General features: G+C 44.9%; 3 protein-coding genes across 7 annotated transcripts in view; 2 read left to right on the forward strand and 1 right to left on the reverse strand.

The window, feature by feature from the left end:
• Window positions 1-2,769, reverse strand: part of LOC124006299 (pro-neuregulin-2, membrane-bound isoform-like) — a 102,581-nt gene extending 99,812 nt beyond the window's left edge. The window contains exon 1 of one of the 2 annotated variants that reach the window (XM_046316232.1): window positions 1,391-2,769. In XM_046316232.1, the coding sequence (XP_046172188.1) occupies window positions 1,391-1,799 (409 nt within the window). In that variant the 5' untranslated portion in view covers window positions 1,800-2,769. The remainder of the gene's footprint in view (window positions 1-1,390) is intronic. The other variant, XM_046316240.1, reaches the window with a different exon arrangement.
• A 1,719-nt stretch (window positions 2,770-4,488) lies between these two features.
• LOC124006327 (transcriptional activator protein Pur-alpha-like) lies at window positions 4,489-13,842 on the forward strand. The gene is made up of 2 exons (XM_046316287.1): window positions 4,489-4,656; window positions 10,708-13,842. The coding sequence occupies exon 2, from the start codon at window positions 10,785-10,787 to the stop codon at window positions 11,640-11,642; it is 858 nt and encodes a 285-aa protein (XP_046172243.1). The 5' UTR covers window positions 4,489-4,656; window positions 10,708-10,784; the 3' UTR covers window positions 11,643-13,842.
• A 12,506-nt stretch (window positions 13,843-26,348) lies between these two features.
• Window positions 26,349-54,899, forward strand: LOC124006334 (mucin-2-like). 4 transcript variants are annotated; one of them, XM_046316300.1, is made up of 9 exons: window positions 26,349-26,512; window positions 27,981-28,120; window positions 28,896-29,361; window positions 37,812-37,962; window positions 38,125-38,242; window positions 39,373-39,411; window positions 39,502-39,543; window positions 41,663-42,269; window positions 53,274-54,899. In XM_046316300.1, exons 3-9 carry the CDS (start codon window positions 29,199-29,201, stop codon window positions 53,498-53,500), a joined length of 1,347 nt encoding a protein of 448 aa, XP_046172256.1. In that variant the 5' UTR covers window positions 26,349-26,512; window positions 27,981-28,120; window positions 28,896-29,198; the 3' UTR covers window positions 53,501-54,899. The 4 variants fall into 4 exon arrangements, with proteins under 4 accessions (XP_046172256.1, XP_046172263.1, XP_046172279.1 ...); XM_046316307.1 differs by lacking the exon at window positions 26,349-26,512 and adding an exon at window positions 26,632-26,681; XM_046316323.1 differs by lacking the exons at window positions 26,349-26,512; window positions 27,981-28,120 and adding an exon at window positions 28,605-28,758.
• The last annotated feature ends 16,815 nt before the right edge of the window (window positions 54,900-71,714 follow it).

Genomic DNA, 71,714 nt, shown 5'->3' on the forward strand with positions numbered 1-71,714 from the left:
CAACTCTGCTGGGGCCAAAGAATCAGCAAGAGACAGCAACTCTGGTCAGTTGCTGGCGCCAAAGAATCAGCACCATGGACAGGGGTTTAAGTTGTTATTTTGCCAGTCAGTGTCACAATTCGTTCTTGTAGCTGATACATTCGATGAGAGCATGACTCAGAAGAGTACCAGACAGACTGACCACACATAGGAATGAGATAACTTCAATGAGGTGAAATTCAGCCATTTCCTCGAGGTCAAGGAAGTCGGGAGAGTCTTGTCTTAATTTGATTCTGGCTGCATGTTGCTGTCTTACACATAGAGCATATGCAACAATACGTATGCTGCTCAAAACGTGGCAAGAAAGATCGAGCATTGTACATCCAATTGACCTATTTCTCTCGATGGCTGAGCCTAGTATCCTACTACCGCTTCTTTACTTTCGGGAACTGAACATAGAAGGTGAGAGCCATGGCCCATAAAAATTACAGCCCCTGCTTGTGCGAAAATCAATTTCACCCCCTGACCATAGCAGTTTGCTTCCTTAATACGCAGAGAGCAGCATAGTATGACGTTGATAGGGAAGTAGGCTACAGGTTCGATGCATCCTAACTTGTGTTGAGAGGGATCCACTCCCGGCACGGTTGCTCTGAAGGCCCAGAACACAAGCGCAAAGCAACCAGGGTGCCTCACCATATATTTTCATGGAAATATGAAACATATTGAATTGACATGTAGCCTACTACTGCCACTTTAAGAAACGTGACCGTACTAGGCATTTGCAAATAATATTATAATTATTTTTTTGGCATGAAGGACAGATTTCCACGAGAATCAATATACACGTGTGTGCGTGCATGTGTATATGCGTGTTTATGTGAGTGCTCCAAGGCCTACTGCATCGAAACTCGCATTGATGCAACGCCTGCTGCACCGTGGGTAATTCATTTATCAACCAAATGATCCACGCCTTGCGTTTCTGAAATCAAAAATGTAAAGTGTGTGTGTGTGTGTGTGTGTGTGTGTGTGTGTGTGTGTGTGTGTGTGTGTGTGTGTGTGTGTGTGTGTGTGTGTGTGTGTGTGTGTGTGTGTGTGTGTGTGTGTGTGTGTGTGTGTGTGTGTGTGTGTGTGTGTGTGTGTGTGTGTGTGTGCGTGTGTGTCTGTCAATGGCATCATGAAGCCTATTCATACCTCGAGCCTAAATGTTTCTATATTCAAATATTGCAGCAGAGGTGCCCCATGGGCACCCTTAACCATCTGTTACTCACTCTCAAACATTAAATCACTATTCCACATGTAGCTAGACATATTGACAGGGGAAGAACGTATGGCCAGTTGCAGCTACAGTCTTAATCGTTATATATGCTTTGCCAGGTTCGACTTCACTGGCAAGATTAAAGAATAAACTTACCGCAGTTTTCACACAATATCTTCCCAACATCTTTTTTGAGGTTCTTCCCACTAGTATCTAGGGGAGCATACGATGCCTTGAAAACCAAGGGGTCCTCGGTTGGGTCCATGAAAAAAATGTACTTGTGATTCTTTATCACTGTGGTGCACGGAGCCTCCGATCCGAATTCCCCCACCGTGACGAGCTGCTCCCGTCCTAGACCCCCGCTGTTCCGCGGCCACACGTCCAGCACTTTGACACTCACACCGTACGGCTCCGCTGAGACGTTCAGAGGCGCGGACTGCACCTTGCCCTCGATCACCACAGCGGATTTGTAAGCCTGGTCCTGCAGGGAATTCAAACTCGGGGAGTAGCAGGCGAAGGAGACCCCGATGACCAGCATGGATAAATGTACTGAATCAAGCCTCATGCCGCCTGCTTTGGCTCGGTGGTGGCTGATCGCGTTGCGGCAGGGCTCTCTGGGCTGCGGGGCGATGGCGGTGGAGCTGGGTGGAAGGAAGAGACAGCAAATAGGCTCCAGTAGCACGGCGGCGCGGCAGACCTTGCGTAAGTGTCCATGCCATCGGGATCCGCTGTTTTTTCCAATAATTTTGCAATGTGGAAATACCAGCTAGGAACCGGAAACCGCGTAATGAGGCTGGGTTTAAAATCCCATCACTGCATTCTGCTAAAAACACATTCTAAAATGCAAGGGATTCATGGATTCTCCCCATCAGAAGATGCTCCTATGCTGCCATAGTAGCCTATCCGCAAGACGACGCCAGTCTATCTTTGCCCAAAAATTGCAGTGTTCGGGTGGGCGCCGTGCTCAGCACTGGTGGTTTTCTTTATCATTCGCCGCAGAGAAAATACGCCAAATGCTGCAGTGAACTATTCGTTTTATAGTCCACTTGCAAAAAAATGCATACGATTCATGCCACAAACGAAACAGTGTTTTGTTCCACGGGTAATAAACCGCCTTTTCCCACTGCCCTGTCTCTCTCCGCCTCCCCCACTTACCAGAGACGGAGAGAAATATCTCGATTGCGAAGGGCTCCACCACAAAAAAAAATGATATTTAAGATTGGAGCGCTATGATATAGCCTTCCCCGACACCAAAGCTCGGTCACCACACTCCCCCAAACGCCGACGACAAAATGACAATCACTTCATGTTCTTACCCATCACCAAACGGTTTCACGTTCAAATTGAATGATGAAATAAAGCAGAAAAATGCATCACGCGTCCCGTTTTCAAATTGCGTATTACAGTGGGCACAGGCCTATCGCTCAGAGGAAAAAATAAAATATATATAAAAGATCGCTTGAAAAAGCAGCCGCAGTCAGTTCAGCAGATAGAAAGGGGTTTCGTCTGCGATGACTAACGCAGTGGAAGCGCGATTCAAAGCCTCGGATTCTTTAACATACTGTTTTGAATGAGTTTTGCGTCTCATTCCATTATGAAGTCATGCCCTTTGTCTTCGGGCCACATTCGTTGTTCTGCCTCTGAAAAGAAAACAGATGCTGAGGCGCTGCATCAAAGCCATACAACTAAAAACAGCTGCGAACGGGCTTTAAAGACAGGAGAACACACGGCTATCTGCCATGCATGGACAGACACTGGGTGCATATTCAAATGTCGTTGTGTGGGTTGTCAATGAGACATGCGTAATGGCATGGAGAGAAAATATGAAATGGGAATTGATTATATATAGCCTACACATTCAGATGAGACATAATGTTCGTCTCGTTTGAAGTGAATATGTCAACTAAGTTAAAGGTCAATATTATGTTGGGCTTCATTTGAATGCGGAGAAAACCACTGGACATGAAGCTGAATGCTTTCACGAAGGGCGACATCTGTTGACCAACAAACGTTCCCCAGAGCAGGTGAGGAACGTGAGGTCATATTCTGAAATGCTCGCCTCGAATGTGACCATTGTTTTAGCATCATACTCAATATAGACAGAAAAAACAGACAGACGGATATTAGCAACACAGCCTAAAACATGCAGGAGGTTGACTAAAAACATCGAAGGAAAACTTCTCCCCAGCCTCCCCACTGGGCACACACTGGTTGAATCAACGTTGTTTCCATGTAATTTCAATGAAATTACGTTGAACCAACGTAGAATAGACGTTGAAATTATGTCTGTGCCCAGTGGGCAAGTCTGTCTTTCATGTCACCCCATTCATCCTTCAGAAACTCTCATACACACCATTGACAAAGTTTGACACAGGTTCTACAACAAATAGGCCAATGAACGAAAGGGCTAGATGAGCATCAGAAATGGCCCATGAGTATCACATGGAAGGAATGCACGAGATAGGAGAGCAGGGTGGCGCTGTCCATGGTGCTGAAACCGCACCCCGTCCAACCGGAGATGCAATTTACCTGCACTTTCACGAGGCTCTTAGAAGTGGTCTCTTCAGTTGTTGTCTTATATATTTAATATACCAATTCAAATACATTTCCCTTGCCATTTAAATGTAACCACCACCCAGAATAGACTTACATTAAACCACCCGTGTAGGCTAATTAACTTTGTCATATGACACATCTAGGAAAATGTGATACTTGCCCCCCACACAAAATAATATAAGGAGTATGTCTCTGACTTTCAGGATAAACAGGTAGGTTTTATCTTACGATCAACTAAAGAGAACCTACAACCTCACCCCCAACTTACATTGTTAGGCCTACGTGATTGGGATATGCGCAGGGAAACGATACCATCCTTTATTTTACCCCAGAAGAGCAAATTACACATCTAGGCCTACAAGGTTTTCAATTCATACAAATGTGTTCAATTAATTAAAAAGGTGTGTTCAATGAATTACGATGTATATTGTTTCCGATTAAACTGACCTAAGGACTAAATGCCTTTTGAAGTGGAGGGATCGATTTGGTATAAGAAGCAACACCAGCTTGTGGTTCTCTTCAGACATGTGTCGAGAAAGTATTAGCGGGTTTGAGAAATCTTAAACTGCAATTTCTAAAGATAAACAGTGCGAGGCGCACGCCTCTTGCAGTTCACCCAGTAACTGAGCGTGCTGACATCATAGGACAAGCGTGCGGCGTTAAACTTGTAGGCTACGTGCGTCCCTCTCCATGCCACGACTCGCTGTTTCTTTCCATCTTGTGAAGCGGCGAATCAGTGAGGCAGCACCACTGTATAGTGTTGACAGTAGGACTACAAGGAGTTATTCACCTTTTAATTGTTCGTGTCTGTCTGCTACGAGACTACGCCGAAGCTGTTCAGGCGCTCTGCTTGCAGACTAAGCGGGGTAAGATATGCCTGTCCTTGTTGCACGTTAATAGGTCTGTGACGATGGGAAGAGGACGACGGGTTTATTTACATGTCATTGGGTTCATTACTGCAATCCTCTCACTTAATCGGTGCCCTCGGTTTGCAAGCGATTTCCCTCAACAGTGGACATTCGGCAGCCTTATTAACATGATGGACGAGGTTTCCGATAATATCGAAAGTGTTGCCAATCAAGCCATGTTGACAACCGGCACTGCAGTGAATCGACAGCAGCGTATAAGACATGTCTGCAGAAGCCTATGGAGACTGACAATTTACATAGCGCACCTCGGGTTTGAGTCATACATTCTTAGAAAAGAAGGTGATATCTAGCACCTAAAATGGTTATTCGGCTGTACCCAAAGGAGAACCCTTTGTTTTGAATTCAATCACTTTTTCTCAGCACCCCTTTTGATTTGAACAAACCCTTTCCATACACTGTAGAAGGGCTCAGAAAGTCACCTGAATGCCAAAACATTCAAGAGATAAAGGTGCTCAAAGTTGACCCCACCATACCATCCCATCCCAATGGGCACAGACGTCAATTCAACGTAATTTCATTGAAATGACGTGTAAGCAACGTTGATCCCCACCTTGACTGTGCCCAGTGGGAAGAGGCATCCATGTCTTCATCACTGGAAAATACAAATAGTTGAGATGTATATGATTTAAAAGCTTACAAACAGGGTTGTCATATAACTTTATTATTTCGAGGAAAAAAGTAATATAAAATGTGGCATTTTATTTGAACTTTCATGTTAATTTGACCCATCTAAGAACTCGTATGTTGTAGCTTAGAGCCTATTTTACACAATTCTGAGGTTTTGTGTTGTGCCCGCCACCGTTAAGGGTAACATTGAACTGTCAACTTTCAAATGGTACCGCGAAGATGGTTGACGGTCCACACATCAGAGAATGTTGACCTGAATGGGAATATCTGTTTTAAATGATACCGTCAGTCCTCCATGGGAAACCTATTCAAATAATATAAATATAGATAATAAATGGTAATGTCTATTCTATGTTGACATTCAACGAGGGTGGACCAGCGGCCAATATTTATGGTAGTAATTAGAAGTAAACATTTCAACACAATTTACATCTTAATAGTGTAACCTACAAGCTAAATTGCAGTGGTCTGAAGAGAGAGAATTCATAGAATGGACCTATTTCTATGATTTGAAATGTATTCAAGAGCTTGTTGAGTCCCAACAGATGGCGGGAACACAAAATCCTCAGAGGATGTAAGGTAGGATCTAAGCTAAAAACGTATGTGAATATGAGTAATATCTGCGTTTACACGTTTTTAGATAATTTACTTTAAAAATGTAAAAAATGTACATATAAAAAATAAATCTACAAATTATTACATATTTTGACAGCACTGTTTGTAAGATTTTAAATGATATCAAAACTCAACTGTTTATCTTTTCCAGTGATGAAGATATGGATGACTCATGGTATGGTGCATGAGATATGCAAAATGGGTCAACTTTGAGCACCTTTATCTCCTGAATGTCAAGACCGTAAGGTCTACAAAGTCACATTCAAACCACTTCTTCGATGGGCAAACATGGAAAGTTGTGTTTGAATCAAAAGGAATGGTGACAAATAAGTGCTTCAATTCAAACCCTTTGAAGAACCATTTTTGGTTCCAAGTAGAACCCTTTTGGTTCCAGGTAGGACCCTTTCCACAGAGGGCTCTACATGAAACCAAAAAGGGTTCTCATATGGAGACAGCCGAATAACCGTTTTGGAACCCTTTCTTTTAAGAGTGTAGCTTAGGTTACCTCTACAACAAACAGAAACCTCCAGAAATGACAATGTTGTCACATGGATTCACAGCCCTGTAGCCTAGTCAGTGTTTTCTGCATCATCCTTTGGCAATCCTTTGACTGACATGACACCATTTTGAAGTGTTTTATGAGATCACTGGACATGTTCTAGAGCCCTCAAACTCAACTCTGGACCTTGAAGCCAGTTCAACTGCTTTCCCCCCATTGTTCACCTCCTAATCAGGGACTGGTTAAGACCTGGTTCACCATCTGGGTGCAATTCACTATCAGGTAGAACAGAAAACCAGCAGGCTCCGGACTTCGTAGGGTCAGAGTTGAGTACCGCTTGTTCTAGAGTATTCAAACTTTGCTTTTGATCGTGTGTGTTTTGGAATAAGCATCCTGGGCCAAATGAGCCAAAAGATCAAAGAATGTGTATGAACTGATCATTACCTTCTCTAATATCGACAAATGATCCAAAACGAACACACAAAATAAAACGTACATATGCCAGCATATGAAAATGCAAATGTGACTCCAGGGAAGGTCGGACAAACTTTTCAAACTGCATTTTAGAGATGTTTTACTTCATGAAACATGCATGTATATCGCCTTCAGACTTCATTAGTATAATATTTGCTACTGAGTGAGAAAAGGCAGAACATTCCTCTATTTTCAGAGGTGGATCTGTTTCCTGTGATTTTCTGCTTCTTTCACCCATGTGCCCATGAAGATAAGTCATCCTGTTGTGGGGATGGTCAAAAGCATGAATCCAAATAATAACATATCAAGGGACCATTGAACCAATGTTCTTGTCCAATACAGTTCAACATCTTTGGACTCATGAAGAAGACAAGTTAAGAAAAATAATTTCGCCCATGAGAACATTCTTATGACAAGTGGAAGTAGAACACCAACCTAATGTTTCAAGAAGTGTGTGTGTGTGTGTGAGAGAGAGAGAGGAAAAAGCTGCCATGCCAAAGGAGGATGCACAAAATACAAACTTAGGGGAAAATAAATAAAACCTGAATGTTCTTAAACTCTTGTTGGCTCAGTACAAAAATCAGCTACACATTTTCATCTTACCTTAGCACAATATAGTCTGATGTGTGAATCCCAAACGAGGCAGTGGGATAACTTAGTCGAAGGATAGAATCATATACAACAACAAAAACAATTCTGTGACCAAATTCTCATCAGGCCTCTGCACTGATGGACGAGGGAGAGAGAAGCTAGACATGATCATATATCCATGGAATTGTATTGTTGTTATATAACTTGCCTATAGATAGGAGCAGTTCTCTACGAACGTTTTCTGGGTCCTAATTAAGTTGCAAATGAGACTGAAGCAATACAACAGTGTTTTTCAGCAACATCATGGCCGTTTCCTTTTCGTTCTAAGTTTCCCTTCGGTCCACTTCTTAAAACATTGAACGTATACAATATCACCTTTCACTAAACCTTTGAGTCTTGTTGACACATTTGTAAACAATTTGTAAGCTATGATACCGTTTTCAAACTTGGTGTCTCAGATAGGCCTATCATTTTTGTCCAACAAATGTCCCGTAATATACTCTTACCTTTCTTGAGCAACGGTGACAATGTATTTAATAGGGCTATTTTCCACTTTCACAAATAAATTAATAATTACACAAAATCTGTCCAGCAATGTGGAAAAAAATAACCAATGTATTTGGGCTGAATGAAGCCATATGAAAAACACTTTAAAGCAAAGTCTATTCAGGAATAATACTCTTTTCACTGTGATGACACACAAGACCAGCGAAGCAACTGCAATCATTTGTGTTAACTAAACAATTACAAATAGGCTACATTAAGGTGCATCTACCGCTCGTGTCAACGTCACTTTTAAAATGAAAATATTTGTCTCGTTGACAATAGGCCTACAGTGCTCAGACACCCAGGTTTCAGTTTTCAAATGAATTGTGTCAGAGTAGGCTACAGGCCTATAGTTCCCACTGGCATTCAGGTATGTATTGCCAAAATGATCATTTCCTGAACGATCAATGTATATCATTCGATGGCCTGCATGTGGGTTAGACTAGAAAAGTATTGAATCTGTTTATTTCTTGATAGATTTTCGGTAGTTCCATAGGCCTGAAAGAGGGAATAAAGCCAGCGCATGAGACACTATCTTTGCAATTTCCTCCTTCCTCGGGTGAACGTCAACATCCTGCATATCAAACGAAGATGCGCGTTGTCATATATGAACGTATTAAATTACATCTGAATATTCTTATATTCGACATATTAGATCAATTTAATTCCTTCCAATTGTTTTTGTCCCATAATAGTTACACTTATTTGTATGCGTGTTCTTCTATGCACGTTTATTTTATTGCAACGATAATCACTATAGCATTTTGGAGGGGGGGGGGACAAATACACAGTTTAACACTTCCCTTACACGCTGACAATGGCAATAGCTATTTTTCACCAATGATGCATCCATTAAAAAGGAACGTACATTTAAAGTTGAAATACAATAGAAAATAACATTATTCAGCAAACATAATTATGTAGGATTAAACATTTTTATTCGATTACACACGACATATTGTTACTTTTGTTCAAAAAAACATGCTATTTTACATAGGCTAACGATGGACTAGATATAATTGCACATTTTTTAATTCCCAAAAGTTAGAAGACAATTAGCCTGTAAATAAGATGCGTTATTTTGATAACATCCGAAAAACACAATTCTGAAGGCTGTTCATTTGGACGGATGGATTTAATTTTACGACGAGGATAATAATAAGCTCCTTAATAGGCTATAGGCCTACATATCTAGTTTTTGTCTACCAGTTTAAGTACTTCCGTTAATTGACATTACAACATTTAAAAAAAATCATATTTAAATATGTAAATTTGACATGTTAAGTTGAATTCAAATATAAACTAAATGAACGAAGTGATTTGTGCAGTTTGGAGCTCGTGAGATATTCAATCAAGAGAATTGGCTTTAATTTACCCCCCCCCAAAAAAAAAACATCAGATCAATGTAGACCTAGGCCTAAGAATCGAGTATGTATCGCAAAAGTGCACAATCATGACATGTAGCCCATATTCTAGTAGGCCTCACAAATACTCTATTTGGTAGACCTGCTCTCTATTTGGTAGGCCTAACGGAAACGTATGGTAACGGTTCTCTAAGTACACTACATAGACAGGAGTATGAAAGAAAGACTCACCCTATCACCATGACTGCGTGTCTGTCTAGGCTTAAATTGAATCATATCATCCCAAGGTCGAAACAGGAAAGGTTGGTAAGGACAACTGTACATACAAAGGAAAATAAATAAGCCAAACCGAGTTACTTAAATCAACAGACCGTTTTATTAAACCAAGCAGCGGTAGGATTTGTGGTCTTTCTTTTAGGACATTAGCGACCTGTGCAGACAATGTTTTTGTATTTTGTTGCCAAATAGGGGTTTCTCTCACAATACTTGAAATAGAGAAGCGGCAAAGGTTTCCGAGTCGAGGCTTTCGGATGGTAACAGTGAAGGTCAATTAGTAGGCCTACATTGGATAGACTAACAAGACGTGAAATATAATTGGTGCGAAACCCAATAGCTAAGTATAATAGATGGTGCAGGGTATTTGCACGCCGCACGGGCAAACCTAACGCATGTAGCCTACTGTAAAATGTTGCCTCGAATGTGAGCCTCTGGATTGAAGCCACCATAAACTGTCAGCATTCTATGTGTGGCTTGTGGGAAGCAGAGTTCTTAGTTTTTATTTCACCCCTTTTCCCCCACTGCTTTGACACCATATTTTCCCATTTCATCATAAAAACATAGCCAGGCATATACACACAACACATTCGCAAACATAACAGACAATACCAAACAGTGCCATAACCTAGTAATAACCCCTTATTGAGGAATAATAGAGCTAAATGGTTTTTTTCCATTGGCAAAGGTAAGCCATTTTTACGCATACGGTTTTACGCGGTAATGTTTTACGCAGACGATTCAAGTACAGTACGACATTTTACTGCACTTCTGGATTGCACTTCATCCAATTTTATAAGTCAAAATAATAACTTCGATTTCAGTTTTGAAGTGGTAAGCTTGCATTACACAGAATAGCCTGAACATTTAAACCTTGGATGAAAATAGGCTATTCCTGTATTAATGCGCCACGATTGTATTTAGGCCTAAAGGATAATATAGAATTTCCACTTTGAGGCCGTCTAGGTAGATATTCTTCTTGTATTTCCCTCTGTGTAGATCTCGCGAGAGTGGTGGCGTGGCTGGCTGACTGTGGGGTTGCAGTAGACAGAGGGAGAAGGCAGGCAGGCAGCATCATGGCGGACAGAGACAGTGGAAGTGAGCAGGGAGGAGCAGCCACGGGCCCGGGCGTCGGTTCCATGCACCCAGTGACAGGAGGGGCGGGCTCGGCTTCCGGGCTGCAGCACGAGACGCAAGAGCTGGCGTCGAAACGGGTTGACATTCAAAACAAACGTTTCTACCTGGACGTGAAGCAGAACGCAAAAGGCCGCTTCTTGAAGATAGCCGAAGTCGGGGCCGGGGGAAACAAGAGCCGCCTCACTCTCTCCATGTCAGTGGCAGTAGAGTTCCGTGACTACTTAGGGGACTTCATCGAACATTATGCCCAATTAGGTCCTAGCAATCCGGACATCGCACAGGATGAGCCGAGGCGAGCACTTAAAAGCGAATTCTTGGTTCGGGAGAATCGGAAGTACTACATGGATCTGAAAGAGAACCAGAGAGGCCGGTTTCTGAGGATTCGACAGACCGTGAACCGGGGGCCCGGTTTGGGATCCACGCAAGGCCAGACGATTGCTCTTCCTGCCCAGGGACTTATTGAGTTTCGTGACGCTTTGGCTAAACTCATTGACGACTACGGAGTAGATGACGAACCTGCGGAGTTGCCCGAAGGGACCTCCTTGACAGTGGACAACAAACGCTTTTTCTTCGACGTGGGCTCCAATAAGTACGGAGTGTTCATGAGGGTAAGTGAGGTGAAGCCAACATACCGCAACTCTATCACGGTGCCCTACAAAGTGTGGTCCAAGTTTGGGAATACGTTCTGTAAATACGCGGAGGAGATGAAGAAGATCCAGGAGAAACAGCGGGAGAAAAGGGCATGTGAGATGCAACAGCAAGAGGAGACGCATGCTGATGATGCGGACGAGGATTGATATAGCGCAAAAACATGCACACACAAAAAAAAAAGTCGTCAAAATAACAAAAAGAGAAATTATAATAAACTTTACTGTAAAAAGAAAGAGATCTAAAGATTTAACTGTAATTGTTTAACTCCAAGGGAGCACCACCCACAAAAAAGAAACCTACACAAACTGACAGTTATGACATGTTGTCACCCATCGCTGGATGTTACCCACTTTTACCCACCATTAATACAGTAAGCGGCTGCTAAACAAAGTAATAACATTATATATGAACCGTGTTTCCTACTTGATGACAGATGATAAAGAACTGAGTGTTTATTTCCCTTATTAACCAATAACTTTTGTACACGTTAAAGCTATTATAAAAAGTGTTTGCAATTTTCAAACGGAATTATTGCCGAGTTATAGAAAGTCCTTTTCATGTGAGCTAATGACTTCAGCACAAATCAGATATTTTAGTTGTTTTTATTTTTTAACCAAAATGTAAAACCCTTTAAAAAAAACCTTTTTAAAGGGTTGTCATTGTGTACTTGTCACCCTATTTCCCTTTCCCTGTGAGTAGAGATGTGTTTACACAAATCATACATGTATGAGGGCTAGGCCTGCATAGGACTTTTGTTTCGATGTCATGCAGTCTGAAAAAGGTACAGAGGCAATGTCATGCAAGGGGAAAGTGGTCACTCTTTTGTGCAAATGCATTGCATCAAACTCGGAACACATTGAACTGGTCAATGGAACTCGACATGAATCCCTTCAAAAGGATTATTACTGTTGTAACTTCTATTTGAAATTGAAATTGTCGTCATGCGGATCGGTACACTATAGACTACCTTTGTGTCTCGTTGTCATGCGGTGTGTTTAAAAAAAAATTCTATATATATATATAAAAAAGGTACTTGTCTTAGATTAAGTGCAGTGACAACATGCAGCAAATGACATGACAAGTGCTCGAGAACAGCACATTTGTAATATAGAGCACTCAACCCTGCTAGCACCGCCACATTGGCTCCATGGTCTATTGAGTGCGAAGACGAAAAAGTAAAGCATGGTTTTGTGATTCTGAAATGTACGTCAATGTCAGCACTTATGGAACAGAGGTTTTCTGTTTGGGGAATTTGACTCACAAAAGGAACAGAAAATATCAGTCAACCAATAGGATGCCAAGGTGCCAATGAGTGTTATTGCTGCATGTTTACCTGTACAACGCCGAATGTTGGTTTTCCAACATAGTGGCTCAAGGACCTCTCTCCAAGCTGGTTTTCATCCCTGCCAATGCTCAACTCTTTAGCTTGAATGCTGGTATGACTCTGGATATCTCATCGAGTTTTATAAGCCGTGTCAGTTGTTTCCAAAGAAACGGACAATAATCAGACCATGACAAATTGACCTTAGTATTCCGTGAAAAGATCACTTGGCAGATTGAATGGAGTGAAAAGCAGCAGGCCTAACTGTCCTTGAGCCCCCCTGGTTGGAGCTACTGGTATTACTGATACCCAAATGGGTGCGTCCTCTTCAACATATAAACAACCCGGTGCCTTACACACTCCGCATGCTTACATGCTGGCCTGGTGCTTTGGATCATGACTTGGTTTCTTTTGCCCCCCCCCCCCCATGTATCCCCTCCCCCCATGCCACAGCATAACTCGTGGTGCTAAAGGGTTCGCTAAGAACCCTAAAGTAAAGGGGCAGATTACTAAGCGTTTCCTGCGACCTTCCTTCCCCCGACCTCTCCCGCCCCCAAGCAGCCCAGGTATCGGCCTACATGTAAGCATGGAAGGGGGTGGTCACCTAGAAGACGATGCGGAGGAACCTGCTCTTCACAGGCTCAAGCCCGGTGAGGTGGTCACGGAGAGCAGTGGCTGATTGGAAACATCACTGCGGACTGGATTCAGAACGCTTGTTGGAGCCCCCCCTTTGTGATATTTTCTGTGTGTAGTTCTACGACTTGGGCAGTAATGTGTAATTTGTAAGTTGCTAAAGACCTCAATTACAGGGGAGTAGTAAGCATGTCTTATTTTGTTTTAGTTTTTAGTTTGAACTTTTCAATGTTATTCCACATTATTTGTAATTTTGAATGTTTTTTCTGCTCACAGAGGATATTTTATTTTTTATTTTCAGTGCAACATTTCATTACTGTGTGCAATATCCTATGTGCCAATGGTGGCAATATATGTATATCAATTAAATATATGATTAATATTTGAAAGCATGTGGCTGAATTCCATGTTTATTTCTTTTCAAGGTTTTACATGCCTTTATCTGCACTTAATGGTCTGGGAGGATAAATCAATCTTAACAAAGCGAAGCTTAACTCTGCCCAATGAGGGGCACAACCAACGCCATAACATTCGCACTAACTAACATGCTATGGATGAGGAATAGTGTTGTCTGTCTCATGGGCCTCTATCATCTCTCCCTCTGGCTTGGGAAGAGTGAAATGATGGGCTGAGCTGATTGTAGGGGCTGAGAATGTATGTTGAGTTTGGGTGAAAAGGAGAAGTAGCATGCAGCCATGTTTCCTGATTTGCTTTAAAATGGTGCTTTGGTACCAGTACGATACTTATGAAGGTGTGTGGTTATCTCCTGTCTTCAGCGGTTGTTTGTAGCACATTGCTTTCCTAACTGGATGGCATGTCTGACCAATCAATTTGGTAGAAATTATATTATTCTTCTCTCTTACGTCGCTTCCCTTTTTCAAAGAGGATTATGGGTTTAACTCATTCGGTGATGATGCATGGAATATCATTTCATGTACATTTTTACCAATTTGGATACAGTTTTTAATACATTTTTAATCTCTCGTGTAAGATAGCAATGTAGGACTGCCAAACTGGGCAGGGTTTTTCTACTCGCTGTCTATTTGGGTTATGGATATTGGTAACCTCCAGAAACACTACAGCTCTTCCATCAGATAATACCGTATCATGTCGCCTATTTCATGTTTGTGATTTATTGACTTACTATGTCCAAATTGGTTATATGGTCGGCAGCGCTTTTTTGATATGCACTTTGTGTTTGATCCTAGAAGGATTCTGTCTTTTTTAGTTTTGCCAAACAAGGGCTTAGACACTAACACTCACAGCTCAACGTTCTACCACCTTGTGTAGTAGCAGCTCGTTGGGTCTTATGTTTCCCATGTCATGAGCTCACAGCTTCACACTGTAACCACCTGATGACTGCAAATACTGTATGTCAAAGCCCTAACAATCTGCAATACAACATAAAATGTGTGTGCGGACCTCTCATTGACATCAATGTGCGATTTGAAGTCCAAAGAGTGCATAAATCTATAGATGTTTGTCACTGCTGGACTACTAGAGCAACCACCACCTGCACTGCCAGTGGAGAGACTAAAATATGCTACTGATTTCATATTTTTAAGAGTTATGAGAAGCTTCAGGACTAGCAATGATTATGTATTATAAAACACCACTTCTGAAGAAAGGGCATCACAAGGTTATGATTACACTTTTACAATCCCCAGTGTTAAAGATGGTTTGTTCAAGATCTTCACTTCTTGTGTAGGTTAGCATTTGACCCTGGCTACCCATGGACATCAGAGCTCGAAGGTCAAGCACATTCCTTTCGGGCTGGTGTTTGAACAGAAGGAGACCTGCTATTTAAGATGCAAAGGCAATGTGAACGTTGGAATATAATGCAAAGAAAGGTACGGGCCACAGGAGGTTGTTGGCACCTTAATTGGGGAGGATGGGCTTGTGGTAATGGCTGGAGTGAAATTAATGGACTGGTATCAAATACACCAACACACAGTTTCCACGTGTTTGATACCATTCACTCCGTTCCAGCCATTATTATGAGTTGTCCTGCCCTCAGCAGCCTCCACTGGTACAGGTATGCATTTACATTGCCTGCCCAGTATGTTTAGTCAAATTCATTATTCATAGACCCAAAATGGCCATGTGGCCTACTTTTAGGAGGGCAAACTCAGCACTGCTACAGTGGCAATATATATGATTCGTACGATGACAAATTCATTCAAGTCTACTGCAGTATACTACAGAGTCATACATGTTGTATGTTGTGCTGGCACTAGTCAGCTCGTGCTATTGGCCAGCATGTGTCTATCTAACCAATCCACAATCTTCATATCTCGTGTCTGGTGACTCACTCTCTTTTGAGGCAATTGGTATCAGAAGTGCAAGGAGGCCATTGAAGTGTCCCATCAGGACAGCACGCTGGACTTGTGGAGACATGCTCAGTACAGCAGTGACCTCGAAAAGACAACAGGCCAGAGCCTCTATGTTTAATGTTTAAGCTGTCGGACTGACAGCCACATGGCCCTGCCCGGGTGCAACTCCCAATCTGGCTACCTCTACATTTCCTACAATATCATAAGGACAAATGGAAATTGTAGATGAATTGCAAAGCCTTGCCCTTATCATAACTCAAATTCAACTGTATCAAAAATAGTCATTCCACGTCCCTTTTTGCTGGGTGAGGGAAATGAACCAATGCTGCCCAAACGCTCAGTCTTAACGCAAATATGCCTCGCTTGCAATACGGTTTTGGAAACAATTGGAATTGAACTTTCATATGAGCGGAAATAATGCTGAATGAAATGGTCCAATCGAAATGCAATCGCAAGGTGAGAGGATGTGTAGTAACAAATGGTATGTATTAACCCTAGATGCCTGACAGGGGGCGCTGTTTTTAAGCCAACATGCAGCGCAGCCATTTTGGTAGCTATAGAACAGTGTTAATTTTGGCAGTTTTTTAGATTTTGTCTTAGTCATTTTGACTAAAATATCAATGATTTAGTCATTTTCATCAACTAAATGCCCTTTCATTTAATTCACATTACATTTGTATTCCCTCATTAACCTATAGTAAACATAAATCACTGACTTCCATGTGCACAAACATACATAACCTTGTCTTACCAACATATTAACTATAATTCCTATAATAACATATCATATTCTCTTCCCAACAGCAGAAATATGACACATTTTCATGCAAATATTCTAAAATATCAGCATTGTCCTACCAGAGATGTGTTTCCATCAAATTGACTTGTTGAGGATAAGTCTGTGCGTGATGACGTAGTGCACATAAAAATAACTTTTGCAGTTGAATTCCCATGTATTGAATACAAAATAGACGTTAAATGGGTTTCCATCGGATTCTCAACTCTACTGATGGTTTTGTCAACAACAAAAAATTGCATATAGCAAATGGGTCCACTCTGGTATTGGCACGTGCGTTTTAGCCAAAAACTCCAGATACAGTGAGGTAATAGTTTACATGACGAGATTAATATGGACAAAACAGATAGATTAATTGAATTTGTCAAACGGCAACCAAGCATCAAACATCATGTCACCTGAATAATACCTTCGATATTTATTGGAAAGGTGCATCAAGCTCATCAAGTTGCTTGCATTTACACCACCCTGTTAAATTCATAATTTGGTTCATCTGCCTAATAAACCGCATGCTTTCCCGAGTCGTAGCAGGAGGACCACACAACACGTCATCGCGTGACTCCAAGCTAACTTCGATATGATGGTTATTATATCGATATTTGTGCATAAGTGCTTCCTCTTCCATTTGTCGCATAATTAGTTTTACCATCACAAAAAATATCCCACCATGTCTAGCTGTTTTGTTTTGTCGACATTTGGAAAGTTTAATGACAAATTTGCTGTTTTCCATCAGGCCCGAAGTGAAAAATATATATATATATATATGTACTTTACTCACATAAAAATGTTGGATTGAAACATGGCCAGGATTATCTGGCCATGTATATTATCTACCTCACTTGCTTTGGCAATGTTAATGTTTCCCATGCCAATAAAGCCCCTTGAATTGAGAGAGCGAGAGAAGAGAGAGAGAGACATGACAGCTGTGATGGAAACAGGAAGTCTCGGTACAATTTTATAAATGCCAACAGATCATTTGTACATTCGGGCATTTATTCGCAAATATTGATATAATAACCATCATATGGAAGTAAACTTAGAGTCAAACATGATATGGTGTGGTCCGCACACTGTTACTCGGGGAAACCATGCAGTTTATTAGGCTACAGATGACAAGTTATGATGGAATACACAGGGTGGTGAAAGTGCAAAGAGAGAAGCTCGATGTTCCTTTTCAAATAAATATCGATGATGTCTTATTCTGGTGACATGATGATTGATGCTTGACTGCTGTTTGACAAATGCAAATATTATCATGTAGACTATTCTACCCTCACAGCCTACCCGCACTGTATATGACGTTGGCTAGAGCGCAGGTGCGAAAACAAGAATGGGCATGTTTGTTCTACACAGCACATTTCTAACTGGACGTTCCACAACGTCGCTTCCTGCTGAACGCGCCCCAGATTATTAACTATAGCTAGCTAATGAGGTAACATGACTGAACAAGGTGTAGCCTTAACAAATTGACCGCAAGTTAGCCTAGTCTTAGAATGGCCCAGCGATAAACTTTTTGTATGTAAAATGTGGCCCACTAATGCACGATGGAAAGAAAAAAACGTATAGCGCCGGTATTGTGGGTCATATCTTTTGAACAGTAATGGCTAACCACTGGGCACAGACATCAGTTCAACATCTAGTTTTGATTTACATTTGGTTGAATTGTCAACTAACGTGGATTCAACGAGAAATCAACAAATATAATATAGGTCATTGAATATAGGTTAAAAGTTGGGTGAAAAAAATGACACAATTCCCTTTAACAATTCCCTTAAATTTATTACTTTTGCTAATCCAATCAGTACTCCACGTTGATTCAACGTAAACACATGTATTTTGGGGGTTGAAATGATGTGGAAACAAAGCTGATTCAACCAGTTTTTGCCCAGTAGTTGTCTCGGAGGAAAAGAGGGAGAATACTACTTTGGCTACAGAACCTGGCTATGAAAAGTGTATCTAACCAACCTGGTCTCAACCTGCACATAAATCCGATACACTCCATTTACTATGATATGTTACGTTTCGTATGGTATGTATTAATTTGTGGATATTCATCACCCATTTCATCTGACATGTTACGAATTACAATTTGCATAATATATTGAACAAAAACATGCAACAATTTATTTGATTTTACTGAGTAACAATTCATGAGGAAATCAGTCAATTGAAATAAATAAATTAGGCCCTAATCTATGGATTTCACATGACTGAGAATACAGAGATGCAAAATGCAAAATAGGCCTCACAATGGGCCTCAGGATCTCATCACGGTGTATTTTTGCATTCAAATTGCCATAGATAAAATGCAATTGTGTTCGTTGTCCATAGCTTATGCCTGCCCATACCATAACCCGACCGCCACCAAGGGGCATTCTGTTCACAACATTGACATCAGCAAATTGCTCACCTACACAACGCCATACACATGGTCTGAGGTTGTGAGGCCCGATGGATGTACTGCCAAATTCTCTAAAACGACTTTGGAGGAGGCTTCTGGTAGAGAAATGAACATTCAATTCTCTGGCAATGACTCTGGAGGACATTCCTGCAGCATGCTCCCTCTAAACTTGAGACATCTGTGGCATTGTGTTGTGTGACAAAACTGCACATTTTAGAGTGGCCTTTTATTGTCCCCAGTACAAGGTGCACCTGTGTAATGTTCATGCAGCTTAATCAGCTTCTTGATATGCCACATCTGTCAGGTGGATGGATTATCTTGGCAAAGGAGAAATGTAAAGGTATGTAAACAAATTTGTGCATAACATTTTAAAGAGCTTTTTGTGCATATGGAACATTTCTGGGATCTTTTATTTGAGCTCATCAAACATGGGACCAACACTTTATATGTTGCATTAATATTTTCTTCAATATAATTGTGCTTATCATTGATAAGTTCTCATTCTCTCCAAAAACTCTTGTCCAGAATCTCTTCTCATTTTAGCCAACTGAAATGAAAAATGTTTTTCAGTTAGTTAGTTTTTTCTGGGTCTCCTTTGTCAATAATAGTCTTGCCAATTGCCACTTTTTCAATAGGGTTTTGACAAACATTTGAATGTGGCTGTTTGTGTGTTCACACGTGGCAAGAATTTTGTACATTCACTCTGCCAAAAGAATGCAGAGTTACAGTCACTACCCTTCTAGATCACTTAAAATCAGTCTAATCAGATCTTGTGTCTCTAAGTCTACTAGGCTAGCTAGTGCTAACCAACCTCTTTTGCCAATTAGCTTCAGCCTGCTGGTGTGCGACTGTGGCAAAATTGGTTTGACGTTGGATAGCATATCCCTGGGGCAATATATAATGTAAATGGGACAGTATTTTCAGTTAGTTGTCTAATGAAATGGTTATTAATATTTCTATATAGATTTCTATATTTTATAGTGGGTTTGAGGTTAAGAGCTATTAACCATTTAAAATATTGTCCCATGTACAGTGGATTCGGAAAGTATTCAGACCCCTTAACTTTTTCCACATTGTATTAGAGCCTTATTTAAAAAACGAATTGAATTGTTTTTTCCCCCTCATCAATCTACACATATTTCCCCATAACGACAAAGCAAAAACAGTTTTAGAAATGTTTGCAAAATCATTACATATAAAAAACTGAAAAATCACATTTACATAAGTCTTCAGACCCTTTACTCAGTACTTTGTTGAAGCATCTTTGGCAGCGATTACAGCCTCAAGTCTTCTTGAGTATGACGATACAAGCTTGGCACACATGTATTTGGGGAGATTTTCCCATTCTTCTCTGCAAATCCTCTCAAGCTCTGTCAGGTTGGATGAGGAGCGTTGCTGCACAGTTATTTCCAGGTCTCTCCAGAGATGTCAGATCGGGTTCAAGTCCGGGCTCTGGCTGGGCCACTGAAGGACATTGAGACTTGGCCAAAACCCACTTCTGTGTTGTCTTGGCTGTGCACTTATGTTCGTTGTCCTATTGGAAGGTGAACCTTCACACCAGTCTGAGGTCCTGAGAGCTCTGGAGCAGGTTTTCATCAAGGATCTCTCTGTACAATTTGCTCCGTTAATCTGCCACTCGATCCTGACTAGTCGATCCTGACTGCCGCTGAAAAACATTCCCACAGCATGATGCTGCCACCACCATGCATCACCATAGGGATGGTGCCAGGCTTCCTCCAGACGTGACACTTGGCATTCAGGCCCAAGATTTCAATCTTGGTTTCAACAGACCAGAGAATCTTGTTTCTCATAGTCCGAGAGGCAAACTTCAAGCGGCCTGTCATGTGCCCTTTACTGAAGAGTGGCTTCCGTCTGGCCACTATCATAAAGGCCTGATTGGTGGAGTGCTGCAAAGATGGTTGTCCTTCTGGAAGGTTCTTCCATCTCCAGATAGGAACTCTAGAGCTCTGTCAGAGTGACCATCAGGTTCTTGGTAACCTCCCCGAACACGGCCCTTCTCCCCCGATCGCTCAGGTTGGCCGGGCAGCCAGCTCTTGGAAGAGTCTTGGTGGTTCCAAACTTCTTCCATTTAAGAATGATGGAGGCCACTGTGTTCTTGAGGACCTTCAATGCTGCAGAAATGTTTTGGTACCCTTCCCCAGATCTGAGCCTCGACACAATTCTGTCTCGGAGCTCTACGGACAATCCCTTCAACCTCATGGCTTGGTTTTTTCTCTGACATGCACTGTCAACTGTGGGACCTTACATAGACAAGTGTGTGCCTTTCCAAATCATGTCCAATCAATTGAATTTACCACAGGTGGACTCCAATGAAGTTGAAGAAACATCTCAAGGATGATCAATGGAAAAAAGATGCACCTGAGCTCAGTTTCGAGTCTCACAGCAAAGGTTCTGAAAACGTACGTAAATAAGGTATTTCTGTTTTTTTGCTCTGCAATTATGAGGTATTGTGTGTAGATTGATGAGGGGTCTGAATACTTTCCGAATGCACTGTACATAACTATACCCCATAGGGCTATCTTATAGAAGGCCACAGTATGACTCATAAAACTCATAGAACCTAGCGGTCAAACAAGGAAATGGTTCCAATTTTTTTTCTCCACCATGCGTTTTTCCTATAGGGGATTTAAAAACACTTAAAATAAGCGCTGTGTTTCGTGCAGGCTTACACTGGCGTGACGTTTTGATAACCATGTAAATCTCTGTAAATAGACAGAACTCTGGTGAAATCAACAGTTTCGGCGTCATTATCCTTGGCACTGGCACCATAATGTAAAAATACGTAGAGTAAAATTAATCAGAGAAGGTGATGGTTGATAGACAAAATGGCTTCAGGTCAGTCAGTGTTGAGCGACTGGGAAAAGGCTACAGAAACAAGTGGGAACGACAGGAACTTATGTTATGAGTGTGGAGATGCACTGCCTCTACCTAAGCTGGAGGACACAGCCTTCTGTTTCGAACGTGTGGAATGGAATAGGAGATATAAAAAGGTGTCGAAGAGAGTGAGGAACGAAGAGTTTGAAATTGAGGACAATTGAGATATAAAGGGAAATGGGGTGTCGAAGAAAACTGTAGAAAAGAGTAAGAAGTAAATAGCTATTGACAAGAGAACCCCAATATATCCAATATAAAACTAAACTTTACCTTGGTGCCTATAACCAAACCATATACAGTTGAAGTCGGACGTTTACATACACTTAGGTTGGAGTCATTAAAACTCGTTTTTCAACCACTCCACAAATTTCTTGTTAACAAACTATAGTTTTGGCAAGTCGGTTAGGACATCTACTTTGTGCATGACACAAGTAATTTTTCCAACAATTGTTTACGAACAGATTCTTTTTTACTTATAATTCACTGTATCACAATTCTAGTGTTTACATGCACCAAGTTGACTGTGCCTCTAAACAGCTTGGAATATTCCTGAAAATGATGTAATGGCTTTAGAAGCTTCTGATAGGCTAATTGACATCATTCGAGTCAATTGGAGGTGCACATGTGGATGTATTTCAAGGCCTACCTTCAAACTCAGTGCCTCTTTGCTTGACATCATGGGAAAATCAAAAGAAGTCAGCCAAGACCTCAGAAACAAAATTGTAGACCTCCACAAGTCTGGTTAATTCCTTTGGAGCAATTTCCAAATGTCTGAAGGTGCCAAGTTCATCTGTACAAACAATAGTACGCAAGTATAAACACCATGGGACCACGCAGCTGTCATACCGCTCAGGAAGGAGACGCGTTCTGTCTCCTAGATATGAACGTTCTTTGGTGCGAAAAGTCCAAATCTATCCCAGAACAACAGCAAACGACCTTGTGAAGATGCTGTAGGATACAGGTACAAAAGTATCTATATCCACAGTAAAACGAGTCCTATATCGACATAAGATCATATATCGACATAAGATCTTTTTGGAGAAATGCCCTCTGGTCTGATGAAACAAAATAGAACTGTTTGGCCATAATGACCATCGTTATGTTTGTTGGAAAAAGGGGGACGCTTGCAAGCTGAAGAACACCATCCCAACTGTGAAGCACAGGGGTGGCAGCATCATGTTGTGGGGGTGATTTGCTGCAGGAGGGACTGGTGCACTTCACAAAATAGATGGCATAATAAGATGGCATAATAAGGGGGGAAAATTATGTGGATATATTGAAGCAACATCTCAAGACATCAGTCAGGAAGTAAAAGATTGGTCACAAATAGGTCTTCCAAATGGACAATGACCCCAAGCATACTTCCAAAGTTGTGGCAAAATGGCTTAAGGACAACAAAGTCAAGGTATTGGAGTGGCCATCACAAAGCCCTGTCCTAAATCCAATAGAACATTTGTGGGCAGAACTGAAGGAGGCCGACAAACCTGACTCAATTACACCAGCTCTGTCAGGAGGAATGGGACACAATTCACCCAACTTATTGTGGGAAGCTTGTGGAGAGCTACTCGAAACATTTGACCCAAGTTAAACAATTGAAAGGCAATGCTACTAAATACTAATTGAGTGTATGTATACTTCTGACTCACTGGGAATGTGATGAAAGAAATAAAAGCTGAAATAAATTGTTCTCTCTACTATTATTCTGACATTTCACATTCTTAAAATAAAGTGGTGATCCTAACTCACCTAAAACAGGGGATTTTTACTAGGATTAAATGTCTCAAATTTCGAGGAGCTGAAGAACAAACCTCACAGACAACCAGTACAGTAAGTTTAAATGTCATTTTATTCGACATTCTGGCATATAAGGAACATTTACACGATTTTGCATGTATTCATTTCAGGCTGTATATCCAATTAACTGTGCATTACAGCCTGATTAATCAGACTCACTCCCAAACGTGGTCGGCTGAGTTTTGGAATTTGGTGCGCCATAGTCAATTAGATAACCACAAACTTTTTAGTTGCCCAATATAATGACCTCTGCACTCCTTTTTAAAGAGGCTTTCCTTTCAGAATATAAGGTCTATAGAAGTTATACTATCTTTGTGAATGTCCTAAGAAATGTGATTGATTGCTTGCTAATAATCTCATAGACCAGACACTTGCTGCCAATGCGCAAACAGGGGACAAATTGTGCTTTCAAGACAACTGGGAACCAGAAAAACAACGAGGTCAAATCGTGACGTCGGTGATATTCAATGTCGGAGAAATCAGAGCTCTACTGCCGCATTCACGTCATGTCGGGAAATCCTAAATACGACCGTCCTATTGGTAAAAATGCACTTGAACGCCCCTCCAAATTTGAATTCTAACTATGAAACTTGGTTATAATCTCTGGTCCCACTGATGTGGCGCGGTTTATCTGTACTCCCGCAAAATCCCTCTAAAATCTAATCCGTTAGCCACTCACAGGTTATTGGCTTCCGATCCCGGTTCTGAAATTGCAATTTTACACGGCTGCCTATCGATGGGCTATCAGATTATGTGGTGCTAGTGCATGTAGTAGCCTACATCTTTGCTTCAATGGATACATGTTCATTTTTTGTTTGCTCGTCATTTTCTCATAAGCCTAACATTTATGTTTCAAGAAGCTATAGGCCTACGGTTTCGTAAAGCTGCTATTTAGAATGCTGTCTGGCGGTAATAATGTAGTAACTTGTTCAGTAATTAAAGTGGGACATTTAAAATTGCACATTGTAAAATGAATTTTCCATGCAACAGCATACTAATCAGTAACTAATATATATATATTTTAAGCCTATAGCCTACCTTGGCGGTCCTCGCGCTCTATCGCAGCTTGGATAGAAAGTATGTGTGGTCTAAAATCAGCCTTGATGCCAAATAATATAATCAGTCCACAATCAACACAACTGATTGTTTCATTTTACAGACAATGCAGTCTAGCCTATCCTTACATACATCCAGTCTTTAGCTGGTAGACTATTTATATGACGCATTTGAACTTGGACTCCACGCTGTCGGCTATCCGTCTCATCACTCGTAGACTTACCAGTGTTCACAGAAGGGGAGTCGATCTCTGTCACTATTCTCGAGAGGAGGAAGAGGAGCAAAGCCACTGTCATTACGGGGCCCGGGCAGTACTGCGAGGTTGCTAGTACTAGTTTCTACATAAGTAGGCCTACTCGTTTCCACCTGCCATGGTGTTTCGTTAGTCGAAGGAGGTGGTAGCTTTGCTGATGTGATTTGGCACAAGATTGATCCGATTCTTTTGGCGTTTTTTGTGCACCACTTGGTTTTGCCTTTTGTTTATCCATCTTGAACAACACACTCACTCTCCATCCCAGTCCCACCCGATTCACCTAACTTTTTTGAACGTGATAGCCAATTAGGTGAGGAAGCTGAAGAGGGCTGCCGCCGGCCCCTCTGAGAAATATTGTTTGTCTGACTCATCTACTACCATGTAGATTGGACAACAAACACTTCGCTTGCTACCTGTGGAAATGAAAAAGGAAGGTTACTGTCAACATTACAAATGTTTTTGACGTAGGCTAGGTGTGAGATGACAGGCGCCTGCATTATGGCCGTGGTGAAAAAAGTACCCAAATGTCATACTTGAGTAAAAGTAAAACTAACGATACCTTAATAGAAAATGACTCAAGTAAAAGCAAAAGTCACCCAGTAAAATCCAACTTGAGTAAAAGTCCAGTACTTTGTTTTAAATATACTTACGTATCAAAAGTAAAAGTATAAATAATTTCAAATTCCAAACTCATAGCCAGGGGCACGCTCCAACTCTCGGACATAATTTACAAACGAAGCATGTATTTAGCGAGTCCGCCAGATCAGAGGCAGTAGGGATGACCTGGGATGTTCTCTCGATAAGTGTGTGAATTAGACAATTTTTTCTTGCTAAACATTCCAAATGTAACAAGTACTTTTGGGTGTCAGGGAAAATGTATGGCGTAAAAAGTACATAGTTTTCTTTATGAATGTAGTAAAGTAAAAGTTGTAAAAATATAAAATGGTAAATTAAAGTATAGATACACCAAAAAAAACATTAAGTAGTACTTTCAAGTTTTTTACTCAAGTACTTTACACCACTGCATTTAGGGGACTGCAGGGTTTTTCGCTACACCAGTGTCAAGACTCCAATTTTTACCACACGCTGAACTCTGACGTCACACACACCAATGAAAATGGCCGCGGATTCGTCTGTCAATAGTGAGAATGGTTCTTGCGTTCCTTCCAAGCACATGACCGCTCCAAGTATTTCCTCCGATCACAATGACAAGATGTGAAAGTGACACAGGTTGATCCCCTAGTTTCTGGGAACTCTGGTAAGAAGCACTGAGTGGGGGGAAAAAACGTTTTGAATGGTCATCCAACTCGGAATTCCAAGTCGGATGACCATTCAAAACGTTTTCCCCCCCACTCAGTGCTTCTTTTTACCAGATTTCCCAGTTGTCGGAACACATTGAAATCAAATGTCGGAGATTGCCAAGTTCTCAGTTGTCTTGAACAATGCAGAAATGACTTTGATGAGGAGGATGCTACACCTGAAAACCTTTGGGGGTGAGAGAAGATGGCTGCATTTAACCGGCTCCTGAAAACATGTAATTTTAAACAATTCCTAATCTGATTTTTGAAGTGCTATTTTGGGGCGGCAGGTAGCGCAGCGGTTAGAGCGTCGGGCCAGTAAACCGGAAGGTTGCCGGATCGAATCCCCGAGTTTACAAGATACCTTGTTCTGAACAAGGCAGCTAACCAACCCACTGTTCCCCGGTAGGTCGTCATTATAAGCAACAATGTATTCTTAATTAACTGACTAGTTAAAAAAAAAATGAAAACCATCATCCTTGTAGTCTTTTCAAATAGGCTACAACCAGCAGATGGTGCAATTGGTTAAAGCAATATGTTGTGCTGTGATGGACCTTGAGGAGTGATGCATCCAGAAAGACACGTTCCTTGCTGATGTCAGATTTTAGGTATTTTACGTATCAGCTAACCACCACACATTATAGCAATCTGTCGGTCGATAGCCTCTGCCAAGTCTCCAACAACCAGATGGTCCGGTTTTCTGGACAAATATTAAAAGAGTGCTTTTGGACTTTTACAAGGCGACATTCCATCTTAACTACACATGTACTCATTTTTTCCCCTTCTCGACAAGACCAGTATGTAGTGAATCTAGTTTCAGTCGATGACGCGGCACGCAACCATTGGTTGACGCATGCAACGTCTGAGCAGGGTAACGCGAACAATGACTTCAGTATATGGGAAACAGCAGCTCTTTACATCAAGGTATAGGAGTGGTTTACAGTAGACTGGCTGTAAGTCTACTGGACAATTGCCCGTTGTTTGAATTTAAATGGTATCATCATTGTTTTCTAAATCGATGTATTTGTTTTTGGCTTAAACCTATCCATATAATTTTACTGATCTGATGAGACTAAATAAGACAAATTGCAGATATGGATAAAGACATTTTTGTGAGAAAAAAAACTACCTTCATTTACAGGCCAAAGGGTTTGACCACCAGAGAGTGCTATTCACTTGGATTTGAAACTTGGAAGTGGGGCAATTGTGTAAGCTAGATATTGGCATCTCTGAAGACAACTGTCAATGTATCTTTTTCTATATGTTAGTGTTTCGTTGGTTAGTTTGGTGTTTGAGAACGCGATAGAGGGATTATTATGGGATGAAGGGGACAAATATGGTCTGAAGAGGACTAGACTTTTATGGGGGGGAGGAGCTATGTATTCAGGGGAGGTGGAGTGCGAGAGCTTTTGAAAAATAAGAAAAGAGGAGATAGTTTGCGGAGGAGAAATGTGACAAGTAAAAGCAAAATGTGCAATTGGATTGTTTATAAAAAATAAATAAAAAATATTTTTGAATAGCAATCAAATTGCACAATCCAGGCAATAGAAACATGGTTTTCTAACAGCAGCTGGTTTTGATCTCTATTTCTGTTCAACAGGATGCTGTTACTTCTTTTCCAGCTAGCTTGGCTGAGCTCTGTTTCCTGACTCCCCCCCCCCCTACCACCACCACCAAGATAATTATTGTGTGTGTGTCTTACAGAGCGGGAGATAGAGTGAGAGACAGTTCATGGAATGCTGTGATGTCATCAGCTCAGTCCTACACAAAGGCAAGGAGGAGGACACAGAAGCACACTCACTCTCCCGAGTAGTTACTCTGCCGTGGAGCGTCTGCACCCCACTGTGAGTACATCCTCCTTAAACAACACATCCTTTCTCGCACACGTTCTGCCGAATTCTCTTTCACTGACTCACTCGCTTCTCTTCTTTTTGTAATTTTTTCCCCCCCCACCACCAAGTGTTGAGTTTAAACCAATCTGTTTCCCAGCAGTGACAGTTCTCAGTCTACCTTTGTCTCCCTCCAAATGTTGATTGTCCTGTTTCCATTGTTAATATGACCACCATGCCTAGTGAAGTCCTTTCAGCCCCTCTGCTAGCGTAGCGTTCTACTCACGCTGTCCTGGGATGTGACCCTGCATTTTGGTTACAGCCCAACAACGAGCGTGTTAAAATGGAGCAGCCATCTCATGGGAGTTTGGAAGAAGAAGACAAAAAAGAAGGGCGGTTGGAAAGGGGGGTGGGGTGGGGGTGGGGGGGTTACTGACGGCAGAAAAAAATGCCCCATTCCTTTGGAATCTCCTCCCATCCAGGGCCAGACAGTCGCTCTCAGAGCCCTGCCCATGGCTTGGGTGAGGAAGCCAGGGTTTGAACTCTATCATTCGTCTGAAGAAGGGAAAGGAGATCGCTGTGATTTCCTATGCATTGAAAAAGAAGGCAATGAGCAGTTGCATCTTAAGAGGAGAAGAGACAAAGGGGAAAAAGTAAGAAAATAAATCAAAAGACAAGGAAGGACAAGTGGCTAGGAGCACTTAACAGCAGCATGATTAGCATACAGCAGGGAGTGCCAGTCATCTACAGTGCTGACAGAGGTTGTGATGTGTAATTTTCCCTGATGCAGATTCACCCAGCCATGGCTGCCTGATGAGGACTGAGGACGACTGACGTGTGTGTGTGTGGAGGGAGGAGGGAGTGTCAGTGCAGAGGACGTCAGAGGAAGCTGTCTACAGCTTGTGTATGTGACAGAGGAGGCTCGATCTTCTCTTCTCCTTCTCCTCATGAAGCTTGTTTAGAAGCCAACACGTCTTCAGGAAACTGTCGACCCAAGGAGTCCGGACAGTACCCATCCACACCCTGCTAGACTGGGCAACCTGCCGGAACAGCCCTTACCGCCTTACCCCTCCACCTCCATCCCGCCGCCACCATGCTGCAGCAGATACTAAAGGACATGTACATCGATCCTGATGTGCTGGAGGCCCTGAGCGAGGACCAGAAGAAGACCTTGTTCCTGAAGATGAGACAGGAGCAGGTGCGGCGTTGGAAGGAACGCGAGGAGAAAGAAGACCATAGACCAAAGCTGAGTACAGGTACTCATTTCATTCCTCCCTACCTCTTCTGCTTGCCTCTCCTGCTACATCTTCACATACAGGGTCTGTGTGACTGGAGGCTGTGTAACTTTTTGTTGTTGTTGCTGAAAAAAAAAAAAAAGTATCGTTATCTGCTTATGAAATAAGTCTACAAACACGTTTCTTTGAAACCTAACCCCCTTTGGTCTTTCTAAAGGCAGACACATCGGGCAAGTCTCAGACATGTTGGTGTGTTTTTGTTGTTGCTGTGAATGAACTAATAGGGAGCTGCCTTGTGAAGTTGAGCTGCAAGCATGTGGCTTACCTCTGAGAAACATCCTGTGGTGTGCTTTAGGCTACTGCCAATGTATTCTGTATCAGTCACTTTTTTGTCTGTTGTTGGCAGGCCCTCTGTATGTGGGTCTGTGTCTGCCTGCGAGTAGGTTACACACGTTGTTTCAATGAGATGGCATTACCTGTTTATGTTATGAGTGTCAGCAGGGCTAAGAGAGTAGCTAATGGCTGGAGAGACTACTTGTCTTTTTGTTAAATCACTACCTGCAGTTTCTCACCAGTGGCACCATTTAGCAGCACAATAGGAACACTGGAGGGTATGTGGAAGTGGCTCGGCCTCATGTAGCATCACCGGGGTGAGAGAAATAGGTCTTCAACTCAGGTTTCTAGTATTTGTATTTATTATGGATTGCCATTAGCTGCTGCCAACGCAGCAGCTACTCTTCCCGGGGTCTAGCAAAATTAAGGCAGTTATACATTTGAAAAACATTGCAATACATCCATAACAGATTTCACAACATATTAAGTGTGTGCCCCCAGGCCTCAACTCTAATACCACTTATCTATAAAACAAAATCAATGTGTACATGTTTGTGTATAGTGCGTATGTTATCGTGTGTTTGTACGCATGTGTCCATGTTTGTGATGCTTCACAGTCCCCGCTGTTCCATACAGCGTATTTTTATCTGCTTTTTAAATCAAATTTTACCGCTGGCATGAGTTACTTGATTGTGTAATAGAGTTCCATGTAGTCATGGATCAATGTTGTACTGTGTGCCGCCCATAGTCTGTTTTGGACTTGGGGACTGTGAAGAGACCTCTGGTGTATGTCTTGTGGGGTATGCATGGGTGTCTGAGCTGTGTGCCAGTAGTTTAGACAGACAGCTCGGTGCATTTAACATGTCAATACCTCTCCTAAATACAAGTAGTGATGAAGTCAATGTCTCCTCCACTTTGAGCCAGGAGAGATTGGCATGCATATCATTAATGTTAGCTCTCTGTGTATATCCAAGGGCCAGCCGTGCTGCCCTGTTCTGAGGAAAATTGCAATTGTCTAAGTCCCTCTTTGTGGCACCTGACCACACGACTGAACAGTAGTCCAGGTGCGACAAAACTAGGGCCTGTAGAACCTGCCCTGTTGATAGTGCTGTTGTTAATGCAGTGCTTGGGGGCCTCCCGGGTGCCACCAGAGACTCTAGGTTCGCGCCCAGGCTCTGTCGTAACCGGCCGCGACCATGAGGTCCATGGGGCGACGCACAATTGGCATAGAGTTGAAAAAATGAAAAAAAATATTTAAAATAATGCAGCGCTTAATTACAGACAGACTTCTCCCCATCCTAGCTACTATTGTATCAATATGTTTTGACCATTTACAATCCAGGGTTACTCCAAGCAGTTTAGTTCCCTCAACTTGCTTCATTTCCACATTCTTCATTACAAGATTTAGTTAAGGTTCAGGGTTTAGTGTATGATTTGTCCCAAATACAATGCTTTTAGTTGTTCAAATATTTAGGACTAACTTATTCCTTGCCACCCATTCTGAAGATAACTGCAGCTCTTTGTTAAGTGTTGCTGTGGTAGCTGACGTGTATGGTGTTGAGTCATCCGCATACATGAACACACTGGCTTTACTCAAAGCCAGAGGCATGTCGTTAGTAAAGATTCAAAAAGGTAGAGGGGCCTAGACAGCTGCCTTGGGGAATTCCTGATTCTTACCTGGATTTTGTTGGAGAGGCTTCCATTAAAGAATCCCGTTTGTGTTCTGTTAGACAGGTAACTCTATCCACAATATAGCAGGGATTGTAAAGCCATAACACATACATTTTTCCAGTAACAGACTATGATCTATAATGTCAAAAGCTGCACTGAAGTCTAGCAAAACAGCCCCCACAATCTTTTTATCATTAATTTCTCTCAGGTAATTAATTATAAGTCATTTGTGTAAGTGCTGTGCTTGTTGAATGTCCTTCCATATAAGCATGCTGAAAGTCTGTTGTCAATTTGTTTACTGAAAAATAGCATTGTATCTGGTCAAACACAATTTCTTCCAAAAGTTTAGTAAGGGTTGATAACAGGCTGATTGGTCGGCTATTTGAGCCAGTTAAGGTCATTTTACTGTTCTTAGGTAGGGGAATAACTTTTGCTTCCCTCCAGGCCTGAGGGCACACACTTTTTAGTAGGCTTAAATTGAAGATATGGGAGTGGCAATATCATACGCTATTAGCCTCAGTAATATTCCATCCAGGTTGTCAGTCCCTGGTGTCTTGTCATTGTTGATTGACAATAGTTTTTTCATCTCTTCCATACTTACTTTACCGAAATAAAAATGACAATGCTTTTCTTTCATAATTTGGTCAGATATACTTGGATGTGTAGTGTCAGCGTTTGTTGCTGGCATGTCATGCCTAAGTTTGCAAATCTTGCCAATTAAAAAATCATTCAAGTAGTTGGCAATAACAGTGGGATTTGTGATGAATGAGCCATCGGATTCAATAAATGATGGAGCGGAATTAGTCTTTTCCCAAAATGTCATTTAGGTTGCGCCAAAGATTTTTACTATTATTCTTTATGTTGTTTATCTTTGTTTCATAGTGTAGTAGTTTCTTCTTTTTAAATTCAATTTAGTCACATGATTTCTCAATTAGCCAGACCTATTTGATATCTCTTTTTTCTCATCCATCTCAACCATAACATTTTACAATTCCTCATAAATCCATGGGGATTTAACCTTTTTTACAGTCATTTTCTTAATGGCTGCGTTCTTATTAGTAACTGTGATAAGCAATTTAATAAATTTGTGAAGTGCAGCGTCTGGTTGCTTGTCATTACACACCACGGACCAACAAATATTCTTCACATCACGACAACCCTTTTAATCAATACAATCACTGCAACACTTTTATCCACAATATTAGTCTCAGCCTTTGGAACTTTGGTTTTCCTAGCTGTGGCTACTATAATGTTGACACTACATTAGATGGATCTGGATACTGCTTTCAAACAAATATCTGCAGCAATATTAAATATATGATCAATACATGTCGATGATTTCATTCCTGTACTGTTTGTAACTACCCTGGTAGATTGATAACCTGAACCACGTTGCAGGCACTAGTTACAGTTTGAAGCTTTCTCTTGAGTGGGCAGCCTGATGAAAGCCAGTCAATATTTAAATCTCCCAGGAAGTGTACCTCTCAATTGATATCACATACGTTATCAAGAATTTCACACACGTTATCCAGATACTGACTGTTAGCACTTGATGGTCTATAGCAGGTTCCCACAAGGCTTTAGGTGAGGCAGATGAACCTGTAGTCATATTACTTCAACAGTATTTAACATGAGATCCTATCTAAGCTTTACAGGAATGTGGTTCTGAATATAAACAGCCACACCTCCACCTTTGGCATTTCTGTCTTAATTGTAGATTTTATAAACATGTATTGCTACCACTGTATTATCTAAGTGAGTTTCAGAGATTGTCAGAATATGAATGTCATCTGTTACTAGCAAATTATTGTTTCTTAAGCTACATATGTTATCGCGGGCTATTTTTAACATTTTTCTGGGATGCTTGATTGTTTTCATTGCTTTACTGGGAAGCTTAGCAGAGGTAGCAATGCTCAGGTTATTTATTAGTGCAGGGTGAGCTGCACACAGGGGACTTCCTACTAGAGCACACCACCACAGTGCTAACAGTATAACTCTGGTTCATAGACATATGATTACTGCATACAACAGCTGTAGGATCAGCAGAGGCATCCAGGGCAGTAAGATGGACATACATTAGGTTACTTAAATTGTCATCCTGCTTCAGAAAAATGTACATTATCCTAGGGGAGTTGGACGATATCTCAGTGACACAATGGCAGGGATTAAATGAGCTAAACTTGGGTAATTTAAGTCATTGTCTCAACACAGCCTTATAATGCTGTGAAGGTGGATCCCATCCTCCTTATAAAACAAACTTTGTTTCCAGAAGGTATCAAAATGGTCAATAAATGTTCCATCCACAGAGCTGCAATGGTATCGTAGCCAGTTATGGAGGGCTAACAGTCTGCTGAAATGTTCAATGCCACGATTTAGAGAGGGTATGGTGTTTGTTGGTGTCAAGACGAGACCCAATCAGTTCTGTTCTGAGCTGCCCTTAATAATGTTGTTTGACCCCACATGAACCATGACAGCATCAGCCCCTGTTGACTTTCTCACAGCCTTGGGAATCAACCTGGTGATATCCTGAACTTTGACCCCAGGAAAACACAAAGTCTTTGCCCTAGGTACAGATGTATGCATCACCATTGAACTCCCTATCACAATAGCCGGAATGATGCGGCCTCTGCCACGTCTCGAGGCAGATTGCGAGGCCAGAGCCACAGAACTCGCCTGAGAAGAGGGCTGTTGAGACGGCGGCTGCGTGCAGGCCACAACAGCCCAGGCGGTTGATTGACTAGGACAGGGAGAAGTAGCTGGAGGGGCATCCACAGCCATGGAGGGAACCCCCCCCCCCCCCCCCCCAAGCCCCCGGCAGAAGACAGCTGGTATAGGGGCTCAAAGCGATTTGAGTCTTAAGTCCAGAGGTGGGGGGCAAAAGGCAGGCGCCCCGAGAACGATTCCTCTCCTTCTTTCTGGTTCTGACACACATCCATTTACGCTCACCTGGAGTCGAACGATGAGCAGCCATTTCCTGATTCTAGCTAGTAGAGGGGTGCAGTGGCGGAAATGTATCATAATTCGGGAAGGTCCCATTAGGATCCTGTTGGATGTTTTGATAGGAAGCATTTAAAGATGCCAGTAGTCTCATAGAATCCTTATTCAGGTCAAGGCGCCTGGTCAACTGTTTAATTTCTTCATGAAGAGTAGTCATCCTTTTTTTAAAACTGCACCAAGTTCAATACATTTTTCACGAAATGAAGGTACCCATCTGACCTTTCCAGTCACTTCCAATAGCAACTATGTCTGAAAGAGTAGGCCTACTGCCAGATCAGGATGTGACGGTGCGATCTCTTTTGAGGAAATGACATACTTATAGCTGACTTGCCCTTAATTGATTGAATTGTTGGTTCACTAATCAATCGTTTTTTTAAAGGGGCATTATCAGTGAACACAGCCCATCTGAGCGTAAGCTGTCCACCCACTAGACACACACGCAACAAACAGTTGAAACAGGCGTAATGCTGAATCTGATGCACTCAAGCAGAATAGGTCTGGCTGCTTTTCCTCGTGTGTGTGTGTGTGTGTGTGTGTGTGTGTGTGTGTGTGTGTGTGTGTGTACAATGCCCTGATTATAGATCATCTTGTTTCCAGTGAAGCACTAGTGTGTGCGAGGGAGAGGCAGGCTGATATCTGGAATGTGTGTGCGTGTGTCGGAAAAACAGATAACAGATTAAAATAGGAACACGCGATAGACAGAAATACTCTGTGAAACTGCCACTATATTTTGTACCTCTATGTTAGAGAGGGAATCACGTTTTCTTGTATTGTGCAGATGGATCATTACATGCATAGCTACAAATAGAAAGAGGCAGGCCCCTAATTCAAGCCTGAAACTGGTTTGGTTGTACTGCAGAATCTTGCCCGTCTGCTTTTTATTTCTGTAGGTAGCCAGTCCCTGTATGAGAAATCTGTGTCGTAATGACTCTGTTCACAATGTACTTTCCCTTGGCATTCCACCGAGAGAATCTGAGATCACAAGACAACAACCCCAGAGCTTTTACTTGGGAAGTTTGGTCGAGAGCGATTTGTAACAGTGGATGAAAACGAGTCTCTGTGATGGCTGGCTGTAGGTCACTGTAGCACATGGCAGGTTGTGCATTGATTCTGGAACTCTTTTCTTGGCTGCAGTTGACCACAATGTACTGATTATCAACCGACTGAATGTCAGACAGGGAAGGCGGGAGAACATAGGCCTCTCTATCTGCTAACTACCAGGGCAGCTGTTCCTACAAGTCAATGCCCCCCCCCCCCCTCCCGGATGCACACTGCGGTGTTACACACACACACTCCCCAATACGGTGTTACATACACACACACTCCCCAATACGGTGTTACAAACACACACTCCCCAATACGGTGTTACAAACACACACTCCCCAATACGGTGTTACAAACACACACTCCCCAATACGGTGTTACAAACACACACTCCCCAATACGGTGTTACAAACACACACTCCCCAATACGGTGTTACAAACACACACTCCCCAATACGGTGTTACAAACACACACTCCCCAATACGGTGTTACACAAACACACACTCCCCAATACGGTGTTACACAAACACACACTCCCCAATACGGTGTTACACAAACACACACTCCCCAATACGGTGTTACATACACACACTCCCCAATACGGTGTTACATACACACACTCCCCAATACGGTGTTACACAAACACACACTCCCCAATACGGTGTTACAAACACACACTCCCCAATACGGTGTTACAAACACACACTCCCCAATACGGTGTTACAAACACACACTCCCCAATACGGTGTTACAAACACACACTCCCCAATACGGTGTTACAAACACACACTCCCCAATACGGTGTTACACAAACACACACTCCCCAATACGGTGTTACACAAACACACACTCCCCAATACGGTGTTACACAAACACACACTCCCCAATACGGTGTTACATACACACACTCCCCAATACACGCTGCGGTGTTACACACACACACACTCCCCGATACACGCTGAGGTGTTACACAAACACACACTCCCCGATACACGCTCCGTGTTACACACACTGGACAATAGAGTTAGAGATCCTTTCATCTCGTAGTCACAGTTCACTTTGCAACACAAAGTGTTTGGAGACAGTAGCAGACCTAGTTTTGTGTTTCTTAGTGTGAAGCAGAGGAAATGGTGGTCTGTTACAAGCACAGGACCCAGGTGTCTGTGCAAAGCAGGAAGTGACTCCAGGCCCACTGGCCCCTTCCTTCCAAATATCAGCTGTGAACACAGCAGGAAGCATGCAGGACAAGCATTGTGGAGAACAAAAAGACAACATATGGCTGGGGGGAAAAAATGAAAAAAAGGTTTTGTGTTTTTCATCTGTTCAGTTATATTTACCATTTTAGTTCGGCGTGTAATATACTGTAGTTAATGTGTTGTTGAATGTTTGTGTAACTATATATATATGTAGCGTGTATGTGTACATCGGTATAATGTGTAGCATGTAGGCTACATGACTCGTGCTGTTATGACCGTTTTTCCGTACATCGTATGTGGTCCTGTGTGTGGTTAGGTCCGTTTTTGGTTTGTGTCTGAGCTTTGAGTACAGAACGTGGCAGACTGGTGACGTTCGCTAGTGGCAGATGATAGACTGCAGTGCAGGGCGGGGCGTCTTATTGCCACAGTAACTAGGCCCGCGGTGATCCCTGAACGCGTCACAGATATGCAGATCTCAGGGATATAGTGCGTGCTAAATCAGAAATGCCACTGTACAAGGAACATGACTTAGGCCCCGGGTTTATGAGGGTCTCAGAACAGAGAGGGTGTGATGTGAGTCAAGGCGCCAAGGAGTATTGGGTTCCACGAGTCCAGAGCACAAGTTTGACAAGTGTTTTGTTGTCTGTAGTTGGTGTCTTGCGTTTTGAGAGAATTGTCTGTTTGCCTAGCTAGTATGTTTTGACTTGCCTGGGCTGAGTTCAGGGCATGTCATCGTGGTTTGCCCCAGTGGAATTCCCTGCATTTGCCACAGGACAGGCTGGCAGAACCAGTTCACTGGTAATCTACTCTGGAGGGGTGCCTCCCCTTCTTTTCAACCAAAACCCTCACGATTACGAAAGCCTCATTGAGGACATTCAAGTTTTTTTTTTCTCATTTTGTAGCAATCACAATACATACAGAAAACAACATCAGAATAGCAAAGGATATTTACAAGGCAACTAGGCTGGATAGCTGCCTCTACTGATCGTGTGTGTTTTGTGTGTGTGTGTGCTGCTTTCTTTCCACGAAGGAACATTTCTCAGTCTTAACCCAATGTAACCACGTCGTAGTATTCAATGATTCGGTTGCTTTTCTCTGCCCCCCCCCCCCCCCCCATCTGCTCTACTGCTGTCCATATATAGAACCCATCAATGTCTATTTGCCACAGAAACATAAATATGACAAATCTTGGTTTTCCTCATCCTCGGTGTGTTTTGTGTCCCCTGTAGCCAACCGTAAGAATGTGAGCTGGTTGCTGGGCAGGGACGGTGATGTGGCGGTCATGGTGATTGGAGAGGTGGACGAGCTGAAGACCTCTAAACTCATCTGTTCTGGGCCCGTGGAGAGGAAAGCACCACCAAGCCTGCACAATAACACACGGTACGGACACGTCAGCAATACCAGCAGTGTTAAAAACATTTTTTTACCTGCAGTTCTGTGGAGTTGTAATAGTCCATATCAAATTGAGTAGGAGGTTGGTTTTTTGGGGTTTTCCATTTTCTATCACCCCTGTTTTGATTATCCTGTCTGGTCCGTCTGTAGCCACCAGACAACCCCCCCGAAGAGCAACCTGGTAAACAGACCAGTCTCAGAATCTGTCAGAACTGGGAGAGAGAGCCTGCTTCCCAAAACACAGCCAGGGATACAGCTCAATTTAAAGGTGAGTGTGTGTGTGTGTGTGTGTGTGTGTGTGTGTGTGTGTGTGTGTGTGTGTGTGTGTGTGTGTGTGTGTGTGTGTGTGTGTGTGTGTGTGTGTGTGTGTGTGTGTGTGTGTGAGAGAGAGACCTTCCTGTTGCTGTCATTAATCTCGGACACAGCTGAGGGCCAGTGAGACGAGGGAGAGTCATTGCTCAGCAGCCAAATAAATCACCCCTTCTATCTCTCCCTCTCCTGACTGTTCCCTTACTCCATCCCTCCCTCTTCTACTCCCCATTGTTACCTCCAACACTCTGCAGAACACCTCTCTCCCTTGCTCTTCTCTTTCCAGCTCAACCACATCCTATCCATCCCTCTCCTCCCTATTGCATTCGTCTTTCACGCTGGCTGGGAGTTAGTGGAGGCTGGTGAGGGGAGGACGGCCGGAACGGGGTAAATGGAATGGCATCACACACCTGGAAACCATGTGTTTGATGTATTTAATACCATTGCGCTCCAGCCATTACCACGAGCCCGTCCTCCCCAATTAAGGTGCCACCAACCTCCTGTGCTGTCCCTAGTGTGTGCATGTGCCACCCCTGTGTGTTTGTTGTGTAAATCTATATGTACATTAAGTATTTTAATTGTGTAGGAGGGGGACTGATTGGGGGGGGGGGTTATTATGTGTTATAGTAAACCCTGCATATTTGGTTTGACCCTAGATATTTGAACCGAACCATGAAATTGAGAAGCGTGCCTGTGTCACAAGTATATTGTGTGTGTGGTAGGGCAGGTTACCTCCGTTTTCACGCCATCTTAAAAAGAGGGAGAAGATTTTCAGCGTCGTCATGGCAACCTGTTTGCACATAGCGAGCGCAGGCCCGGGTGGACACTCCATCTTGCCTGTAGAGCATACCAGTGCCCATCCCAGGCACCCATGGGCTGGTACCGCAAACAAGAACGTCGGAAATGTTTCGAGAATGGTCCCGGATAAGCACAAGGAAATTAATCTAAATGTATAGGCCTTGTGCAGGCCTACAGTGTGCTTACGCTATATACATCTGCTGCACGCCCATAGCAGGTTCCCGTCCGAGAAAGTCAAGTGCGTTTGAAATTCGGTCATACCAACTGACCTGTTTCCTGCTTTTCCAACAGGAGAACACTGAGGAAGTGAGGACATTGCCCCCTCTACAGGTATGGTTATGTACTGCACATATCACTGCTTTGTCTGTCAGCTCAGAAGCTATGAGTTGCCCATTTAATGTTTGTGTGTTCAACCCACAGGTGTCAGTGGGCGAGCAGCAGCCACCTGCAGCACTGGACAAAGTAAGCATCACATAAACACGTTTGTGAGTTTGGCTTCTGTAAATCAGAGTTTGCCCATTATGCACATTGAGGACATTTTGTTTATGCTTTGATCAAGGTAGGTATGCAGCGACGTTAAAGATACACCAGTGTGTTTAATAGTAGTTTGATTCAGTAGTCTGATGCCGTATTAATACTGAATCAAACGACGACTACTATTAATGCACCTGTTCTGTTGGTAGTCATTTAAAAGAAAAATGCTACGTTCATTTAACACAGAGTTTAGGTATGTATAACGCCGTGCGCGGTTGTAGAGTACTAGGTTGGGTTATTCCCTGGGTTGTGGGGGGCGAGCCATTTGATCGTCACTTCCCTGAACAGCGACGATGACGATGTCATCTGTGGCGTATAATCAAGTGTCGTGTAAAGAAAGACGGGAAAGCACGGCCTTAATCCCCTAGTATTCCTGGCTGGGTGTGTGGGGTTGAGAAGGCAACACGTGTGTCATTGTCTCCGCGGTGCTAGTAAGTGGCAGGTTTCAGCACGAATAGCCATGACACAGACGTGGATGGTTCGAATTTCAAAACACTTGCTCAAATATCCTGGCTAAGTGTGGTTTGCATTTCACTAATCCACCCTTTCGGCTCTCCTTAAATATGGCTTGAATAGGTCTGACTCTTCTGGGCACCCACGCCCCTTCTCTATCTCTCACTCACTCACTCTTTCCCTCGTTCCAGGGTGTGGAGGTTAGGCCAGCTGTCCCTTCACTCTCAGCCTCTCTCCAGATCCTCTTTCTCCCAGCTCTCTCTGTCTCTCTCTCCGTTCCAGCTGCTCCTGGCCTGGCCTGGCCTGGCCGCCTCACCCCTCATACGTCTCTCTGGGGGAGCAGCTGAACTGTAGCAGCCCTCCAGGATGTATGTCATTGCTCTCTACCACATGCTGCAATGGGACTGGGTTGGGGTGGGGTGGAATGAAGGGTGTTTCTGAGTGATTGTTTCGTTTTTGTGTTCTTTTTGTTTGTGTGTGTGTGTGTGCGTGTGTGCATGCAGGCTGTATCACAACCGGCCGTGATTGGTAGTCCCATAGGGCGGTGCACAATTGGCCCAGCGCCGTCCGGGTTTGGCCGGTGTCGGCCGTCGTTGTAAATCAGAATTTGTTCTTAAATGACTTGCCGAGTTAAATAAAGGTAAAATAAATGTGTATGAGGAGCGGAATCGCTGGAGCTTGGTTTCTGGTCTCCTCTGGAGCAGATGGTTGATCAGGGTATTAAAACGCCAGAGACAGGGGAGGGTTTCAGTCACAGATGGATGGGATTGTGGGATTGTCTCCTGAGGTTTGCGCAGGGGAGATCTCCTTCCATCTCGTCGCCTACTGCACGCAGCCAAGCCGAACCGCAGGAGAAAACTCTATCACTCCGTTCATGCATCCTTACACAAGACTCCTCCCAAACACACCGCTGCACGTGTCTGCCAACCCATGTCAAAGTCCTAATGCACAGCCCAACCCTATTGTTAAATATGACAGGTATGAGAGACTGGGATTCTGAAACGGTTTGTTAAAACATAGATTTTGTTGTTATGTAGAATTCAGGTTGTTAAATGGAATTGTACTACCATCCAATTGGCTATGATCTCCGGCAACGGTATTTGGAGCTGATAGTTGTTTGTGGGGGGGGGGGTTGGTACTGCTGATGCGACAGTGAGGGGTCTTAATGATGGATGCCGAGGTCGCCTTAAACCTGCCCTTAGCTCAGGCCTGGGCAATTCCAGTCTCGGTGGGACTGATTTGGTGTCACACTTTCGCCCCCATCCCTAGCAAACATACCTGATTTTTAAACTAATTGCATTTTTAACTGAGGATCATGATTAGTTGATTATTGGAGTCAGGTGTGTTAGCTGGGACTGGGGCAAAAACTGTGACACCAATCAGGCCCCCGAGGACTGGCGTTGCCCAGGCCTGCTTAGCTCATGGTGTCTGCACCCCATGTTTCATTTCATTTTGGGGGATACTTACTGTGTATGGAAGCCATCAAACCTCTCAGTAACCTGAAGGCATTGGATTCAGGTAGAACGGTTGCCGAATATGCAAATAAAATGGTATGAATGAATCGGACACTGACTGTTCTTTCCTGTTTCCGCAGCAAGCTGAGTTGAAGCAGGATTTAGAGGTCGATGCTCCAGAGGAGAAGCCGGTCCTCTCTTCCTGTAGACCTCACTCAAGAGCTGGCACTGCCAACCCGAGGCTAGATACCGCGCTGTCCCCTGTCCCCAAGAACTTCACCATCACACCATCCCCTGTCCCTACCATCACACCGTCCCCTCTCCCCAGCACCGTAACAGTGTCTCCGGTCCCCGTCATTGTCACACCGTCTCCTGTCCCCCGCAGCAATGCCATCCGAGACGCTCTAGAGAAGAGCGCTGCCAAAGCTCGCGCTTCAGAGAAGACCATCACGCCCTCTCCCGTCCTTAGCTCTGTCAAAACGTCCCCTGTCCCCAGTGTCTCACCGTCCCCTGTCCCAAGCTCCACTCCGTCTCCTGTCCCTAGCATCTCTTCACCGTCCCCTTTCCACAGGACCATCGCTCCATCCCCTGTGGCTAGCAGCACGGCCATAAGAGACGCTCTAGAGAAGAGCACCACCAAACCACACGGTCCGGAGAAGACGACCGTTGTCCCGCTGTCCGTCACAACCAGACTCCACCCCGAGGAGCCGGCTGAGCCCCACCCCCAGGAGACACCCAGCAGCCGAGGTAAGAGAGTAGAGCAGCTTGAGAGATTGGGTCCCCTCCATAGAGATGTATAGAGATCTCTGCTTGGAAATGACCTGTTGTAGCATGGACATTGCCATTAAGGGATTCTACCATTTTAAAGTAGTCAAATGGGTGGGGATTTCTATGGGTGGAGAGCATTTTCTTCTTCAAATTGGGTTATACGGTTTGTAAATGGCTTTAAGCTATATTATAGTGGACACAATAAATGAATGACACACAATATTTTGGTTCAGGACTCCAGCAGTGCAGGTGGCGGTAAAATCACCAATATTAGCTTTATACATTTTTCAAACACAGAAGAAGAAGAAGATTTTATACAGCACCAATGGCACAAATACAACATTCCAACACTAGGGTGCTAGGGTCAAAGTTGAATGTATTGAGATGGTTGTGAATGGTGGGAGTAACAGATTCGGGCCTGGAAGCATGTAGACATCAGGACACAATTTTATTGAACACTTTTGGTAATGAAGTTGGACCCCCCCCCCCTCCAAAAAAAAAAGACAGCACCCACGTGGCAGGGAAGAGAATTGCCTATGTGTATGTGACGAAGATGACCTGACATCGAATCCCTTTTACCTGGTGTGTGGTGTTCGTAATGGTCAGTTACACCATGGTTGTGCAGTAGGCCCCTATATTGTTGGTTAGACTTTCCTAGTGCAGTTAGCGATGGGGATTTATTTGCCCAGCGTCCTAGCCAAATGCTGCCTCAGCCCACTGGAATCTGTATGAACTGGCGGGGGGGGGGGGGGAGCAGTGTCATGGTCCCACACCACCTCTGCCTCTCTATTGGCTACTCGCTCTCGGGGGGGATCTCTTACTATGTGTGTTTGTCTAACCTTTTCCCTCTTAACGAACATTACTTTTATCAGTGTATGATGATGGATGTCTCTTGTATCTCTGAGCCTCACATATAGTGAGTTATTGGCTTTGCCCTTGTACTTGATTGCTTTATGGCAGCGTCTCTGTGTCTTGTTGCAATTTTATTTTTTTATTTTTTTTGGTCTCCCCTATTCCGTAGAATTCCTCAGTATCTTAGCTTGTCTAGCTTTCCCTGACTGTGTAATACTAGGAGTGAGTTTACTATCAGTCTAATTAGCAATGTTTGGACAGCGTTCCGCTGGGTGATCAGGATAGGCTGTTGGTTTTTGATCAGCGGCCCACATCCCAGCTCGACAGACAAGTGACCCAGTTCACAAACCAGACACAGACTGAGCGGGAGCTAGACCAGCACCACTCAGTGGACCACTGATCACACTGCAGCCAGTCCTCAGAGTCAGCCGGAAACAAAACTGTCTGCCGTCTACAGTCTCCCCCTGCTGGATGTGTGCTGACATTACAATGAGGTGAAGAACTGTGTTTCTTTGTCCTGGCTGTGGAACCTGTAATTCAACCAGAACATATTCATGGGTTGCATGTTTCCTCACAATATTGAGACATTTCAAGTGAAGATGGCGAAGTCGTATGTCATTTGAATGGGTTACTTATTTTCAGATGTTTAAAAAAAAATCTATACGTATTTTTTGTATACATGTCCTATCTATCTATCTCTGTGTGTGTGTGGTTCAAATCACATTTTATTGGTCACATGGGATAGCAGATGTTATTGGGAGTGTAACGAAATGCAGTATCCAGTTTACACATCTGAGATATGTAAACATTATTAAAGTGACTAGTGTTCCATTTATTAAAGTGGCCAATGACATCAAGTCTGTAGGTAGGCAGCCGCCTCTCTGTGCTAGTGATGGCTGTGTAGCAATCTGATGGCCTTGAGATAGAAGCGGTTTTTCAGTCTCTCGGTCCCAGCTTTGATGCACCTTGTTGTATTGACCTCGCCATCTGGATGACAGCGGGGTGAACAGGCAGTGGCTCGGGTGGTTATTGTCCTTGATGATCTTTATGGCCTTCCTGTGACATTGAGTGTTGTAGGTGTCCTGGAGGGCAAGTAGTTTGCCCACGGTGATGCGTTGTGCAGAACCCACACCACCCTTCGGAGAGGACGGTGCAGTTGCCGTACCAGACAGTGATACAGCCCAACAGCATGCTCTCAATTGCGCACCTGTAAAAGTTAGTGAGGGTTTTCAGTGACGAGCCACATTTTTGGTTGAAGAGGCACTGTTGTGCCTTTCTCACCACACTGTCTGTGCGCGTGGACCACTTCAGTTTGATATATACACTGAGGAACTTAACTTTCCACCTTCTCCACTGGGTCCCGTCGATGTGGATAGGGGGGGGGGTGCGCTCGATCATCTCTTTTTGTTTTGCTGACATTGGGTGAGAGGTTATTTTGCTGACACCACACTCCCGAGGGCCCTCACCTATTCCCCGTAGGCTCTCGTCGTTGTTGGTAATCAAGCCTACCACTGTAGTGTCATCTGCAAACTTGATGATTGAGTTTGGAGGGCGTGCATGGCCACGCAATCGTGGGTGAACAGGAAGTACAGGAGAGGGCTGAGAACACACCCATGTGGGGCGGGTCTCAAGCTTAATGATGAGTTTGGAGGGTACAATGGTGTTGAATGCTGAAATTATAGGGCAGTGTGATGGTGATTGCGTCGTCTGTGCACCTATTGGGGCTGTAAGCAAATTGTAGTGGGTCTAGGGTGTCAGGTAGGGTGGAGGTGATATTATCCTTGACTCGTCTCTCAAAGCACTTCGTGATGACAGAAGTGAGTGCTACAGGGTGATAGTAATTTCGTTCAGTTACCTTTGCTTTCTTGGGAACAGGAACAATGGTGGCCATCTTGAAGCATGTGGGGACAGCAGACTGGGAAAGGGATTGATTATGTCCGACACAGCTAGGGATGCCATCTGGGCCGGCAGCCTTGCGAGAGTTAGCACGTTTAAATGTTTTACTCACGCCGGCCACGGAGAAGGAGAACCCACAGTCTTTGGTAGCGGACCGTGTTGGTGGCTCTGTATTGTCCTCAAAGAGTGCGAAGAAGTTGTTTAATTTGTCTGGGAGCAAGATGTCAATATCCATGACTGGGCTGGTTTTCTTTGTCTGTAGATCCTGCCACATACGTCTCATGTTTGAGCCGCTGAATTGTGACTACTTGGTCTCTATACTGACATTTTGCTTGTTTGATTGCCTAGCGGACGAAATAACTACACTGTTTGTGTTCGGCCATGTTTCCAGTCGCCTTGCCGTGATTAAATGCGATGGTACATGCTTTCAGTTTTGCTTGAATGCTGCCATCAATCCATGGTTTCTGGTTAGGGAAGGTTTTAATAGTCACAGTTGGTACAACATCTCCTATACACTTCCTTATAAACTTGCTCACCGAGTCAGCGTATACGTCAATGTTATTGTCTGAAGCTATCTCAGACCACGTGATCGAAGCAATCTTGAAGCGTGGAATCCGATTGTTCAGCCCAGAGTTGGATAGACCTAAGAACGGACGCTTCCTGTTTTAGTTCCTGCCTATAGGAGGGGAGCAACAAAATGGAGTCATGGTCAGATTTGTCAAAAGGAGGGCGGGTGAGGGCCTTGTATGCATTCCGGAAGTTAGAGTAGCAATGGTCAAGCATGTTACTCGCTCGTGTACTGCAATCGATATGCTGATAGAATTTAGCTCGCCATGTTCTCAGATTAGCTTTGTTACAATCCCCAGCTACAATAAATGCAGCCTCAGGATATATGGTTTCCAGTTTATGTAAAGTCCAGTGAAGGTCCTTGATGGCCCTCTTGGTATCCACTTGCGGGGGGATATACACGGGTGCGGCGATAAGCCAGGAGAGTTCTCTTGGGAGATAATACGGTCAGAATTTGATTGTGAGGAATTCTAGGTCAGGTGAACCAAAAGGATTTGAGTTCTTGTATGCTGTTACAATTACACAATGAGTCGTTAATCTTGAAACGTACACCCCTGCCCTTCTTCTTACCAAAGAGATGTTTGTTCCTGTCAGTGCGATGTACTGAATCCCGTTTGGCTGTACGGACTTCCGACGGGATGTGTCCAGCTAGCTATGTCTCTGTGAAACAGAGTATGCTACAATCCCGGATATCTCTTTGAAAAGCAAATCTTACCCTAATTTTGTTGACTAGGGACCGGACATTAGCGAGGTAATATACTCTGAAGCGGCAGGTGTTGTGCACGCATCCGAAGCCTCACTAGAAGACCGCTCCAGCACCCTCTCCTCCGATGGTGTTGTTTTGGGTCAGCCTCTGGAATCAGTTCAAATGCCCTGGGAGGTGCAGACAAAGGATCCGCTTTGGGAAAGTCGTATTCCTGGTCGTAGGGCTGGTTGTGCTGGTAAGTTGATGTCTCTCTGATATCCAATAGTTCTTCCCGGCTGTATGTAATAACACTTAAGGCTTTCCGGGCTAACAATGTAAGAAATAATACTTTAAAAAACAAAATACTGCACAATTTCCTCAGCACTAGAAGCGAAGCGCCGATAGAGATGGCAGCTATATTTTTAGTGTGTGTGGGGGTACCGTTCAAAAGTTTGGGGTCACTTAGAAATGACCTTGTTTTTGAAAGAAAAGCACATTTGTTGTCCAATAAAATAACATCAAATTAATCAGAAATACAGTGTAGACATTAATGTTGTAAATGACTGTTGTAGCTGGAAATGTCTGATATATTTTTTATATATATTGTTTTTTAAATGGAATATCTACATAGGCGTACGGAGGCCCATTATCAGCAACCATCATTCCTGTGTTCCAATGGCACGTTGTGTTAGCTAATCGAAGTCTATCATTTTAAAATGCTAATTGATCATTAGAAAACCCTTTTATGTTAGCACAGCTGAAAACTGTTGAGCTGATTTTTAAAGAATCAATAAAACTGGCCTTTAGACTAGTTGAGTATCTGGAGCATCAGCATTTGTGGGTTTGATTACAGGCTCAAAATGGATAGGAACAAAGAGCTTTCTTCTGAAACTCGTCAGTCTATTCTTGTTCTGAGAAATGAAGGCTATTCCATGCGAGAAATTGCCAAGAAACTGAAGATCTCGTACAACGCTATGTACTACTTCCTTGACAGAACAGCGCAAATTGGCTCTAACCAGAATAGAAAGAGGAGTGGGAGGCCCCGGTGCCTCCCACTCCGACTTTCTGATCAATTTGATGTTATTTTAATGGACACAATGTGCTTTTCTTTCAAAAACAAGGACATTTCTAAGTGACCCCAAACTTTTGAACAGTTGTGTGCGTGCGTGCGTGCGTGCGTGCGTGCGTGCGGGCGGGCGGACGGACAGACGTTTGGACACACCTACTCATTCAAGGGTTTTTATTGATTTTTACTCTTTTCTACATTGTAGAATAATAGTGAAGACATCGAAACTATGAAATAACTCGCATGGAATAATGTAGTAACCAAAAAAGTGTTAAGAGACCGCCATGCTTGAGTGTGTACGTGTTGTTCTTGTAGGTACCCATATTTTATGTATGGGAAAGTCTATCGGTGTTTACACACAGTTTGAGGGAGTTTGTTCATGTTTATTACTACCTCTGACGGGTTTTATTTAGGGGTTTAATGTGTGTGTGAGTATATAAGATATGAGTGTGTTAATGTGTATATATACATATGTCCATGATGTTAATGCATGTTGGTGTGTGTGTGTGTGTGCACCCCAAGGGTGGTGGGGTTGGGGTAGAGAATAGGTGATAGTGTGAGTATGTGTGCATGCGAGTGTATCAGTCTCCTGCAGCTGCTGGCTCGCTGAGTGTGTGTGTGTGTGTGTGTGTGCCTCGCTCTCTCCCTCAGCTTGCCTTTCCTCTCCTCACCTTCAGAGAGAAGGACACACATTCCAGCGCTGCCTCCCGACTCTGGCCCGGGGCGACGCTCGGCCGGAGCTGATAAGTGACAGGGCCCCCAGCCTCCACACAGCGCCGTGCCGGCCCCTCCTCCTCCCCCTCCCAACCCTGACCCTCCCGCGGCCTGGCTCACTGCACAGACGTGCCGCTCCGGAATTCTGCCCTCTGCCCCACTTCTGCCCCCCCTCCCTCCCCCCTCTGTGCCAGAGAGGAGGGGGTAATTTAAAGAGCTAGACTTGCTTTTATTTTGGTGCTGGTGGGTGGGTGACACTCTCCCCCACTGCATGTATGGACTGGGACTGGGGCTGGGACTGGGACTGGGACTGGGACTGGGGCTGGGACTGGGACTGGGGCTGGGACTGGGACTGGGACGAGGTGTGAAGAGCGGGAGCCACCTCAAAGGTCCGCCTGAAGACACAGACAGACAGACACTGTATCATATTAACCAGTGACTTGGAGCAGAAGGAAATTCCTGTAACTGTGATCAGGTGTTGCCAAGGTTTCCTACAAACGGCTGCACAGTTAGGTAACCCGCGGAGCCGACTGCTTTTTTCTCCCCCGCTCCATTTGTGTTGACAGAGCTGCGAGTCTATCGGCTTGATGTTTGGCTTTTTGGTTTCTGGTGGAACGTTCTGCGTGGGTTTGGGCCGTTCTTTGCTAAGACAGGTTAGGTTGGCGTCTAGTTTCTAGAGGTATCATCTTCCTCAGAGGGATAAAAAAATATATACATTTAAGAAAAAGCATAATTCTTCTTACTATTCCCTCACCGTATGTGTAATGGTTAGGAATACGTTGCACGCTAGAGTTCTCAAACGCATGCACGTGCAGGCACACACATACTCCTTGTGTTTAGCATTCCTATCAGAACCAACAACGAAACCCAAGCACCAAAAAGCCTCCGACCACGCGTGCCTGTGTGACTCTGTGCCTGTGTGACTCTGTGCCTGTGTGACTCTGTGCCTGTGTGACTCTGTGCCTGTGTGACTCTGTGCCTGTGTGACTCTGTGCCTGTGTGACTCTGCGCTTGTGTGTATGCGTGCCTGCATGCATGTCCAACCTCGATCGCTGGAGCCTATCCAGGGTTTCCGTGGTGACCACACAACACAGCGAGACAATCAGAGGCAGGCCCACGCAGTGCGGCGAGCGGACATTAACACAGGAACCGCGGGTCAGGGGGCAGAGGAAGGGAGGGGGAAGAGGAAGGTGATGGGAGGGGGACAGAGGTAGGGAGGGGAAAAAGGGAGAAGATGGTGGAGGCAGAGCTACAGGGAAAGGGGGAAAGGGGGGGAGAAAAAAGAAAAAAAAAAGTAAAACCTTTAAAGATAGTTTGGGCCTGTCTCCTTTCATGCCTCACCGCTATCAAGTGTTTGCTTTAAAGCTTCTTTGGCCATAGAACTGACTGCCTCTCCTGGGCTGCACACACACACACACCCTCTACACTAAACACAGGACCTCCGTGTCTGAATCGAATGTGATGCGGTTAGTCAGAGATGGGTGCATGCGTGACTGAGTCGGTGAGCAGGAGGGTGTGTGTGTGTGTGTGTGTGTGTGTGTGTGTGTGTGTGTGTGTGTGTGTGTGTGTGTGTGTGTGTGTGTGTGTGTGTGTGTGTGTGTGTGTGTGAGTATAGTTGGTATCAGAAGTGTTCACACCCCTTGGATTATTTTTCTCTCACATTTTGCTGCGTTACAAAGTGGGATTGAGATGGATTTCATTGACATTTTTATCACTGATCTACACAAAATAATCAATAATGGGACGAATTATACACGTTTTCCAAATGTATAAAAAATGAAATAAGTTAAATATAGTCATTGCATACAGTAAGTATTCACCCCGTTTTTTGTTTGGGCTCAATCAGTTCAGGAGTTACATTTGACTTATCAAATCACATAAGTTACATGAACTCACTCTGTGAAATAATAGGGGTTGACATAATTTATTTGACCACCTCTTCCTCCGTCCCCCATACATACAACACATGTAAGGTCCCTCAGTCAAGTATTGAAGTTTAAGCACGGATTTAACTAGAAGGACCAGGGTGCTTTTTAAAAGCCTCATAAAAGAAGGGTCTGTTATTGGTAGCAATACCAAATCATATTTTGAATATATCTTTTAGCATGGTTAATAACGATGCTTTGGATGATGTACAGTTGTGGTTTTGAGAATGACACAAATATTGATTTCCACAAAGTTTGCTGCTTCAGTGTCTTTAGATATTTTTGTCAGATGTTACTATGGAATACTGAAGTATAATTACAAGCATTTCATAAGTGTCTACGGCTTTTATTGACAATTGCATGAAGTTGATGCAAAGAGTCAATATTTGCAGTGTTGACCCTTCTTTTTCAAGACCATTGCCATCTGCCCTGGCATGCTGTCAATTAACTTCTGGGCCACATCCTGACTGATGGCAGCTCATTCTTGCATAATCAATGCTTGGAGTTTGTCAGAATTTGTGGGGGTTTTGTTTGTCCACCTGCCTCTTGAGGATTTGACCACAAGTTCTCAATTGGATTAAGGTCTGGGGAGTTTCCTGGCCATGGACCCAAAATATCAATGTTTTGTTCCCCGAGCCACTTAGTTATCACTTTTGCCTTATGGAAAGGCGCTCCATCATGCTGGAAAAGGCATTGTTCGTCACCAAACTGTTCCTGGATGGTTGGGAGATGTTGCTCTCAGAGGATGTGTTGGTACCATTCTTTATTCATGGCTGTGTTCTTAGGCAAAATTGTGAGTGAGCCCACTCCCTTGAATGAGAAACAACCCCACACATGAATGGCCTCAGGATGCTTTACTGTTGGCATGACACAGGACGGATGGTAGCTCTCCCATTGTCTTCTCCAGACAAACTTTTTGGAAAGGGGATTCATCAGAGAAAATGACTTTACCCCAGTCCTCCTCATCAGTCCAATCCCTGTCTGTACCTTTAGCAGAATATCAGTCTGTCCCTGATGTTTTTCCTGGAAAGAAGTGGCTTCTTTGCTGCCCTTCTTGACACCAGGCCATCCTCCAAAAGTCTTCACCTCACTGTGCGTGCAGATGCCCTCACCTGCCTGCTGCCATTTCTGAGCAAGCTCTGTACTGGTGGTGCCCCGTTCCCGCAGCTGAATCAACTTTAGGAGACGGTTCTGTCGCTTGCTGGACTTTCTTGGGCGCCCTGAAGCCTTCTTCACAACAGTTAAACCACTCTCCTTGAAGTTCTTGATGATCTGATAAATGGTTGATTTAGGTGCAATCTTACTGGCAGCAATATCCTTGCCTGTGAAGCCCTTTTTGTGCAAAGCAATGATGACGGCATGTTTCTCCTTGCAGGTAACCATGGTTGACAGAGGAAGAACAATGATTCCAAGCACCACCCTCCTCCTTTTTGATGCTTCCAGTCTGTTATTCGAACTCCATCAGCATGACCGAGTGATCTCCAGCCTTGTCCTCGTCAACACTCACACCTGTGTTAACGAGAGAATCACTGATATGATGTCGGCTGGTCCTTTTGTGGCAGGGCTGAAATGCAGTGGAAATGTTTTTGGGGGGGGATTCAGTTAATTTGCATGGCAAAGAGGGACTTTGCAATTCATCTGATCACTCTTCATAACATTCTGGAGTACATGCAAATTCCCATCATACAAACTGAGGAAGCAGACTTAGTGAAAATTAATATTTGTGTCATTTTCAACTTTCTGCCACGACTGTGTTAAACCACCCAGACACAACAAAGATAAAGGTGTCCTTCTGAACTGAGCTGCGGGACAGGAAGGAAACCGCTCAAGGATGTCACCATGAGGCCATTAGAGATTTTTAAAACAGCTACAGAGTTCAATGGCTGTAATGAGAGAACTGAAGATGCATCAACATTGTAGTGGCCCACAATAATGACCTAAATGACAGAGTGAAAAGAATAATAATAAATATACAGAAAATAATAATGAAAAACATGCGTCCTGTATGTGAAAAGGCACTAAAGTAATTCAGTAAAAAAGAAAGACAATAGAATACACTTTTTTTCCTAAGTGCAAAGCCTTATGTTTGGGGCAAGTCCAACAACAACACATGACTGAATGAATGCCTCCTTATTTTCAAGCATGGTGGTGGCTGCATCATGTTATAAGTATGCTTGACAGCGGCAAAGACGGGAGTATTTCAGGACAAAAAAGAAACTGGTTGGAGCTAAGCACGGGCATAATCCTAGCGGAAAACCTGGTTCAGTCTGCTTTCCATCAGACACTGGGAGATTAATTCACCTTTCAGCAGGACAATGGCCAATTTGCTTACCATTTAAGATGGTGAAAGTTCCTGAGTGGCCAAGTGACCGTTTTTGACTTAATTGTCCTTGAAAATCTGTGGCAGGACTTGAAAATTGCTGTCTCGCCATGATCCTCAATACCTTGAAAGAACTTGGCGTGCAAAGCTCTTAAACTAACCCAAGAAGACTCACAGCTGGAATCGCTGCCAAAGGTGTTTCCGACATGTATTGACTCGGGGTACTTATCTAATCAAACTATATTAGTGTTTAATTTATCATGAATCAAAAAAAATCCTAAGGAATTCTTCCACTTTCTTATTACAGAGTATTTTGTGTAGGTCGTTGAGAGAAAATGACCATTAAATCAATTTTAATCCCACTTTAAGATGATAAAAAGTTCAGATCCAAGGTTATGTATGTGTGTGTGTGTGTGTGTGTGTGTGTGTGTGCTCACACATCTGTGTCCCCCCCCCCGGGGACTGCGCTTAAAAATACTCGGCTCCTCAAGCCTTCTGGTGTCTGAACAGCGTCTGTCTGCTCTCCGTCTCCGTCCCCATGGCCCTTCTCCGCTCCCGTCCCTCAATTATACCCCCTCCCAAACGTCGTGCCTCTCTGTCTCACACACACACCAACTACACCCAGCTGTGTCCCTGCTCCTCTTCATATGAAGATGACCTCCAGTCTGGCCTACTACAGCCCAGGACGGAAGAGTCCGGGAGGGTAGAGGAAGAAGGCTAGGGCGAGCAGGAGAAGGGGGGGGGGACGCAGAAATAGGAGAGGAGATCAGGGAGAATGTTCCGTGATGCCGGTAGGCTCACAGACCTCTTTAAAAAAAATGTTTTATTAGCATTCTCAGTTACGGGGAAGCGCGACAACCGACCAAGACATCGTAACCAATGTGAGCTTCAGCTCCGTTCGCTGATGCAAGGCACCTCTAACCATTCATCTAATGTCTGCCTCTTGTCTCTCTCCCAGATATCCGCGTGATGGCAGCCTATCGCAGGGCAATGTCTGAGGATGTGGTGTCAGAGGGGGGCGGAGACACCTGTTCACGGAGTGGTCGGGTGGCTCAGCTGATGAAGAACTTCTCCGTGAAGAGCCCCACGCCCCCTGCACAGATCCCTCATCCCCGCGGGAGCAAACCCCCCATCCCCACCAAACCCAACCACCTGCACCTGGTTGCCAGCCCCTCACTCAGGTAATCCACAAGGGCACCCGCTGTCCCCCACCACACCCCACCCAGGCCCCACTGAACACTGCTGGGCACCCAGCCCGGGTGTCTCAGCAACTGGGGACAAGGACGCAAGGAGGCAGGCCCCAAGGCTCTCAGGAACACAGCCAAACCTTTTGATTCCATTGCTCTTACTCCAAAAGCAAAGCAATGAGAATAGAGCTTTTGCCATTTTTACCTGTGCCATGTTTTAATCGTTAATTTTACTTAGTATTTTAAATTGTCCAGTACTGTAAATTCTCTCTGTGGGGAAAGGTGAACCAAAAGCGTTGATTGTAGAACAGCGTCTTCCTTTTGTTTCCTGCTTTTGCCTCTTTAATATTCAATGTATTATTGACCGTATCACACCATGTATTCTGCACCTGTCGATATACTTTTTAAAATTGTATTTTAAAAATCTTGTCATGTACAAATACCACTTTTTATTGTTACATTTGGTGCCCAGTACAGTCACAAAGCTTTGTGCAATGTTATCAGGGTCATAAACCTGTTCTTGAGATTGCAACAAATCACGACAAATGTCAACTTAAAATGACGCAGTACATTTGCTTTCGTGGTTGAGAGCTGTTCCGTGTGCTGACAAATGACAGAGCCACATTGATCATACCCGCCTGTCATGACCAAGGAGATGGGTAAGAGTACAGTATGGCTGGACGGGTGAAGCCGGATGAGTGAGGGGCGGGGCTTCCTCCTTGGTCTACGGCGCTCCTCACCGGGAGTAGCACCGTCGGCTTGTATACTGTCACATCTCCCCTGACTGCCACCTAGCCCGAACAAGCACCTTGCGCTATCTACCTGAGATTGACCAATGACGGTGCCAAACGCCTCTGCTCTGTGTCCCAGTGGACCGAACACTGGCAAGCCACACAGTCGGTGCCAAACGCCTCTGCTCTGTGTCCCAGTGGACCGAACACTGGCAAGCCACACAGTCGGTGCCAAACGCCTCTGCTCTGTGTCCCAGTGGACCGAACACTGGCAAGCCACACAGTCGGTGCCAAACGCCTCTGCTCTGTGTCCCAGTGGACCGAACACTGGCAAGCCACACAGTCGGTGCCAAACGCCTCTGCTCTGTGTCCCAGTGGACCGAACACTGGCAAGCCACACAGTCTGTGCCAAATAATACTTGTTAGCTGTGGTTAACCCTTCTGTTATTTTTTTCTCAATCTCATTTTTGATTGGTTGCACTTTGTTTTTTTGTTTTTTAAAAACTTTTTTACTATGTTAATTCGGAGACCGAGAGTGATGATCTCTGTGTCTGTGTGTATCGATTGTGTGTTGCCCCACACAAGGTGTGTGTTGAACTATGTGTGTGATGTCAGGCCTGTGTGGCGCAACCACAGTGGAACAATAAAATCGTTTGACCCCTCCAAGCGCTAGTGATGTGAATTTTCCAAGAGGCAAGGCGGTGTGTGTGTGTGTGCCTTCTGCATGATTCTCTCTTTATCCACTTTATATACAGGATTTATTTTGCGGCACAGAAATGTACACCCGGTAAACTTTGGTTCCTTTTGGATTCCATGAGTGAAATTCAGAGTGAAAGTGGGGAGGGGGGACTCCCTATAGGCTTCCCCTCCCAGATCCCTATTTGGGTAGTTAATATAAAACATCAATTCCCTCATTTAACCTCTCTTGGCTGCCCCCTGCTTGCCAGTCAAAGCAAAGCATTATACCTCTGGGGAGATGCAGTGCCAGCCCGCGTGGAAAAGAGGGAGTGTGTGCGAGAGAGAGAGAGTTATTTCACTTTTTTTTTGTTTATCCATTTCACTTGCTTTGGCAATGTAAACATATGATTCCCATACCAATAACGCCCATTGAATTGAGTGAGTGAAGCCGTTCTGGTCCCTAATACACAGTCTGACAGGCTATGGATACATTTCAGATGACACGACAGAAGCCATTTAGCACCCTGTTGATCATAACTTTCAAGTCAGTTTCCCGAAACCACAAACGATCCTATTTATTTAACATTGTATTCAACAAAGTCACATGAGTAAAAAAGAAAAAATTGACCACACTTTTACAGGAAACGTAAAAACAAACAAGGGCGTGTAACCTCGGGGTAGTAAACAGGCCCTCTTCTGATCCACATGTGTTTGATTAGAGTCATAGACAGAGTGGAGGTAGTTCTATTGTTTGGGAGGACGAGGAGGAGCGGTGGTGATTTTGACGAGGTGGCAGCAGGAGGGCCCTGTGATGTCACGGAGGGTTTTATCGTTTTATTTAAGTCAACACATCAGCATTGTGGAGGATTTTCACACATCCCACCACACACGCACAGACACACGCTCGCACACCAAAACACACTCGCACTGAAACGCACTCTCAACCCACACGAGCACTCGTACTGACACACAGCTGTGCGTGCAGACACACACACACACAGAGAGCGAAACACAGTGATACACGAGACTGTGAGACAGCGCCTCGCTAGAGCTCTCTCCCTGTGAGCCCAACAATGGCTACGACTGTTCTCTGACGCACAGAGACATCGCTGAGCAGTTTCCAGGCGAGTGCTGGAGGCCCTTGGTAACCCCCCACACACACACACACACACACACACACAAACTACTCCCCCTCCAAAGAGCCTGGCCACCGGCACCATTGGGGCCCTCTGATGAGACATAAAAAGGGGCCGTTGTTGTTGCGGAGCAGGGAGATGGACGCCTCTGTTTTTCTCCTTCTCTCTGCCTCTATCTCCCGACGCCCACGGAAGGGGAAGTAAGGAAATAAAGCCAAGCAGAGCCGAGGAAGAAAAGCACTGCGTTATGAGGCGTTCCACTGGCCCCCCACCACTTCTCTCTCCCTCCACCATCCCCAGCCCCCCAGCCTGGAGGAGTGGAGCAGAGAGGGAGGAGAGAAAGGGGGGGCCAAGGCCATGTGATACGGAGAGCATGCGGGCACGGCTTCACCCCCAGGCAGAGCGAGCGGGGGCCTGCTGTGTCTCTCCTGCATGATTAATCTGGCTGAGGGGCAGGAGGACTGCCACAGCCCTGCCTGTGTGGTTAACTCCCTGCTCACCACGTCCTCACCATGTCCTCACATGCTCACGCTAGCACACACTCCGAGATGTACACCTAAACACACAAACACACTGGCTTGCACACACCTCTGTGGAGGACTGTAAAATACGGTCGATGGGAGACAGTGGATTCACCTGCATAGAGAGCTCAGATTCAGCCGTCTCCGAGGTCCTACCATACTGTAGCTGTACTTTGCTTTAGCCAGCCTCCCAAAGTCACGAACAGAGCAATATACTGTACATCCACTGTTCTTTCTACCTACGGACAGTTCCAGGCATGGCTACAGACATGAATAAAGAAGCTTTGAATTTTTTTATTTTTAAAGCCAACCTGTGGGAATGTCCACCGGACATGCGACGGTTTCATGACAAGATGAGGGACCATGTGATTAGCCCCCAGGTCTGTGACCGTCGTCTCATGTGACCATCTCCTTTGTGTTTTTATTTTATTTTATTTTTTAAAGTATTTTTTATAAACGTCTACTTCACCCGAGGCAGACGGATAGATTTGTCATACTCCTCCTTGTCTCAGACAAGGGCCACCAGCTATGTCGTGGTCAAATCACAGACCACCATGACGGATACTCGGCACCTTCGGCGTCGCCGCGTTACTCAGATATTCGCACCAACTTGACGTGACACATAGACGCAATACAAAAATTAACGTATCCTTACAAACGGTGTCTTATATTTGGCCACTGGTCCGTTCTGGCGCTTTCCGGGCCTTATGGTTAGGTGTTTTCAGGTTGGTGTAGAGGCCTAGCACAGCACGAGGCCAGTGACCAGGCAGCCATGCAGCCAGGCAGGCATAGGGTTAACCTCCTGCAGTACGCTCCGCATTGACTGGAAAGGAATGAAGTGTCAAGCGTGTTCTCACCGCAGCGAGACGGTCGAAACCCTGCCCCCCCCCCCCTCCAGCCGTCCCTCCACCCTCCTCCTCCTCACCCCCCGCCCGCCTGCCCCCAGCAACCTCCCACAGCCGTGACCAAATTATTTTCTAGCCTCCCGAGATTCGCCTCGCCAGACAAAAATCTGCAGCGCAGCCCTGATTCAGTGCACAAACACGCAACCTCCCCTCGTCTCTCAACGCCTCTCTGCTGCCACTTTGAAGAAAATAGGCCTCTTTTTTTTTTTTTTACAGGGCCTCTTCTAGGATGGCTCTGTCTGTTTACACTCGACAGATTTAAATGCTCCCAAAAACAGCACCCACAAAATAACTCTGCCTCGTCTCTCGCAAGGTCCACTCTTTCTCCCCTCTCTCTCACTCCATGTTTTTGTGGCTGTTTTAGGGTACCATGATTTTAGAATGCCGTGTCCAAAAAGTTATTAATGACACAGTTAGTGCCTCGATCTAAAAAGTGCCAGAGTGTAAAGGGCGAATGAGAGTACGAGAGCGAGAAAGGGAAACCAAGACAGAGTGAGGATGGACACCCGGTGATTGAGGGGAGAAGAGAGCAGGGGGGGGGGGGGGGGTATACAGAGAGAGGTGGAGAAAGAAAATAAGCCTCTCCAGTGAGTAGGACACACAGCCCTGCCAAACTGCTTTAAAAAAAAAAAAGCCCTCTGTTTTATTTATAGTGCGGTGTATCCATGGCAACCGGAGAGGTCAGGCAAGCTGGGTCTGTGCTTCACCCTGCTCTGGGGATTAGGATTTCACAGAGGTTCTCAGATGTGCGGAAGGTGGGCAAGAGCGGCTCGCTGCTCGCCGACGCAGGCAGCCCCGCTGCCTAGTGGGAAAGCTGGGCCCTCCGAGGGAAGAGAGGGGGAACAGCCAAGAGCCCGGGGAATTCTCTGGGAATAGCGATTTGGTTGTGTGTGTGTGTGTGTGTGTGTGTGTGTGAGGGGGTAGACTCATTCGCATGGAGAGAGGTGTGGAGCCAGATTTAATGAGCTAGGCCCTGTTCCACAGGGCTCGCTGGAGTTTTATGTATTGGGCTTTGTTTTTCACTCTCATTTTCACCCAAATACAAGGACAACAAAAGGTCACACAAGGTCAGAGAAAGCCTTGTATCCGTCAAACTCGCCTTATGAATTATTTACACACACCTTCATTTACCCCTGGAAAGATCTCAGTCTTGGCTCTCTAGACAAAACAGATACACATACAGCAGCAGCTAAAAGGAGATGAAACAGTTCTGAAACAGGGTGGGAAAGTATTCGAACTCATTGTGACCCAATATAAGATTGAACAGTGAAAGACCAAACTGATAGAGTGAAATTGTGATTCTCAGCAGAGTCATCTTGGGAGGGTCATTATCCACCCTGAGAGACCAACTGTGTTGGAGAGATGGTGCACTATCGTCACTGCACGTCCAACTAGAAGAAGGAGAGCCCTGTGAGGCAGGGAGGGACATTTTTGTGGCCTTGTTATTTTCATCCCGAGGACTGCGTGAGAGCGCCCTTCCAAATCCTGGCGTGGGAGCCAGTTGGAGGAGACCAGCGTGAGGGAGAGGGGAAGAGAGAGACACGCAGAGGGAGGGTGGAGAGAGGGGAGTGTGGCGGGGGTTGATTTGCCCTCCAAGAACTGCACCATGTGAGTATTAGTGTACAGACCAACAGATTCCTCTCTGGGGCATGGGACGCAGTCAGCGTTGCTAGGAGACAGGCATTGGGGCTAGTGATGCCGTGCGTGGAGGTTGATGGTCTAATATGGAACTGGGATGTCTGGGACTGGGATGTTTGGGACTGGGATGCCTGTCACATTGACTCACTCTGCCACTAAACCCTGTCGAGGAGTTAATGTGACAGGAAAACAAGCAGCACAAGAGATGGGTGGCATCCCAATGTTGGAGTGTGTAATGTCTCGCCCAATCTCTAGGGGTCACCATCAACACCTGTGTCACATGGCTGGTTCAGCCAACATGGCCTCCGTGAGCTGTGACCACTCCAATAACTGTGGTTGCCAGGAAACCGTAGATGTTGCAATCACATGATGGCTGTTGTTGCCTGGGAGGGGGGTCGGTATGGCATTCTGGGAGAAGGCCACAGTTCACGGGGAAGGAGGGGGGTTAGAGAAGGGGGGGTGTCCATGTTTCTAGGAAATGTGCTCTGCCAGTGATGGCTGCGTGTTAGGTTGTTAGAGTGAGTGAGAGCGAGTGAAGCTAGCCAATCAAGTTCATTGAGCATGCCGGTCCAGAGCATGGAGATCAGGTCAGGGTTGTGCTCATTTTAATCCTCACCGACACTAGCTCAGATGACTGAGATTGAGGGGAAGACAGAGGGAAGTGAAGTATGTGAGGAACTCTGTAAGACCAAGGTCTGTGCAGCTCTGGCCTTTCCGCAGACGAGGGAGGGAGCAGGTCGCGCCAGTGCAGACCATTCCAGCCTCTTTATGGAAGGGGACACAGCAGGAACACATTAAACTGTGCCCTGGGAACAAAGACCACACGTAGCCCACTCACACACACACCACACACCACACACACCACACACCACACACCACACACACACACACACACCACACACACACACAGTCCATTAGCCATTCAGAATTCACACTGAGTAACACTGATACATACACAAACTCAGAGATTCTCTTAAATTAGTCTTTCAGTTTACACATATGATAATGAGAAGTAACTGTCAAATTTCAGTTACCCAATTTAGAAAAGATAGGTTGTGATAATCCCAGGTAGAAAAATTGTAATACGTTATTACCCAGCAGCTCTGAGTTGTTTCTGGTGTTTGCTGTAGGATGGAAAGTTAGGCAATTATCAACTGTTTTGTTATGATGACCAATCTGGCAATTTGGAAATGTTAGGTGTCTGGAGGTATTGAGTGTGTTTGATAATGCAGAGTTATCTGTCTGGGAGTGTTGGGGTGTCTGTCTGGTAGTGTTGGGGTGTCTGTCTGGTAGTGTTGGGGTGTCTGTCTGGTAGTGTTGGGGTGTCTGTCTGGGAGTGTTGGGGTGTCTGTCTGGGAGTGTTGGGGTGTCTGTCTGGGAGTGTTGGGGTGTCTGTCTGGTAGTGTTGGGGTGTCTGTCTGGTAGTGTTGGGGTGTCTGTCTGGTAGTGTTGGGGTGTCTGTCTGGGCGTGTTGGGGTGTCTGTCTGGGCGTGTTGGGGTGTCTGTCTGGGCGTGTTGGGGTGTCTGCCTGGGCGTGTTGGGGTGTCTGCCTGGGCGTGTTGGGGTGTCTGTCTGGGCGTGTTGGGGTGTCTGTCTGGGCGTGTTGGGGTGTCTGTCTGGGCGTGTTGGGGTGTCTGTCTGGGCGTGTTGGGGTGTCTGTCTGGGCGTGTTGGGGTGTCTGTCTGGGCGTGTTGGGGTGTCTGTCTGGGCGTGTTGGGGTGTCTGTCTGGGCGTGTTGGGTGTCTGTCTGGGCGTGTTGGGGTGTCTGTCTGGGAGTGTTGGGGTGTCTGTCTGGGAGTGTTGGGTGTCTTGAGTGTTCAGTTATTTGTCTTTTGGGTTATTGATCTAGTAATGTTGGGGTATATGTTAGGTTTGGGGTATATATTGGTTGGTGGGGTATCAGTCTAATATAGTATTGAGTTGTGTGTGGTATGGTATTGAGTTGTGTGTCTGGTATAGTGTTGAGTTGTGTGTCTGGTATAGTATTGAGTTGTGTGTCTGGTATAGTGTTGAGTTGTGTGTCTGGTATAGTGTTGAGTCGTGTGTCTGGTATAGTGTTGAGTCGTTTGTCTGGTATAGTATTGAGTTGTGTGTCTGGTATAGTGTTGAGTCGTGTGTCTGGTATAGTGTTGAGTCGTGTGTCTGGTATAGTGTTGAGTGGTGTGTCTGGTATAGTATTGAGTGGTGTGTCTGGTATAGTGTTGAGTGGTGTGTCTGGTATAGTGTTGAGTGGTGTGTCTGGTATAGTGTTGAGTGGTGTGTCTGGTATAGTGTTGAGTCGTGTGTCTGGTATAGTGTTGAGTCGTGTGTCTGGTATAGTGTTGAGTCGTGTGTCTGGTATAGTGTTGAGTCGTGTGTCTGGTATAGTGTTGAGTCGTGTGTCTGGTATAGTGTTGAGTCGTGTGTCTGGTATAGTGTTGAGTCGTGTGTCTGGTATAGTGTTGAGTCGTGTGTCTGGTATAGTGCAGTGGCGGTCGGTGCCGTTTACGATTTGGGAGGACGATTTTTGTTTTTCATGAGCATGGCCTTATTTATTTTTCACGGTCATTCATATCCCATTCACCCAGTTCAATGTAACATCGATAGGTTTAGGCTACTACATGATACTCTAATTTTCCCTGTAACCATCATGAGGTTGCTAAAGTCTAGCCTATGAATGAAAGTTTACAACGTCGGTGCACACAGGTCGAGAGAATCATTTGAGGTGACAGACAGTAACACACATTCAATACCGCCTTGCACACTTGTTTCCTTAATCTAGGTTATCTGTGGTGTAATCATTTGTCCAAAAGTTGCAAACGATAGTTTCTATTAGACAAATGCAGGTATGTTTATCCCAGTTTCATTCCGTTTGCTTCTATTTACGAAACGTTTTTCAACCGAATCGGCGGTATGAATACACCCCTGGTCACGCGTAAACAAAGTTAACTTTCATAGCAGCCACGTGGTATTCCTTCTCGCCTCTATAAGTTCTCCCCCTCTCACCTTTTCTTCTCGTTTGTGGAGTTCAGTGCACATCACATCAGCTGTATGTGACCAGGCAAAAGAACCTTTCCAAGGCAACATAGCATCCCTCTGTTTGATCAGGGTGTTTGAGTAGGCTAAACTAGCTAACAGCATTCGCTAATTAAGTGAAACTGAAAGTGATTTTTTTTCTTGAAAGCTCTCTCTCTCTCTCTCTATATATATATATATATATATATATATAGATACATACAGTGGTTTCGGGAAGTATTCAGACCCCTTGACTTTTTCCATATATTGTTACGTTACAGCCTTATTCTAAAATGGATTCAGTTGTTTTTCCCCCCTCTCATCAATCTACACACACTACCCTATAATGACAAAACATAAACATCGCTGCACAGCTATTTTCAGGACTCTCCAGATCGGGTTCAAGTCAGGGCTCTGCTGGGCCCCTCAAGGACGTTCAGAGACTTGTCCCAAAGCCACTCCTGCGTGGTCTTGGCTCTGTGCTTAGAGTCGTTGTCCTGTTAGAAGGTGAACCTGAGCGCTCTGGAGCAGGTTTTCATCAAGGATCTCTCTGTACTTTGCTCCATTTAGCTTTCCCTTGATCCTGACGAGTCTCCCAGTCCCTGCCGCTGAAAAACATTCCCACAGCATGATGATGCTGCCACCACCATGCTTCACCGAAGAGATGGTGCCAGGTTTCCTCCAGACTTGACGCTTGGCATTCAGGCCAAAGAGTTCATTCTTGGTTTCATCAGACCAGAGAATCTTGTTTCTCATTATCTGTGAGTCCTTTAGGTGCCTTTTGGCAAACTCCAAGCGGTCTGTCATGTGCCTTTTACTGAGTGGCTTCCGTCTGGCCACAACTACTCACCACATTTTATGCACTGCAGTGCTAGCTAGCTGTAGCTTCTGCTTTCAGTACTATATTAATTCTCTGATCCTTTGATTAGGTGGGCAACATGTCAGTTCATGCTGCAAGAGCTCTGATAGGTTGGAGGACGTCCTCCAGAAGCTGTCATAATTACTGTGTAAGTCTATGGAAGGGAGTGAGAACCATGAGCCTCCTATGTTTTGTTTTGAAGTCAATGTACTCAGAGGATGACAGAACCTAACTGTCCTCCTGGTACACCATGGTGCTACCCTACAGAGTGCTGTTGAGGCTACTGTAGACCATCATTCAAAAACAGTGTGTTTAAATAAATTATTTGTCACATTAATATATTTAGTATAGTTTTATCTTAAAATGAAAACTTTAAAATATATATATATATATATTATATTTTTTTATATATATATTTTTATATTTAAAAAAAAAAATCAAATTCACTGGGGAGTATGAAGTTCTTAAACATTTAAATTGTAAAATATTTAACATTTTATATTTTATAAAATTTACTGAGGAGGATGGTCTACCCCGTCCTCTGAGGAGCCTCCACTGGTATAGTGTTAATCTGTGTCCAGTCTAAGAAGCCGGAGCAGATAGGAGGTTTGGGGCTCCGGTTATCAGGAGTGACAGACACAAACGCCTCAGTGTGTTCCTCGGTAATTGGATCTGCACCATCCTGGTGCCCCCAAGACCCTAACCCTCCTGCTCTTGCTCCTCCTCCTCCTGCTCCTCCTCCTGCTCTTCCTCCCACTCCTGCTCCTCCTTCTCCTGCTCTTTTTCCTCCTGCTCCTTCTCCTGCTCTTTTTCCTCCTGCTCCTTCTCCTGCTCCTCCTGCTCTTTCTCCTCCTCCTTCTCTTTCTCCTCCTCCTCCTCCTCCTCCTGCTCCTCCTGCTCCTCCTCCTGCTCCTCCTCCTTCTCCTGCTCCTCCTCCTGCTCCTCCTCCTGCTCCTCCTCCTCCTCCTTCTCCTCCTGCTCCTTCTTCTGCTCCTGCTCCTCGTCCTCCTTTTCCTCCTCCTTCCCTACACACAGCGCCTTCACCCTACCACACCACACCAATCCCACAGACATTAGATTTGATTGTTTTTGCATTATGCGTTCCGTATTCCCACCCTCTAGCTAATGCAATGCATCAGAGTTGTCCTTAATTATTTTCATCCACATCATCATGACAAGTTGGACATTTATCATTGTTGGCTTTACGAGTTCTTCATTAGGTTACACTTTACCAGAGTCTCTTTAGTTCAGAAAGTATATTCATAGTTAGGTCCTCATTATTCTACTAATCCTTACCCAGAATGCAACAAACTGGCTCAATTGCCAACCTAGTGACACCCAGAAGTACTCGTTAGATTTTGAATGCTTAGCAGGACAGGAAAATGGTCTAATTCCCACACTTATCGAGAGAACATCCCAGGTCATCCCTACTGCCTCTGATCTGGCGGACTCACTGAACACATGCTTCGTTTATAAATTATGTCCGAGAGTTGGAGCGTGCCCCTGGCTAACTTGAAAATGTGGCCGTCTGCTTAGCCTAATATAAGGAATTTGAAAGGATTTGTGCTTTTACTTATGATACTTAAGTACATTTGAGCAATTACATTTACTTTTGATACTTAAGTATATTTAAAACCAAATACTTTTAGACTTTTACTTCAGTCGTTTTTTACTGGGTGACATTCACTTTTACTTGAGTCATTTCTATTAAGGTATCTTTACTTTTACTCAAGTATGTCAATTGGGTAGGATTTCCACCACTGACACTAACCACAACTTTCAACCAATATCCTTATCATCTCCCACAGTGGTGTGTTACAGTAAAACAGGGACTAATGCATACTGGACCAATGCTGCCTCCAGGATACAGTATGTCTGTCTAATGCACCCCAAATGCAGCACCAGAGCAATTTGGGCATAATTTGGGTAAGTCACAGAAGAGAGGTGTCTGTTGTTACGTAATAAAGGTGTCTTATCTTATTACAGTTAAACTCCTACTGTTACTCTGTTCTGATACATATTCTGATACATGAACATACTGTTCAGCATACAATCTATGGGGATCAGACATTTTACTTGGATGTTTCTCTAATTTGGTTTGGACAAGTGTGGTAATTCCGATTTTGGAAAACATATCTTGTGTGCGGCTACAAACGATTACAAATGAAAGTCAAATGATTTTGTATTGGTCTTCATTTTACTGTGTGACACTGTATGGCCACACGTCCAGCTGCTTCACTTGTAAACTCGAGGCAGAGAGATTAGTCCTCTCAAAATGGCTGACATTTTCCGTGAGAGCGTGGCTGGAGAACGCAGTGTCCCATTTCTCTGCCGCAGCTTGAGTCCTGCTCCTCTCAGTTTTCTCTCTCTACATCTCTCTCTCTTGTTCATATTGTCCAACGAATCTGTTTGACGTCGCTTTTTTTTTTTTTATTTTTTTGCGTTTCTCTTTTCCCCACCCAACACAATGAGCAGAGCTCACACCAGAGTCCAAAAGTCCAGAAGAAGCGCAGGGTGAGGGGGCGCCAGGCAGGCAGCTCTGCTCTGTGGGTCCAGAGAGACAGGCTCCAGCCAGCACTGTGAGAGAGAGGCTGAACTTGGTTCTGCTCCGGTTCTGGTGCTGGCTCACCGGCAGGCCCCCGCGGCTCGGGCCCCGCTCCAGGACGGGCGGCAGCAGAGCGGACAAAGGAGCTCAGTCTCTACAGGGGGTGTTGGGAGGGCGGGGGTGGGGGGGGTCTTATCCTCTCGGCTCAAACACACGCCACCAGCTGCTGCCCCCTTCCTGTGCTTTCATTAAAACAGACTCCCTCCTGCTCCACTGCGTAATCCAGACGGTTTACAGAATGTGGATGAGGTAAATATCTCACTTTCTCTCTGTGTCCCCCATCTATTTCCTCATTCTTCTCTCCCGCTATAAATCTCACTTTGTACCTGGGTCTATCACTGGTTCTCCTCCCTCACTCTGTTTCAATGTTTCTCTCCTCCTCCAGTCCACTCCCCCAAATTCCTCTCCTTCTCTCTCTCAGTGCAGGGGCCAGAGCAGAGAGAGGTGGGAGTAGCCAGCTGTACATGCTTCTTCCTCTGCATCATTACCGTACAATGAAATATCTGTGTGTGTGTGTGTTTTGCTGTGGCTGCGCTGCGGTGGTGAGAACGGCAGCCCGTTCTGTTCCATTGTGTGTGTCCATGGATCCTGTCAGAGCCTCAGTGTTTCCAGTGCTCAGCCCAAAGCCAAGCTGAAGCCAGGCACTGGCAGAGGGAGCGCCTGCAATGTAGGGCGCCCGGCAAGCTGGACGCAGGCAGAATATCAACGCTGCCTGCATGGCAGCCACTCCTCCTCCCAGCAGCCCACCTGCCGACTTGTGCGCTCCAAGAGGAGGGGGGAGGATAGGGTGGGGGACAGGCTGAAGGAAATTGGCAGGTAGTTTCCAGACCCACTTCCCCGCGTCGCGCCCAATTAATCAGAGCTGCATCTATGCTGGATGGACCCCTACCTCCAGGAGGGGGAGAGAGAGAGAGAGAGAGAGAGAGAGAGAGAGAGAGAGAGAGAGAGAGAGAGAGAGAGAGAGAGAGAGAGAGAGAGAGAGAGAGAGAGAGAGAGAGAGAGAGAGAGAGAGAGAGAGAGAGAGAGAGAGAGAGAGAGAGAGAGAGAGAGAGAGAGAGAGAGAGAGAGAGAGAGAGAGAGAGAGAGAGAGAGAGAGAGAGAGAGAGAGAGAGAGAGAGAGAGAGAGAGAGAGAGAGAGAGAGAGAGAGGCAAGGATGAGGGTTGTCAGTGCTGGGTTGATTCCAGACTCACAGTCAGAACTACAATCATGTGCGCCCTTCTCTGGCCCGCTGCTCTCGTCCTCTTCCAGAGTGCCCTCTGTGTTCCAGGATGGATCAGCCTGGCTCTCTTTCTCTCTCTGCTGGGCCTCTCTCTCCAGGATCAGTTTTCAGCAGCACCTGCGTAGCTGAGCGCCTCTATGTTTATTCCCCGTAGCTCCTAGCACACCTGGACTCAGGCTACCCCACCACCTTTGATCTCTCCTCTCTGCTTTTACTTCCCTCCTGTTGTCCCCTGAGTGGCTGGATGTTGCTTCTCCTGTTTCACCAAGTTCTCGTTCTTCATTTTCATTTTCCTGACCAATAACGTGTCACCTGTGGGTGTATTTGAGTTGATGGTTGGGGCGGGGGGGGGCAGTACATTCAAATGTGTGTGTTGCAGGTGTGTTTCGGGCGTGTGTGTGTGGCATCCATGTGTGTGTGGATCTGGCATGCATTTGTGTTTGAGCACAGTATGTGTATGTGAGCAGTGTGTGTGGCACACAGTGCTGCGTGGAGGCCGGTTGAGGCACGGCGTGGTGCGGTGCAGAGCGAAGAGGGGAGACAGCTGCCCTGACAGATGCCGGGAGGCAGAACCCCACTGGGGAGCAGGGGGAGGGAGCTGGCACTCTCTCACCCCAACGGAAACACCACAGGCTGCAGAGGAAGTGGGCAGGGGGACAAACCAGGGGACCCAGAGAGAGAGAGCATGTATGTTGAGGAGATCTGCTTGTGTGCTTGTTTATTTGAAAGAGTAAATCCATATCACTGGTATATTAATTATGAACTCCATTATTAATGGTAAAGCTAGTATGTGACATAATTACTCATATCTTTTGCAGAAGTAGAAAGCATAGTAGCAGTGGTACTAATACAGTATTCATGGCAGTAGTGGGAGAGGTAGAGGTTGTGGTATAGGTAATGGTAGAGGTACTGGTAGAAATATAAGTAGTGGTAGAGGTTGTGGTAGAGGTAATGGTAGAGCTACTGGTAGAAATATAAGTAGTCATAGAGTTACAGTAGTGGTAGAGGTTGTGGTAGAGGTAGTGGTAGTGATAAAGGTAGTGGTAGAAATAGAAGTAGTGGTAGTGGTAGAGGTTGTGGTAGAGGTAGTGGTAGAGGTACAGTAGTGGTAGAGGTACAGTAGTGGTAGAGGTACAGTAGTGGTAGTGGTAGAGGTACAGTAGTGGTAGAGGTAGAGGTGTAGGTACAGGTAGAGGTAGAGGTGTAGGTACAGGTAGAGGTAGAGGTGTAGGTACAGGTAGAGGTAGAGGTGTAGGTACAGGTAGAGGTAGAGGTGTAGGTACAGGTAGAGGTGTAGGTACAGGTAGAGGTGTAGGTACAGGTAGAGGTGTAGGTACAGGTAGAGGTGTAGGTACAGGTAGAGGTGTAGGTAGTGGTAGAGGTGTAGGTAGTGGTAGAGGTGTAGGTACAGGTGTAGGTACAGGTAGAGGTGTAGGTACAGGTAGAGGTGTAGGTACAGGTAGAGGTGTAGGTACAGGTAGAGGTGTAGGTACAGGTAGAGGTGTAGGTACAGGTAGAGGTGTAGGTACAGGTAGAGGTGTAGGTACAGGTAGAGGTGTAGGTACAGGTAGAGGTGTAGGTAGTGGCAGAGGAAGGGATAGTGTTAAAAGTAGTGGTAGAGGTACAGGTAGTGGTAGAGGTAGAGGTGTAGGTACAGGTAGTGGTAGAGGTATAGGTAGTGGCAGAGGAAGGGATAGTGTTAAAAGTAGTGGTAGAGGTACATTTACATTTACATTTAAGTCATTTAGCAGACGCTCTTATCCAGAGCGACTTACAAATTGGTGCATTCACCTTATGACATCCAGTGGAACAACCACTTTACAATAGTGCATCTAAATATTTTAAGGGGGGAAGGGGGGTGAGAAGGATTACTTTATCCTATCCTAGGTATTCCTTAAAGAGGTGGGGTTTCAGGTGTCTCCGGAAGGTGGTGATTGACTCCGCTGTCCTGGCGTCGTGAGGGAGTTTGTTCCACCATTGGGGAGCCAGAGCAGCGAACAGTTTTGACTGAGCTGAGCGGGAACTGTACTTCCTCAGTGGTAGGGAGGCGAGCAGGCCAGAGGTGGATGAACGCAGTGCCCTTATTTGGGTGTAGGGCCTGATCAGAGCCTGGAGGTACTGAGGTGCCGTTCCCCTCACAGCTCCGTAGGCAAGCACCATGGTCTTGTAGCGGATGCGAGCTTCAACTGGAAGCCAGTGGAGAGAGCGGAGGAGCGGGGTGACGTGAGAGAACTTGGGAAGGTTGAACACTAGACGGGCTGCGGCGTTCTGGATGAGTTGTAGGGGTTTAATGGCACAGGCAGGGAGCCCAGCCAACAGCGAGTTGCAGTAATCCAGACGGGAGATGACAAGTGCCTGGATTAGGACCTGCGCCGCTTCCTGTGTGAGGCAGGGTCGTACTCTGCGGATGTTGTAGAGCATGAACCTACAGGAACGGGCCACCGCCTTGATGTTAGTTGAGAACGACAGTTTGTTGTCCAGGATCACGCCAAGGTTCTTAGCGCTCTGGGAGGAGGACACAATGGAGTTGTCAACCGTGATGGCGAGATCATGGAACGGGCAGTCCTTCCCCGGGAGGAAGAGCAGCTCCGTCTTGCCGAAGTTCAGCTTGAGGTGGTGATCCGTCATCCACACTGATATGTCTGCCAGACATGCAGAGATGCGATTCGCCACCTGGTCATCAGAAGGGGGAAAGGAGAAGATTAATTGTGTGTCGTCTGCATAGCAATGATAGGAGAGACCATGTGAGGTTATGACAGAGCCAAGTGACTTGGTGTATAGTGAGAATAGGAGAGGGCCTAGAACAGAGCCCTGGGGGACACCAGTGGTGAGAGCGCGTGGTGAGGAGACAGATTCTCGCCACGCCACCTGGTAGGAGCGACCTGTCAGGTAGGACGCAATCCAAGCGTGGGCCGCGCCGGAGATGCCCAACTCGGAGAGGGTGGAGAGGAGAATCTGATGGTTCACAGTATCGAAGGCAGCCGATAGGTCTAGAAGGATGAGAGCAGAGGAGAGAGAGTTAGCTTTAGCGGTGCGGAGCGCCTCCGTGATACAGAGAAGAGCAGTCTCAGTTGAATGACTAGTCTTGAAACCTGACTGATTTGGATCAAGAAGGTCATTCTGAGAGAGATAGCGGGAGAGCTGACCAAGGACGGCACGTTCAAGAGTTTTGGAGAGAAAAGAAAGAAGGGATACTGGTCTGTAGTTGTTGACATCGGAGGGATCGAGTGTAGGTTTTTTCAGAAGGGGTGCAACTCTCGCTCTCTTGAAGACGGAAGGGACGTAGCCAGCGGTCAGGGATAAGTTGATGAGCGAGGTGAGGTAAGGGAGAAGGTCTCCGGAAATGGTCTGGAGAAGAGAGGAGGGGATAGGGTCGAGCGGGCAGGTTGTTGGGCGGCCGGCCGTCACAAGACGCGAGATTTCATCTGGAGAGAGAGGGGAGAAAGAGGTCAGGTACAGGTAGTGGTAGAGGTAGAGGTGTAGGTACAGGTAGTGGTAGAGGTATAGGTAGTGGCAGAGGAAGGGATAGTGTTAAAAGTAGTGGTATAGAGGTACAGGTAGTGGTAGAGGTGTAGGTACAGGTAGTGGTAGAGGTATAGGTAGTGGCAGAGGAAGGGATAGTGTTAAAAGTAGTGGTAGAGGTACAGGTAGTGGTAGAGGTAGAGGTGTAGGTACAGGTAGTGGTAGAGGTATAGGTAGTGGCAGAGGAAGGGATAGTGTTAAAAGTAGTGGTAGAGGTACAGTAGTGGTAGAGGTAGTGAAATAGGTCGTAACAATGGTAGAGGTAGTGGTAATGATAGAGGTAGAAGTAGTGGTAGAAATAGTGGTAGAGGTAGTGGTAGCAGTAGAGGTAGAGATAGTGGTAGAGATAGAGGTAGAGATAGATGTAGTGGTAGAGGTACAGTAGTGGTAGTGGTAGTGGTACAGGTAGAAATAGAAGTAGTGGTAGAGGTGGACGTAGTGGTACAGGTAGAAATAGAAGTAGTGGTAGAGGTAGAGGTGGAGATAGAGGTAGTGGCAGAGGAAGGGATAGTGTTAAAAGTAGTGGTCGAGGTAGTGAAATAGGTTGTGACAATGATAGAGGTAGTGGTAATGATAGAGGTAGAAGTAGTGGTAGAGGTAGTGGTAGCAGTAGAGGTAGAGATAGTGGTAGAGGTAGAGATAGAGGGGGTGGTAGATGTAGTGGTAGAAGTAGTGGTAGAGGTACAGTAGTGGTAGAGGTACAGGTAGAAATAGAGGTAGTGGTAGAGGTAGACATAGTGGTATAGGTAGTGGTACAGGTAGAAATAGAAGTAGTGGTAGAGGTAGAGGTGGAGATAGTGGTAGAGGTGGAGATAGTGGTAGAGGTGGAGATAGTGGTAGAGGTGGAGATAGTGGTAGAGGTGGAGATAGTGGTAGAGGTGGGGATAGTGGTAGAGGTGGGGATAGTGGTAGAGGTGGGGATAGGGGATAGTGGTAGAGGTGGGGATAGTGGTAGGAGATAGTGGTAGAGGTGGAGATAGTGGTAGAGGTGGAGATAGTGGTAGAGGTGGAGATAGTGGTAGAGGTGGAGATAGTGGTAGAGGTGGAGATAGTGGTAGAGGTGGAGATAGTGGTAGAGGTGGAGATAGTGGTAGAGGTGGAGATAGTGGTAGAGGTGGAGATAGTGGTAATGATAGAGGTAGTGGTAGTGATAGAGGTAGAGGTAAAGTAGTGGTAGTGGTAGAGGTAAAGTAGTGGTAGAGATAGTGGTAGAGGTAAAGCAGTGGTAGAGGTAAAGTAGAGGTTGTGGTAGTGGTAGATGTAGTGGTAGAGGTACAGTAGTGGTAGAGGTACAGGTAGAAATAGAAGTGGTGGTAGAGGTAGACATAGTGGTAGAGGTAGTGGTACAGGTAGAAATAGAAATAGTGGTAGAGGTGGAGATAGTGGTAGAGGTGGAGATAGTG

The sequence above is a fragment of the Oncorhynchus gorbuscha genome, linkage group LG02 (genome assembly GCF_021184085.1).
Source record: "Oncorhynchus gorbuscha isolate QuinsamMale2020 ecotype Even-year linkage group LG02, OgorEven_v1.0, whole genome shotgun sequence".
Classification (NCBI taxonomy): Eukaryota; Metazoa; Chordata; class Actinopteri; order Salmoniformes; family Salmonidae; genus Oncorhynchus; species Oncorhynchus gorbuscha.

Bases quoted from the DNA above. Each gene is read 5' to 3' on its own strand.
- LOC124006334 (XM_046316300.1), top strand. From the start codon at position 29,199: ATGCTGCAGCAGATACTAAAGGACATGTACATCGATCCTGATGTGCTG. The intron at 39,412-39,501 runs GTATGGTTATGT...TTCAACCCACAG, and splicing joins GGACATTGCCCCCTCTACAG to GTGTCAGTGGGCGAGCAGCA. The intron at 39,544-41,662 runs GTAAGCATCACA...CTGTTTCCGCAG, and splicing joins CACCTGCAGCACTGGACAAA to CAAGCTGAGTTGAAGCAGGA.
- LOC124006327 (XM_046316287.1), top strand. From the start codon at position 10,785: ATGGCGGACAGAGACAGTGGAAGTGAGCAGGGAGGAGCAGCCACGGGC.